Raw genomic sequence first — 70828 nt, 5'->3', positions numbered from 1 at the left:
CCAAGCCTCGTCCATCATGGAACTTTTCCTTCCCTACTGATGGTACTTAATTCACATCTTGAAAACACTAGAGTCGTGTAGGAGAGCAGTTTGGAAATGTTGAGATGGACCAGAGAATAGAGTGTTGGCCCTGAAAGGAATGAAGGTGTCCATGAGGGCCCTGGAAAACTCCTACCCATCCGTTAAGGCCCAAGTCAAATGCCCTCAGCTCTCTGTGGTGTTTTTCTACTTCCCCTCAGAATTAATCATTCCTTCATGTGTGCCCCCATAGCCTTCACATAAAACTTTATTTTGTTTCTTTCACATGGAGCTGGTAGGTTGTACACTTGGCTCAATGATGGTTATCAGTAGAATTTAATGTAACACCCTTAATTTACAAAGAAGTAAGCTGAGACCCAGAGACGAGCTAGGCCTTGCTCTAGTGGCTGCCAGCTGGACTTGGAAGGGAGCAGGTGCTGGCCCAGGCTTCAGGTTCCCCTGAACCTGCCTTCTCTCCTTCCCTGAAGCTGAGCTGGATTTTGTTTCCTGGCAGTGGGGACAATTGGGCTTTCTCTTATTCTTTGTGTCTGAGACTGACTGCTAATGTCCCAGTGAGGAGAGGAGCCATCGGTTAAATAAGCTGGGTGAGGGCACAGCATCCTGAAAGAGGAAGGTGCCAAAGGGAACTTCATCAGTAACACTTCTCTGCAGCCTTTGCCAGGGGCCTTGAGGTGGGGAAGCATGGAGCTCTGTGCCAGCCTGGCAGGGACAGGGTCAGGGAGCAGGGGATGTGGGTCCTGGGGCCCTGAGGCTGACCCCTTCTGGGCCCAGCCCTGTCCACCCGAGGAGGCAGCAGGTCCTCACAGCAGTCCAGCCTGACCTCCCGCATTGATGTCTGTGCCCTCAGCGAGTGACCGGTCCTTTCCTTGAGGTTCACGTACAAGCTGTGGTTTCTTTAAACTAAGGGCAGAATCTTATGTCCATTAATTGAGTAATTATGGAGTAAGCACATTTTGTGCTAGATGCCCAGTGAGGAAAGGATGGATGCAAAGGAAATGCCAGAGGTAGTTTCCCTTTAGGGAGCTTAGGGCTTGGTTACCCAGACATGCCTCTGTACCTCTCCAGCGCTCAGCCCCTAGGGATGACCCTGCCAGAGCAGCATGATCACGTCGACTTCAGGTGGAACAGCAGGACAGTCCCCGACAGCGAGCTAGTGTGGGGCGCACACCCCCAGAACCCCGGGTGCAGGGAGGGGCGTGAGGCGGAAGATGACTGGCTTTCAGAGCAACCAGCACCCGCATTTTGGTTGGACCCGTTAGCAGATGCTACCTGTGCCCTCACGGGGATAACTCTGAAGTGTGTGTGCCACACTGGTTCCCCAAGTTCCCCAGTAGGATAAAGTCCCCGGTCACCCACAGGGGTAACTTGCTGAATAACTCCCACTTGATTGGCTTCATCCCCTTCCCTGTCTCACGTCACAACTCCCCTATGGGGCTGCCTGGGATCTCCTCCCAAATAAGCCACCTGCCCTTGAATCCTTGTTCTCAGGCTTTGCTTCTGGGAAAATCCAACCTAAGACAACGTAAATTGGCACAATCTCTCTGGAAGACAGTTTGTCATAAGTATCAAAATTTTGAACACCCATGCTGTTGGACTAGCCGTTTCACTTCTAGAAATTTATCCCATAGGTGTACTCTCATTTATGCCAGTGGTCTGAACAAGGTTCTGTATTATAGCATCAAAATGCTCAATCCTAGGAGACGAGTTAAATAAATCATGGTTCATCCAAGTAGTGGAATAATATGCAGCCATAAAAAAGAGGAATGAATAAATGCAGCCACTTTTTATGAACTGATTTGCAGCAATCTCCAAGATAAATTGTTGAATGGAAAAAAGCAAGGTATGGAAGAGTGCATTTGTATAAAACAAAAAGAATATACACCCATAATTGCTTTCTTATGGAATAGACTGTCTCTGGAAGTGTACCAAGAAGCTGGTAGCTGTGGAGCCTCTGGAAGAGGAATTAGGTGGTTGGGAGCAGGGAAGAGAGGATGATTCTCATGATATATCCCATGCACTTTTTGCCTTTTGCATTGTAAACAAGTTCTGTGTTACCTATTTTTAAATATATGCAACAAAATTAATTTTGAAGAACAACTGTATACCTGGGTGTCTGATAACGGAGTTTTTCTATAACAATCAATCCAATTTTAGCTTGTCTCACATGGCCAGTGGCGTTCAACCTTCCTTTTCTCATTTCACATTCCCATAAGGTGGTTCTGCATCATTACTCCAGGTTTCTAAATAAAGAAAGTAGGCCTGAGTCCAGCCTTCCCCAAGATGCTGCAAGTCCAAGCCACCCTTTCCCTACCCCTACCTGAGACACCAGAAGTTACTAAATCTTCCTGACACAGGGATCTATTTCCCAGAGGTTGCAGCCCTTCCTTTACTGAGCTATTTGAAATGAAACTAGTGTCTTTGGAAAGGATGAGCTGAGGCAGGAGGCTGAATGAAATGACCTCTTCTTGTGAAGATGGCAGGCACCATGTTTTGTTTCTATATTCCAGCAGTCTGGCACAATGCCTGGCACATTTGTTGGATGGAAGGATGGATGGATGGATGGATGGATGGATGGATGGATGGATGTCTTTTCACCCCGTAATTCCAAGCATGGGAGGCCAAAGGGGAAAGACACCCCTCTGTCCAGCTCCTGGGATCCTAGGTCATTGAGGGTTGGTGAGCAGAGCTCTGGAGCCGACACATTGGGCCTCAAATCCCAGCTCCTTACTGGCCAGATGACCTTCAGCAAGTCTCTCCACCTGAGCCTCAGTTTCCTCATCTAGGTAATGGGTACAGAGGATTATATAATGTTAAGGTGTCTCACCCTGTGCCTGGCACATAGTGGGCTCTTCTGAGGGGTTGTTCATCCCTCTTCCCTCCTTTGGGCAGAAGAGAGACCACCATGGAGACCAGATATTGTCCCTTCTTGACCTCCATCACAGCATGTCAAGGGGTTCCTTTTTGTTTTAACTGAAAGCCCTCCTGCTGTAATCCAAGCCCATGGTCTCCTGTACTATTGTCCAAGGCTCTCCGAAGGAGCCTTTTCCGGATCTGAAGGCCCAAAGGAAATCAAGGTTGAGTCTTATTGGCTGTGGGCTCAGTAACTGCTGACCCATCTGTTTGCCCCGAGTTCAGCCCCCATCCATTTTATCCACTCCTTCCCCAGCTCGGGAACTCTCAGTGCAAGGTCAGCTGTGAGTTTTCTAGGGTCCCAGGGCTCTTGCCCCTTCTCCACCCCACCCCCTTCTCCTCCATCCAAGGAGTTGGGAAATAGCTCAGATTCTGATGACAAAGAGATTGAGCCCCAGGCACCTCAACGTCTGACAAGTTGCATTTTACAATAAATTCCCACAATTAGACCCTGCAAACAGTGCTGCTGTCGCTTTCCTGATATATGGCAGGGAATTAGCTTAATGTCCCTGGCAACCAATTCTTGGACTAAAAATAGTTGCCTTATGGGTTCACCTTTCCCTCCTCAGCATCCAGTCTCCACTGGTGCCAGAGAGGGCCTGAGCTGAAGTGTCTGGGTCCTGCCCCAGTGCTGGGGGTGACGCCTCAAGGGTTAACCCAGCATTAACTAAAGTGGCTGTCAAGGAGTTATCAAGGCAGGACAGAGGCTGCCTTCTGTGGGGGAGGGGAGACGAGCAGAGCTGTTGCATTCTAGGCACAGAGGCTTTTTGAGTAGGTACCTTCTCAGAGGACCCCCTGGTTCCATTCCTGAAATACCACCTCTTTTCCACTCACTCAGCCCCACCCACCCAAGGAAGCACAAAGGTAGCTGAAGTTCACCATTAAGGCATGCAATGTCACCTTGGGCCAGACACTTCTCTCTGGGTTTCCATTTCTTCATCTGCAAAAGGAAGGATTAAATGAATTGATCTGTTTATGTCTTAGATTCTCAGAATAGTAACAATTTCAAGTATTCTTTCTCAAATGTCCTCACAAACGTCAAAGTCCCTGTGCTATCTACCAGTGAAAAGCCTGTGGGGACCCTGTATGCTAATTTCTCTTGAAGAAACATTGCTTTAATGTTACCTTTAAAGTCCTGTCTAGCCCTACAAGTCCCAGAACTCCTCTGCCTTAGAGCCACTTGCCAACAGTAAAATAACAAACATCCATGTAAAACAGGTCATTGAGGGAGTGTTATCAGTCAGTCACATCTTAGTGTAAATGAGTCTATCGAGTCCTTTCCTGGGAGAAGGAGAGGAACAGGAACTCTTGGGGTGCTTCATGGGGCTAGTAGGCGATTGAAAGCCTCATCTGACTCCTCACCATCCCCATGGGAAGTCCCAGGTGGAAGCCCACCCGTCGGACGCCAGCCCACTTTTTTGGCCTCAAAGCCTCCCAGTCTGGCTCTGCCCCGGCTCACAGGGCCTCTCCCTCTTCCCCAAAGGACCCGGCACAGACCTATCCCTGCACCTTTGCTCCCAGTGTGCCTCTGCCTGGAATGTCATTTCTTCCCGTCTTTTGTTCCTCAACCATGCTCTGCTGCTGGTGGACATCCCACCATTTTCCAATGTACAACCTCCTCCATCTCTTTGGTGAAGCCTTTCCCTGGGCCCACTGCCAGAGTCCCTGAGTCCCTTTTCTAACAGCATTTGGAGTCATGTAACGTTAGAGCTAGAATTGCCCTTCGGGACCATCTATGCCAGTGTTTTATTTTGACTGTGACCCATAGCAAGAAATATACTCTGTGTCATCACACACATGGACACGTACACACACGAATATACACATACACACATAGAGAACATGTGTACACATAAACACACATGAATACACACATGCACCTAATTATATGCAATGTACATGTGTACACACAGGTGCATACCTACATGCAAATACATAATTGTACAGACATACCTGCAACTAAAAGAAGGTTCTTTACATAATACTTTTAATGGTGTGCCGTGTTCTGACACGGTCACTTCTTTTTCTTTTCATTCATTCTTTCTCTCTCTCTCTCCTCTCTCTCTCTCTCCTTTCTTTCTCTTCCTTCTTTCTTTTCTTTCTTGAATGTTGGTTCTGACTCACTAAATTGATCTCACCCTCTTTTGGAAAAGACTGACCTAGTTCAACCCCGTAATTTTACAAGTGGAAGTACTGAGGCCTAGAGAGATGAAGGACCCCAGGCCACACAGCTGGCCAGTAGCAATACCCAGGTCTGGTGGCCGTGCAGGTCTGGTGGCTGCACAGCGGTGACCTCCCATCTCTCACACGGAGCTGTTTGCTTATTGGCCTCATTGGCCACTTCTTGGAGAGTGAGATTATCATTCCTGGAGTTAAAGGGCCTTGTCCCTGTTCCTCTGTCTCCCCAGCCCCCAGGCGAGCACCTTGCCCAATAAAATTCTCTTTGTTGGGCCAAAATGTAAAATGAGAAAGTGTTTGGGAAATCAGTGATGGCTGGGTGGAGTGAGAGATTAATAAATGTATCTGCCATGCCAGGAGACAAGGCCATCTTTACCTCATTAGTGAGGCCAGGTTTTCCCAGGGTTTAGGAATTTTGAAAATCACCCTGTGGAGCAGAAATCCTGCTGCCAAGTGGGAGGTGGGAGGGTAGGAGCAGGAGCAGGGGAGGAGGCAGGAGGATGGAAGAGAGGTGGGGATCTGTGGGGGTGGGGCTGTTGTGAGAAGGTGGGGGGGTGTCAGTGGTGATGGGGGTGGCTGAGGCTCATTGAAAAGCTGCACAAGCTCCAAAGAGAATGTAACTCAGTCTCCTGTCTCCTGTCTTTCTTGAGAAGTGGCAGGGGAGGTCGGATTGGCGAGGCACTGATGGAGAGCGACGGTGGAGATGCAGAAATGAGTGATTTTGACACAGCTCTGCCAAGTTAATATGAGACGCAGCTCTGCCAAGTTAATATGAGACGCGGCTCTGCTTGGGGCAGACAAGGGGTCACTTGAGGCCTCTCGCAGCCACCCTCCCACTGGGGCTACCTCCTCTCCACCCCCCAGGGTCCTCGGAAGAGTCCCTGGGCCTTGTGAGAAATTAGAGCTAGGGTGCTGGGAAGGACCCACACTCATTCATTAACAAGATAAGATGAGCAGCTGCTTAGCTCACACCAGCTCCTAGGGCAGACAGAGACTTGGAGTTGGCAAGCATAGACTTCCCGGGGGTCAGCTGGCCCCATTCCCTGTGGCCATCCCCTCTGCATCCCAGTGGGAGGTGTGACTGGCACAGTCACAGGGTGTACAGAAGGAGATGAGTGGCATGGCCTGGCAGGAGCAGTAGTCCTGGCTATTGGTTTATTGATTCATTCCACAAGTATCTATTGAGTTCCAGCCATGTGCCGGGCCCAGGGCTAAGTGCTGGAGTGTAGTTGTGAACAGAACAGGGAGCTTAGGGTTTAACAGGGAAAGCAGACTTTGGACAAGGGTATTTTGAGTGGCAAAGGAGAAGTCCACAGAGCTAACCTGGACTGGGGCACAGGGGAAGGCTTCCTGGAGGGAGTGATGTTTAAGGTGAAGTTTCCAAAGATGGAGTTGAGGGATCTAGATTGTTGGGATGTGATGGGTAGCCTGGGGAGCCCCTCATGCCTGCGGTTTGGTGGGGTCTCCTCAGCCCTGTGCTTTGGCCTCAGCTTTGCAGCATCAGGAACTCTGTTGTTTCAGCTGCCTCCAGTGGGACTGAGCTCAGTGGGGCTGACTCACAATAAACAAACCTTCCAGAGATTGAGTCATACATCCAAATGCCAGCTTTCCTGTACTGGGAATGTATTCGGCAAGCTAAGTCTCATCAGCAGCTTGGTGTAGGATCAGAAAACTGGCCTGTGAGTCTCAATATGACATCACATCAACTAAGGAACTTTGGGCAAACTTTTATTCCTCCATGAGCCTCGGATTCCCCATCCGAAAGTAGGAATAATAGTGGCTTCTTCACAGGGTTGCAATGAGGATTAAGTGAGCTATTGCCTGCAAAAGTTCTTCATTTATCCATAAGAACTATACACAGGTGGTTTCTTAAATTTGTATTTACTTTCAAATAGATGATAAATGTACATGGTACAAAATTCCAAAGGTACCAAAGGATATAAAATGACAAGTAAGTCTCCCCCCACTCCCTGCCCCCTGCCTCAACCCCCAGTTTCCCAGCTCCCCACCTTGGAGGCAACCACAATTATCAGCTTAGACTCTTTTATATTATAAAAGTAACTTATGGTTTAAAAAGGTACAAAAGAGAACACAATGAACTGCTGTATTTCTTCCTCTGGGGACCCCTGGGCTCACATCCCAGAGGTAACTGTGGTCAGCGATCTCTTGTGTTCCCTTTAAGGATAATTACCAGCTGCTGGTTCTGCATGTATCTCTCAGAGGAAAGTCTGCTCAGGAGACCTCCTTATAAATGAGAACATGCAGGATCAGTCTGGAAGTGGGCAGAGGCAGTGGGAAGTTCACAGGGGATATTTCTATCAACTCAGGGCCGTGGAATAAATTCTTTCATTACTCTGAGGATATTTATCATCCACCCACCCATCCACCCAGCTAGCCAGCCCTTATTGGCCAGGTCTTCTGCTAGATTTCACAGGGAACACAAAGATGAATGAGTGAGGCATGCTCTCTTCTTTTGCATCATCCATTAATGAGACAAAGGGCTCAGATCCATGGATTTATCCAAGTTTCACTCTGGCAGTGACATGAGCAGTCCCACAGTTTACCATTCACAACCACTACCATTTTGCAGATAAGAAGACTGAGTTCCAGAAAGAAGACATGACTGTCCAAGATCACCCAGCAAGTGGGGTCTGAGCCACGCTGGAAGGCAGGGCTCCCCGAACAACTCTTAACATAAGAGGGGAACTGGTGCACGAGAGAGGTGAGCTGGAGCTCCACGGCCATCCAGGAGAGAGATTCTGGCTGTCTTAAAAGAGGGTGGAAGATCCCCCCTACATGGGATTGGACACCCAGGGGAGTAAATCTCCCTGGCAACGTGGAATATGACTCCCGGGGAGGAATCTAGACCCAGCATCGTGGGATTGAGAAACATCTTCTTGACCAAAGGGTGATGTTCTAGTTTGCTAATGCTGCCAGAATGTAAAACACCAGAAATGGATCAGCTTTTATAAAGGGGGTTTATTTGGTTACACAGTTACAGTCTTAAGGCCATAAAGTGTCCAAGGTAACACATCAGCAATCAGTTACCTTCACTGGAGGATGGCCAATGGTCTCCAGAAAACCTCTGTTAGCTGGGAAGGCACGTGGCTGGCATCTGCTCCAGAGTTCTGGTTTCAAAATGGTTTTCTCCCAGGATGTTCCTCTCCAGGCTGCAGTTCCTCAAAAATGTCACTCTTAATTGCACTTGGGATGTTTGTCCTCTCTCAGCTTCTCCAGAGCAAGAGTCTGCTTTCAATGGCTGTCTTCAAACTGTCTCTCATCTGCAGCTCCTGTGCTTTCTTCAAGGCATCCCTCTTGGCGGTAGCTCCTCTTCAAAATGTCACTCTTAGGAGGCGGGGCAAGATGGCAGACTGGTGAGCTGTATGTTTTAGTTACTCCTCCAGGAAAGTAGGTAAAAAGCCAGGAACTGCGTGGACTGGACACCACAGAGCAATCTGTCTTTGGGCATACTTCATACAACACTCATGAAAACGTGGAACTGCTGAGATCAGCGAAATCTGTAAGTTTTTGCGGCCAGGGGACCCGCGCCCCTCCCTGCCAGGCTCAGTCCCGGGGGAGGAGGGGCTGTCAGCTCCAGGAAGGAGAAGGGAGAATTGCAGTGGCTGCTCTTACCGGAAACTCATTCTACTGATTCAAACTCCAACCATAGATAGACTGAGGCCAGACACCAGAGCCTCTGAGAGCAGCCAGCCCAGCAGAGAGGAGACAGGCATAGAAAAAAAACAACACGAAAAACTCCAAAATAAAAGCAGAGGATTTTTGGAGTTCTGGTGAACACAGAAAGGGGAAGGGCGGAGATCAGGCCTTGAGGCGCATATGCAAATCCCGAAGCAAGGCTGATCTCTCTGCCCTGGGCACTTTTCCTTAATGGCCCTGGTTGCTTTGTCTATTAGCATTTCAATAACCCATTAGATCTCTGAGGAGGGCCGTTTTTTTTTTTTGTTTTGTTTTTTTTTTTTTTTTAAATCCTTTTTGCTTTTTCTAAAACAATTACTCTAAGAAGCTCAATACAGAAAGCTTCAAAGAATTGAAATTTGGGCACGTCAAGTCAAGAGCAGAACTAAGAGAGCTCTGAGACAAAAGGCAATAATCCAGTGGCTGAGAAAATTCACTAAACAACACAACTTCCCAAGAAAAGGGGGGTGTCCGCTCACAGCCACCATCCTGGTGAACAGGAAACACTCCTGCCCATCGCCAGCCCCATAGCCCAGAGCTGCCCCAGACAACCCAGTGTGACGGAAGTGCTTCAAATAACAGGCACACACCACAAAACTGGGCGTGGACATTAGCCTTCCCTGCAACCTCAGCTGAATGTCCCAGAGCTGGGAAGGGGGAGCAGTGTGAATTAACAGAGCCCCATTCAGCCATCATTTGAGCAGACTGGGAGCCTCCCAACACAGCCCAGCAGCCCAGAACTGCCCTGGGGGGACGGCACTCACCTGCGACATAGCACAGTCATCCCTCAACAGAGGACCTGGGGTGCACAGCCTGGAAGAGGGGCCCACTTGCAAGTCTCAGGAGCCATACGCCAATACCAAAGACTTGTGGGTCAGTGGCAGAGACAAACTGTGGCAGGACTGAACTGAAGGATTAGACTATTGCAGTAGCTTTAAAACTCTAGGATCATCAGGGAGATTTGATTGTTAGGGCCACCCCCCCTCCCCGACTGCCCAGAAACACGCCCCACATACAGGGCAGGCAACACCAACTACACACGCAAGCTTGGGACACCAATTGGGCCCCACAAGACTCACTCCCCCACTCACCAAAAAGGCTAAGCAGGGGAGATCTGGCTTGTGGAGAACAGGTGGCTCGTGGACACCACCTGCTGGTTAGTTAGAGAAAGTGTACTCCACGAAGCTGTAGATCTGATAAATTAGAGATAAGGACTTCAACTGGTCTACAAACCCTAAAAGAACCCTATCAAGGTCAGCAAATGCCACGAGGCCAAAAACAACAGAAAATTATAAAGCATATGAAAAAACCAGACGATATGGATAACCCAAGCCCAAGCACCCAAATCAAAAGACCAGAAGAGACACACCTAGAGCAGCTACTCAAAGAACTAAAGATGAACAATGAGACCCTAGTACGGGATATGAAGGAAATCAAGAAGACCCTAGAAGAGCATAAAGAAGACATTGCAAGACTAAATAAAAAAATGGATGATCTTATGGAAATTAAAGAAACTGTTGACCAAATTAAAAAGATTCTGGACACTCATAGTACAAGACTAGAGGAAGTTGAACAACGAATCAGTGACCTGGAAGATGACAGAATGGAAAATGAAAACATAAAAGAAAGAATGGGGAAAAAAAATTGAAAAACTCGAAATGGACCTCAGGGATATGATAGATAATATGAAACGTCCGAATATAAGACTCATTGGTGTCCCAGAAGGGGAAGAAAAGGGCAAAGGTCTAGGAAGAGTATTCAAAGAAATTGTTGGGGAAAACTTCCCAAATCTTCTAAACAACATAAATACACAAATCATAAATGCTCAGCGAACTCCAAATAGAATAAATCCAAAAAAAACCCACTCCGAGACATATACTGATCACACTGTCAAACATAGAAGAGAAGGAGCAAGTTCTGAAAGCAGCAAGAGAAAAGCAATTCACCACATACAAAGGAAACAGCATAAGACTAAGTAGTGACTACTCAGCAGCCACCATGGAGGCGAGAAGGCAGTGGCACGATATATTTAAAATTCTGAGTGAGAGGAATTTCCAGCCAAGAATACTTTATCCAGCAAAGCTCTCCTTCAAATTTGAGGGAGAGCTTAAATTTTTCACAGACAAAGAAATGCTGAGAGAATTTGCTAACAAGAGACCTGCCCTACTGGAGATACTAAAGGGAGCCCTACAGACAGAGAAACAAAGACAGGACAGAGAGACTTGGAGAAAGGTTCAGTACTAAAGAGATTCGGTATGGGTACAATAAAGGATATTAATAGAGAGAGGGAAAAATATGGCAAACATAATCCAAAGGATAAGATGGCCGATTCAAGAAATGCCTTCACGGTTTTAACGTTGAATGTAAATGGATTAAACTCCCCAATTAAAAGATATAGATTCGCAGAATGGATCAAAAAAAATGAACCATCAATATGTTGCATACAAGAGACTCATCTTAGACACAGGGACACAAAGAAACTGAAAGTGAAAGGATGGAAAAAAATATTTCATGCAAGCTACAGCCAAAAGAAAGCAGGTGTAGCAATATTAATCTCAGATAAAATAGACTTCAAATGCAGGGATGTTTTGAGAGACAAAGAAGGCCACTACATACTAATAAAAGGGGCAATTCAGCAAGAAGAAATAACAATCGTAAATGTCTATGCACCCAATCAAGGTGCCACAAAATACATGAGAGAAACATTGGCAAAACTAAAGGAAGCAATTGATGTTTCCACAATAATTGTGGGAGACTTCAACACATCACTCTCTCCTATAGATAGATCAACCAGACAGAAGACCAATAAGGAAATTGAAAAACCTAAACAATCTGATAAATGAATTAGATTTAACAGACATCTACAGGACATTACATCCCAAATCACCAGGATACACATACTTTTCTAGTGCTCACGGAACTTTCTCCAGAATAGATCATATGCTGGGACATAAAACAAGCCTCAATAAATTTAAAAAGATTGAAATTATTCAAAGCACATTCTCTGACCACAATGGAATACAATTAGAAGTCAATAACCATCAGAGACTTAGAAAATTCACAAATACCTGGAGGTTAAACAACACACTCCTAAACAATCAGTGGGTTAAAGAAGAAATAGCAAGAGAAATTGCTAAATATATAGAGACGAATGAAAATGAGAACACAACATACCAAAACCTATGGGATGCAGCAAAAGCAGTGCTAAGGGGGAAATTTATAGCACTAAACGCATATATTAAAAAGGAAGAAAGAGCCAAAATCAAAGAACTAATGGATCAACTGAAGAAGCTAGAAAATGAACAGCAAACCAATCCTAAACCAAGTACAAGAAAAGAAATAACAAGGATTAAAGCAGAAATAAATGACATAGAGAACAAAAAAAACAATAGAAAGGATAAATATCACCAAAAGTTGGTTCTTTGAGAAGATCAACAAGATTGACAAGCCCCTAGCTAGACTGACAAAATCAAAAAGAGAGAAGACCCATATAAACAAAATAATGAATGAAAAAGGGGACATAACTGCAGATCCTGAAGAAATTAAAAAAATTATAAGAGGATATTATGAACAACTGTATGGCAACAAACTGGATAATGTAGAAGAAATGGACAATTTCCTGGAAACATATGAACAACCTAGACTGACCAGAGAAGAAATAGAAGACCTCAACCAACCCATCACAAGCAAAGAGATCCAATCAGTCATCAAAAATCTTCCCACAAATAAATGCCCAGGGCCAGATGGCTTCACAGGGGAATTCTACCAAACTTTCCAGAAAGAACTGACACCAATCTTACTCAAACTCTTTCAAAACATTGAAAAAAATGGAACACTACCTAATTCATTTTATGAAGCTAACATCAATCTAATACCAAAACCAGGCAAAGATGCTACAAAAAAGGAAAACTACCGGCCAATCTCCCTAATGAATATAGATGCAAAAATCCTCAACAAAATACTTGCAAATCGAATCCAAAGACACATTAAAAAAATCATACACCATGACCAAGTGGGGTTCATTCCAGGCATGCAAGGATGGTTCAACATAAGAAAAACAATCAGTGTATTACAACACATTAAAAACTCGAAAGGGAAAAATCAATTGATCATCTCAATAGATGCTGAAAAAGCATTTGACAAAATCCAACATCCGTTTTTGATAAAAACACTTCAAAAGGTAGGAATTGAAGGAAACTTCCTCAACATGATAAAGAGCATATATGAAAAACCCACAGCCAGCATAGTACTCAATGGTGAGAGACTGAAAGCCTTCCCTCTAAGATCAGGAACAAGACAAGGATGCCCGCTGTCACCACTGTTATTCAACGTTGTGCTGGAAGTGCTAGCCAGGGGAATCCGGCAAGACAAAGAAATAAAAGGCATCCAAATTGGAAAAGAAGAAGTAAAACTGTCATTGTTTGCAGATGATATGATCTTGTATCTAGAAAACCCTGAGAAATCAACGATACACCTACTAGAGCTAATAAACAAATTTAGCAAAGTAGCGGGATACAAGATTAATGCACATAAGTCAGTAATGTTTCTATATGCTAGAAATGAACAAACTGAAGAGACACTCAAGAAAAAGATACCATTTTCAATAGCAACTAAAAAAATCAAGTACCTAGGAATCAACTTAACCAAAGATGTAAAAGACCTATACAAAGAAAACTACATAACTCTACTAAAAGAAATAGAAGGGGACCTTAAAAGATGGAAAAATATTCCATGTTCATGGATAGGAAGGCTAAATGTCATTAAGATGTCAATTCTACCCAAACTCATCTACAGATTCAATGCAATCCCAATCAAAATTCCAACAACCTACTTTGCAGACTTGGAAAAGCTAGTTATCAAATTTATTTGGAAAGGGAAGATGCCTCGAATTGCTAAAGACACTTTAAAAAAGAAAAACGAAGTGGGAGGACTTACACTCCCTGACTTTGAAGCTTATTATAAAGCCACAGTTGCCAAAACAGCATGGTACTGGCACAAAGATAGACATATAGATCAATGGAATCGAATTGAGAATTCAGAGATAGACCCTCAGATCTATGGCCGACTGATCTTTGATAAGGCCCCCAAAGTCACCGAACTGAGCCATAATGGTCTTTTCAACAAATGGGGCTGGGAGAGTTGGATATCCATATCCAAAAGAATGAAAGAGGACCCCTACCTCACCCCCTACACAAAAATTAACTCAAAATGGACCAAAGATCTCAATATAAAAGAAAGTACCATTAAACTCCTAGAAGATAATGTAGGAAAACATCTTCAAGACCTTGTATTAGGAGGCCACTTCCTAGACTTTACACCCAAAGCAGAAGCAACAAAAGAGAAAATAGATAAATGGGAACTCCTCAAGCTTAGAAGTTTCTGCACCTCAAAGGAATTTCTCAAAAAGGTAAAGAGGCAGCCAACTCAATGGGAAAAAATTTTTGGAAACCATGTATCTGACAAAAGACTGATATCTTGCATATACAAAGAAATCCTACAACTCAATGACAATAGTACAGACAGCCCAATTATAAAATGGGCAAAAGATATGAAAAGACAGTTCTCTGAAGAGGAAATACAAATGGCCAAGAAACACATGAAAAAATGTTCAGCTTCACTAGCTATTAGAGAGATGCAAATTAAGACCACAATGAGATACCATCTAACACCGGTTAGAATGGCTGCCATTAAACAAACAGGAAACTACAAATGCTGGAGGGGATGTGGAGAAATTGGAACTCTTATTCATTGTTGGTGGGACTGTATAATGGTTCAGCCACTCTGGAAGTCAGTCTGGCAGTTCCTTAGAAAACTAGAGATAGAGCTACCATTCGATCCAGCGATTGCACTTCTCGGGATATACCCGGAAGATCGGAAAGCAGTGACACGAACAGATATCTGCACGCCAATGTTCATAGCAGCATTATTCACAATTGCCAAGAGATGGAAACAACCCAAATGTCCATCAACAGATGAGTGGATAAATAAAATGTGGTATATACACACGATGGAATACTACGCGGCAGTAAGAAGGAACGATCTGGTGAAACATATGACAACATGGATGAACCTTGAAGACATAATGCTGAGCGAAATAAGCCAGGCACAAAAAGAGAAATATTATATGCTACCACTAATGTGAACTTTGAAAAATGTAAAATAAATGGTTTATAATGTAGAATGTAGGGGAACTAGCAGTAGAGAGCAATTAAGGAAGGGGGAACAATAATCCAAGAAGAACAGATAAGCTATTTAACGTTCTGGGGATGCCCAGAAATGACTATGGTCTGTTAATTTCTGATGGATGTAGTAGGAACAAGTTCACTGAAATGTTGCTATAGTATGTAACTTTCTTGGGGTAAAGTAGGAACATGTTGGAAGTTAAGCAGTTATCTTAGGTTAGTTGTCTTTTTCTTACTCCCTTGCTATGGTCTCTTTGAAATGTTCTTTTATTGTATGTTTGTTTTCTTTTTAACTTTTTTTTTCATACAGTTGATTTGAAAAAGAAGGGAAAGTTAAAAAAAAAAAAAAAAAAAGAAAAAAGACAAACAAGGAAAAAAAAAAAAAAAAAAACGATGTAGTGCCCCCTTGAGGAGCCTGTGGAGAATGCAGGGGTATTCGCCTACCCCACCTCCATGGTTGCTAACATGACCACAGACATAGGGGACTGGTGGTTTGATGGGTTGAGCCCTCAACCATAAGTTTTACCCTTGGGAAGACGGTTGCTGCAAAGGAGAGGCTAGGCCTCCCTGTATTTGTGCCTAAGAGTCTCCTCCTGAATGCCTCTTTGTTGCTCAGATGTGGCCCTCTCTCTCTGGCTAAGCCAACTTGAAAGGTGAAATCACTGCCCTCCCCCCTACGTGGGATCAGACACCCAGGGAAGTGAATCTCCCTGGCAACGTGGAATATGACTCCCGGGGAGGAATGTAGACCCGGCATCGTGGGATGGAGAACATCTTCTTGACCAAAAGGGGGATGTGAAAGGAAATGAAATAAGCTTCAGTGGCAGAGAGATTCCAAAACGAGCCGAGAGATCACTCTGGTGGGCACTCTTACGCACACTTTAGACAACCTTTTTTAGGTTCTAAAGAATTGGGGTAGCTGGTGGTGGATACCTGAAACTATTAAACTACAACCCAGAACCCATGAATCTCGAAGACAGTTGTATAAAAATGTAGCTTATGAGGGGTGACAGTGGGATTGGGAATGCCATAAGGACCAAACTCCACTTTGTCTAGTTTATGGATCGATGTGTAGAAAAGTAGGGGAAGCAAACAAACAGACAAAGGTACCTAGTGTTCTTTTTTACTTCAATTGCTCTTTTTCACTCTAATTATTATTCTTGTTATTTTTGTGTGTGTGCTAATGAAGGTGTCAGGGATTGATTTAGGTGATGAATGTACAACTATGTAATGGTACTGTAAACAATCGAAAGTACAATTTGTTTTGTATGACTGCGTGGTATGTGAATATATCTCAATAAAATGATGATTAAAAAAAAAAAAAAAAAAAAAAAAAAAAAAAAAAAAAATGTCACTCTTAGCTGCACCGAGTTCTGTCTGTCCATCAGCTCATTTATATGGCTCCGGTGACTCAACTTAGATCCACCCAGAATGGGTGGAGCAACACCTCCATGGAAATTATCCAATCAGAGTCATCACCCACAGCTGGGTGGGGTGCATTCCAAAGAAACACTCAAAGAATTACAATCTAATCAGCACTGATAACGTTTGCCCACACAAGATTACATCAAAGATAATGGCATTTGGGGGACACAATATATTCAAACTGGCACAGGGGATGTGAATGAAATGAAATAAGTTTTAGTGGCAGAGAGATTCCAAAAGGAGCCGAGAGGTCACTCTGGTGGGCACTCTTACGCACAATATAGATAACCCTTTTTAGATTCTAATGAATTGGAATAGCTAGCAGTAAATACCTAAACTATCCGACTACAACCCAGAACCCTTGAATCTTGAAGACAGTTGTATAAAAATGTAGCTTATGAGGGGTGACAATGTGATGGGGAAAGCCATATGGACCACACTCCCCTTTGTCCAGTGTATGGATGGATGAGTAGAAAAATGGGGGCAAAAAAAAAAAAAAAGGCACCCAATGTTCTTTTTTACTTTAATTTTTGTTATTATTATTTGTGTGTATGTGGTAATGAAAACGTTAAAAAATTAATTTTGGTGATGAACACACAACTATATAACGGTACTGTGAACAGTTGGTTGTATGCTTTGTATGACTGCACAGTATGTGAATATATCTCAACAAAATTGAATTTAAAAAGAAAAAAAAAAAAAAGGAGGGTGGTAGGACACTCCAGGCCAGGCAGATGATAGAGTTTGAGGAAAAGCCCCAAAGCAGGGATCTTGGGAGTGTCCAGGATTTGTTCTGCTCCAGGGCAGGATGTTTACAGGAGGGGACGCAGAAGGAAGGCTGGGAAGTGGACAGGTACATTGAATGAGATATTCTTGTCCCACCAATGGGGCTCGTCCTTGGGTGTTCAGTAGCCTAAAGCTCAGGGGCACCAGAGTTGCCTAACTCCAGAGAGCACACTCCCTCCATAGCCCGTGTGGCTGCATCCCCTGGACTGTGCAGGGCCCAGCTCTCCCACCCACCAGCTAGAGAGACGTGGGCAAGGCCTTGCCTTTTGCTGCTCTTCTCTCTGGACCTTCTCCTCTTGTTTAGCTCCTTCTCCTCCTGCCCTGCCCCATAACATCATCCTTCAGCCCTGGGGCACAGAGCAAGTGGGGAAGGGTGGAGGGTGGATTTGGAGGTGCAAGTGGAAGATCCCTGCACAGCCACCTTGACCTGCTTTGTTGCTGATGGCCACCCCTTCTCCCTTTGTGCCCTCACTGACTTCTCCTAGACTCTAACAGATCCCCCATTTCGGTCTCACAGGTGATACCCCATCTTCCTCCCCTCCTCTGCCTCAGCACTCAGTTGCCCTCTGTGCTCCTCCCCACCTGGCCTGCAGGTAGGACCCAAACATTTTAGCCTTTATCATCCTCTTGCCCTGACCACATGGGCAAGGAACCATCTGGCCAGCCCTGGTCTCAGAAAGGGCAGGAACGAGGCCTTCTTCTAGAATGAGCTGCAAACTCTGGTCAGCTCTTCTCTGGCTCAGGCACACCTGGAAGCTGCTGGCCCTGTTCAGCTGAGCCACTGGGGCCTGGCCAGATGGCATCCAGCCAAGCCAAGGGTGGCTCTGAGCCATGGCCAGGCTTTGGAAATGAGGCAGTGGGTGACAAACGGGGGCAGGGGTGGCCCAGCTCAGCCCCCATCCTGCGTGGCTCACTTGACTTGAGTCCACCGAGTCTCACAAGAGCTGAGGAAGGCTGTGTGGTGCAGTGCGGGGCTCCTGAGGCCAAGATTTGGGAGACTGGGCTCAGCCAGCTCTGCCCAACAAACTTGGTCTTGGGAGAATTGCTTCATCCTCTGGGCAGAACCCTTTTATCAAAGTGAGATCCTCCATAGAACTCCAGTGTAAAAATCTGATTAAAACAAAAGTGGGTCCTCAGAATCTCCTCCTTTTTCTCCCCGTCACTACTTCCTCTCTCTACCCTACCTCCAGCATCACTTCCTGAGGCATCTCTTTGGAATCTTGGGGTTCCACAGAAAATGGTTTGGAAACTCTGGTCTATATGATCCCTAAAAGGCCCCAAGCAGCTCTCATATGCTGTGAAAGTTTTGTTTTTTTAATTAGAGAGTTGTAGGTTTACAGAAAAATTATGCATAAAATACAGAGTTCCCACATACCACCTATTATTAACACCTTGCATGAGTTTGGGACATTTGTTACAATTCATGAAAGAACATTTTTATAATTATACTGTCAACAACAGTCCATTGTTTACAATAGGATTCACTTTTTGTGTCATACATTCTGTGAAAATTGTTAATGTATGCAAAAAAACAGACAAAATATTATTGCAAACCTCCATGTACCCATCACCCCAGATTCAGCAATTAACAACTCATAAACTATCTTGTCTCATCAATATCTCCACCCACTTCCTCCCCTCTGATAGTATTTCAGAGCAAACCCCAGATGTCATGTCGTTTCATCTGTAAGTATTTCAGTTTTTGGCTCTAAAAGAGGACTCATTTTTAAAAACATAACCACAATGCCATTATCACCCTTTAAAAAATTAACAACCCTTCCTTACATCATCAAATATCTAATCAGTGCTCATATTTCCAATTGTCTCTTTATAGGTCAGTTTTTTTGTTTTGTTTTGTTTTGTTTTTACAATTTGCTAGGATCTGGATCCAAATGAGGACCACACTATGCAGCCAGTTGATGTGTTTCTTCAGTATCTGTCTTATTCTGTGAATTCAGCAGCCAGCAAAGGTCAGGGTGGCCAGTTTGCATGGGCTGCTCTCTCCCAGGGGCCTGGAGGGTCCTCTCCTGTCTTGCCCTGAGCTCTTTTTAAGGCCTGAGGGAAGGGGAGGAAGGAGTGAAAAGGCTGGGGTGAGGCCTGGTGCTGCGGCTTTCTCACCAGAAACTCTTAACTGCCTGCCTTGGGGTTCCCCACCCAGGGCTGGGGTGGGGGCCAAGCCTCAGACAATGAGAGAAGGACCCAGAAGGGAATGGGGACCTGGAGAGTATATCGGAGTCAGTAGCCTGGGGTCTAATCTGCTGGTAAAACTGACCATTTAATGAAAACATTTCATTTGGCCTCTGCTGAGTGAGACCTGGACTTTGCCAGAGGCTGGGACTTCGGAGATGAATGGGACATAGTCTCTGCCCTCCAGGAGCCCACAGCTCCTCAGGGAAACTAATAGGCATGTTTATCTAACTTCTAGATTTCAATGTACCAATCTGTAAAATGAAAATAATAGTCCCTTACCTATTAGACCAACTGGTTTCTGGGCAAACCCCTCTAGCTCTAAAATGGGATATTACAAATAGCATTCAAGAGACAGAAAGTGGAGAAGTGCTGACTCAGGGGAGGAGGTGAGGAAAGTTCGTAAAAAGCATCAGAGTCCTCGAGTCCCGGCCCCACCAGTTTCTCTAGCTGTGTGGCCCAGAGCAGGACAATCCCACCACTGGGGTTACCCCAGTGCCTGTCCCTGGGACTCAGTATTTTGGAAAGGATGGAGTTCAGCAAAGGTAGGGTGGGAAATGCTTGATTTTCTGTGCTTTCTCAGATGGAATAGGAGGTCTATTTTGGATCAGGCCCCATGGAGGGCCTGATATCTGCTGTCGTATTGCCAAGGCCAGGGTTTCTCAACCTCAGCACTGGGCATTGAGCCGGATAATGTTTTTGTTGTGGGGGGCTGTCCTGTGCATTGTCAGCTGTTTAGCAGCATCCCTGACCTTTGCCCACTCAATACCCTGCCCCTGGTTGAGACCATCAGAAAAGCCTCTAGACATTGCCAAACGTGACCTGGGTGCCAAAAACCGCCCGACTGAAAATCACTGGACTAGGCTAGAGGAAAGCTCCTTCTTTGTAAAGCTATGTTGCAAGTGCCCTTCCTTTTGACTCTGCACTTCTGGTTGATACCTCTGATCACTGTTTTCACTTCCAGAATGTTTCCAAGGTGCCTTCTCATTGTCACACTTAATAAATGCAAAAATATGGTAATTGTGCCCAGGGTAAGTGCATTTGCCCTTGATTGATACAGACTCAGAGGGAGAGATGAAGGAAGAGCAGACAGGTCACTGAGTTGCCCTCTGTGTCTCAGTGGCCCGCTCTTGGCCTGCTGTCACTGTCAAGCTCTGTCCCGGGCTTGCTTCTGCTCCTCCCTTTTGCCCATCCACTGGGAAGGAGCAAGGGAGAAGAAAAAAAGGAAAGGCTGGTCTAGGGCACAATTTTCCTGGAGCTGTAGCCTCCTGACAGTGGTATCACAGCTCCCTAGGGGGTACACTGGAAAAAACTCCAGAGCAGGAGTTAGGAAACTGAAGCTCACATCCTTCCTAGGTTAAGGCCAGCTGTGACCTTGGGCAAGGTGTTAGCCTCTGAGCTCAGCTTTCTCATCTCTAAAGTGAGGCTACTGATATGTCCTTCACAGGGTGGTTACAAGGATTAAATGAGAAAATATTTGTGAAAGAGCTTTACATAGTACAAACTGCCATACACATCCTCATTATTATCATTTGTTGTTCTTCAGGAATGAATAATATTAAGCCCGTTAGTCAAAGGGCCCAGAAAATCCTCAGCCTGCCACATCCCCACCCCCCTGCAACTCCACTGAGCCTCACCCACTCACTCCATCCCCATCTCTTGTCCCCATCAGACCCATCACCTCCCCAGTCCCCGTGCTGTTCCTCAGGCTGCATCTCTAAGGAACACTCCTGCTTTGAAGGTGTCCCTCTCTCATCTTCACACGGCCACGTCCATTTCCTACAAGACCCAACTCCCAACTCATGTCCTCCACAAGATCTTTCCTCTGACTCAGGGGGTGGGTTGAGGCCAATTTTTCCCCTTTTCCCAACTGGGCAACACATTGTAACCCCCACAGTCCAAGCCAAAGTCAAGCACAGTGCTGGGTAGATCTAAGGGGATAATAATAATGATGATGATAATTATAAAATTTAATAATCAAAATAGCTAACCCTTTTGAGGTACTTACCATGTGCCAGGCACTGCGCTAAGCAATTTGCAGTATTAACTCATTTATCATGTGCCGGCTGGCCATATGGGGTTGAGCACCTGCCTCTGCCTATAGACCCCGTGTAAGCATAGTCTCCTTCATAGAACCTTCCCTTTTGGCCCCAGGCAAAATTAATGTTCCTGCCTCTGTGCCCATGTTGCTTGGTCTATTGTTGACCTAATTGCACTAGCTTTTAATTATTTATCAAAGTGGCTGTCTCCCTTCCAGCCTGTGAAAATCTTGAGGGCTAAGGCACTATTATATTAATCTTTATTAGCTTCGGTATCCAACAGTGGTAACTCAAAGTTGCTGCTCATTAAATGTCTGTTGAATGAATGCACCAATGAATGGAGTAATTAACAGCATCTCCCCCAATGTCATTGATTTTAAGAGCCACTCCTACTGCCAATCCATTTTTCTGGCCTCATTCTTCAGAAACATCCTAGACCAGGGCTGCTCCAGGCATGATCTACAGACTGGCACTCACCCACAAATGATTTGTTGCCAGTCTGTGGTGAGATGAGTGCAGAAATTGAGAATAAGCATTTAGGAATTGTTAAGCAATTTGACAGAGTAGCTTTAAGTCCATTGAATCTAGTAATTTTTAAAATTGAGATTTTATTTTGTGCGTATTTCATTTTTCTAATAATTCATTTTCACTGTATCTTATAATAGCATCAGTCTGCAACAGATTGTAAAAAAAAAAAAAAAAAGAACTGGTTCTTTCCCACAGATAGTGTGGTTGTGTGGTTCCAGACCATCAGTCTTCACTGGAATGTGAATGATTGAACCCAAACATGGCATCCCAAATTGAACCTCCCATTGTTATTTATTCTCGCATCTCCACATCTCTCTCTACTACTGTTTGGAAGGGCATGGAATTGTCTTTTATTCCCATTTGGATCCCTCACATTTCTCCTCTCTTCCAAATCTGGCTGGATAAATAAAAGAAAGCTGGTTGAGCCTGGATGAGAAGAGGAGAGGACAGAGGAGTGATCAGAATGAAGTTTGGGAAGGGTCATGATGGGAAAAGAATGGAGCCGAAGTCTGCCTTGAGTTGGAATGCTCAAATAACAAAGGCGTGGAGGGACTGCCTAAGGTGACCCAGATCCATTAGGCTGCTCAGACTGGAACGTCTGGGAATGAGAGGGAAGGAAGGGCATAGAAAGCCTTGGGAAGTATATGGACAGGGTAGACAGGGGCATCATCACCAAGCTGGGCGCCTGAGAGCCAGGGCATTGAAGGTGGAAGGAAGTCATTTGGGTACTAATGAAAGGAGATACCGAACCTTTTTACAGAGAGGGTGTTAAACCTGAGGCTCTCATAAACCCCTGAGGCTGTCAAATCGAAACTATAAACAGTGAGATCATAAGAGTAATGGAGAACCCCCCTTTCCCCACCTCTGGCACATTAAATCAGTGAAATCAACACAGACTGGTTAAGATCCATTACCTGTAGATGCCACTTAAGAAAAAGACGGTCTGACTCCCAGGCCAAAAGGCAGGAAGAGCAAGACTTGATTACAGCTAAATAGATTACATTAGCATATTTAAAGATCATGTCAAGGGGAAGATGATGGGTCTTGGAAAGGCAAATTTTGATGGTGTTTGTTAAGCAGGGAGAAACACAGAATCTGGAGAGCTGGAGTTATCTGGTCCCTGGAGAATATGCTCCAAGGTGGGGCAGGGCTTGGGAGTAAGACCTGGGCTACCCTTGCTGAGGACCCACCAGCTTCCTCTCCCCTGATTCCAAGATTCGCTGCTGGTGACCTAATCAAGAATTTTGCTTCCCACAAAGAACCTCCTAGAGGGAGGGACCAGGTCAACCTACACACTTGAGCATCTGGTCCACTAAATAATGATGATGAAAGTGATGGTGATGATGATAGTGATGATGAAGATAATAGTGATGGACGATTGCAATGATGATGATAGTGATTGATGGTGATAGGGATGATGATAGTGATGATGAAGATTATAGTGATTGTAAGAAAGGAATAAGTTTCGTTTTCACACAGAGACAGCATGGAATAAGGGAAATGGAGGCAAAACCAGTTTAAAGAAGCCCCAGACAAAGAGAAGAGAGAATCTGCCTGATGTAAAGAGATATGAGGTAGTATCAGAGGCGGGAACTCACAGCAAAAAAAAAAAAGTAAAAATTTGGGGGGGATAGGCTGATCAGTTCAAAATCTCAATAATGAGCTAGTTGGCTCTCTGGGATTGGCTGTACAAATTAAAATCTCAAAAGATGATTAGTTAGTGTTCTCGGATAGGCTGTAACCTCTGTAGTACCCAGTCAATGGGGAAACAGGGGAGGGACTTGCGAATTAGGAGTAGGAGATTTAAAGACCGCCATTCTCTTCCTCTGGCGCGCCAGCCTTCCGCGTGTTTGGCTGGACGCCCCATCTTGCAAGATCGTAAATAAATTATTTTCTCCTCCAGAACCGAGAGAGCGTTTATTCCCTTACAGGTACCGCTTTATTTCCGACAGTGATGATGATAGTGTTGGTGATAGTGATAGTGACTATGATAGTAATGTTGATCATGATGATGATGCAATAGTGATGGTGACGATAGCTAACCCTCATTAAGCTCTTGTTACTCACAAGGCACCATTCTAAGCCCTTTACAAATATTACCTCATTTATTCCTCCTAACAACCCTAGGAGGCAGGTATTCCTACCCTCATTTTATAGATGAGAAAATTGAGGCACTGTTAAGTAATTTTCCAGGTTTATAAGGCTTGTATGCAGAAGTACCAAAACTCAAACCTAGGCTGTCTGACTCCAGACCCTGCACTACACTCGGCAGCCCTGCATTTATATTTTGTTGAGAACAGTAAATTGGCAATCTGGTTGGTACTACTGTCTCTTCTGGGATTGGTCAGGGGGTTTTACAAGACTCTGGATTGTGTGGCTTCACCTAGAATGTGCCACCCTGTGTGGCTCAACCAACGTGACCAGCTGGCTTCCTGGGCAGTGCCCCTCCCCACCTCAGTGCCAAGTCCTCTGCACACTTAGAATCTGGTTGTTTCCCAGGTGAAAGCACAGAGCATGCTGGGAGGATGGGTGAACTGGGAATCAGGAGGCTGAGGACTAGGCTTACCAGCTGTGGAACTTTGGACAGGTCAACACTCCTTTGTGTGCCTCAGTTTCCTCACCAATAAACTGCGTGTTGCATCCAGTGGCTTCTTACAGTAACTATAGGTCCAAATGAAGAAATGAGATGGACCCATGAACGTGCTGGTTCTTGCCCAAAGCGCTAAAAAGTGGGTGAAGGGGTGAGGGGTGGGAAGTGGGGTGGGCGCGGAAGGGCATCCAACCCCGGACAGCTGTGTTCAGAGTTTGATTTCAAAGCCGGCTGACGGCCGCTCTGGGACCGTGCTCTGCCCGCAGTGCTCCGGCTCACTGTGGAGGGGCTGCCATTGGCGCTAGAAGCCGAGGCCCTGCAGGGTGGAGTGAACATTCCCCTACCGGTCACTCCTCTCTTCCCTCTTCAGCTCTGGCGAGAGGAGCGGGGAAGGAGGAAGAAGTCAAAAGTTCTGTCCATCTAGAAGGGCTAGAGGGGGAAGTTTAAGCGGCTGGAGGAAGGAGCTGACTCCCAGAATAGGGGTGGGATGGGGAGCCAAAGAATGAAGCCGGGTGAAGACCCCGAGGTCTGGCGCGGCGGCTGACCGCTACCCTGTGAGGTCCGCCGAGAGGGGGCGCTGCGGCCTCTTCCACGCCCTGCGCGCTGGGTTCTTAACTGCGTTCTCCGCGACATAGCGCAATGCGCGCTCTGCTTTCTCCCGGGCCTCGGCCCCCAGTTAGTCCTGCGGGGCGCCGCCGCCTCCCCTTCATATTGGAGTTCCCGGACCCAGCCCTTTGCCCGGACCAAACTGAGCAGGCGTTCAGTTTGTAAAATAAGCGAATGAATAAGTTAATTAAAATGAATGAATGAATGAGACTAGCTCTTCCCAGAACGCACGGGTCATGTCAGTGCCAAAGGCCCTGGGGGTTGGGCGCTACTGCTGGGCCCCGGCTGGAGTGGGGGGCGGCCAGGACCCGCTGCTCGCCAGCTGTAGGGCGGGAACTGCCCAAACGCAGTTCCCAGCTTCGGGTCTTCGCGGCGGCTCCACTCAGTCGGGCCGCCCCATTCCTCAGCTCCCAATAGCTTCGCTCTCATTGGCCCACCTGAGCCCCGCAAGTCCCCCCAGACTCCCTTGGAATCCCCGGGCCCGGACCTCAAGCAGGGCGGGAGGAGGGAGGCTACCTCCTCCCCCGCCCCCCTCCCATTCCCCGGCTTTACCCAGCCTGCGGCGGCCGCCACCGCTGCCAGCGCGCTCCGCGGACTGCCGCAAACCCGGGCGCGGGGAAAGGGGGTCAGCGCGGCTAGCGCGCGGGGAGCGGGCCGGGGGAAGGGAGGGATAGGGGGTGGCGGGGAGAGGGGAGGGAGCAGCGGGGCGCGGCGCGGAGGAGGGACCAGAGGGGAGGGGAGAGAGACGGAGAGGGGAGGGGACGCACGCGGCGAGGAGCGGCGCGGACCGAGGGCTAGGCGGCGGGGGCGAGGCGGGCTCCAGGCGGCTGCGGGCCCGGGCTGAGTCGTGAAACGGCGGCGGGACTGTCCGGGGAAGGGCCGCGCGAGAGCCCGCCACGCCGGGCACCTCCGCGCTGGGCAGCAACAGAGGAGCCCGACCGCCCACCCCGCGCCGCTGGAGCCTGCCACCGCCCGCTGGCCCCTCTGGGATGTCCGAGGGACCCAGGCATCCGGGACTGTGACCGAGTGAGCCCGAGGATGGGACGGCGCCCGCAGCTTCGGCTTGTCAAGGTAAGAGCCCGCGGGTCAGCTCTCGAGCGTGGGCGCCCCCCGCCTCCGGCCGGCGCGGAATGGGGGTGAGAGGGGAGCTGAGGGGGGTGGGAGTGGGGGACGCCGGGCGAAGCCGGGCGCAGGTCCAGGGGCGGCCGGGGTTTGAGGGGCAGCCTAACTCCCTGGACCATTAGAGCCGGGGCTGGGGACAGAACTCAGGTGAAAAAAGAAACCGATGCCGCGACGCTGCTGAGGTGTTGGCGGGGCGGCGGATCCGCCCACCCGCGTAAAAGGCTCTGTGGGGAGAATGTCTAGGCTTTGGGGGCCAAAGCTTGGGTCCACCTCCGTCCCCTCCCACGCTGTCCCGGGCCCTGAGACAGGAGGCTTTGGGGTCCCCCAAGGACCCTTCTGTCAGTTCCCTCACTCCGCACACTCGGGGCCCCAATCCTGCGAGCCCCTCCTTGCCTCTTCCACTCCGCAGAAAGCTCCAAGTCCGGGGAGATGAATGGCCCCCGCGCCGGCGAGCCTTTGATAAACATCGCAGTCTCCGGGGAGGTGACGGCCGTGCTTGTAGTTCCTCCGCCGCCGAGGGCCGGCGGGGAGCAGCCACCCGGGAGCGCCACGCTCGCTCTCCGAGCCTTTGCACCTGCGGGTCCCGGCGCTGCTCGGCCGGCCGCTCCAGCTCGCCCCTGCCCGGGGTTTGGCGGCGCGGTTCCGGCGCCCGGAGTTTAGGAAAGTCGCCAGACCGCACGTCCAGCGTCTGCCGGCTGAAGTTTGGGGGCGGTAGGGGGCTGCCCGTGGGCGCTGTGAGCCGGGTCAGGGCTGGAGGGTCGACAGTCGGGCCCGCTGCTAGTGACATTCGCCACTTCCCTGCGCGGGGCAATTCCCCAGGCGTTTCGGCTCGCCTGGTTCAGGCACGTCCGCTGCAGCCGGTTGGAGAGGTGGGTGGGCCTCGGCGCCGCCCTGGGCAAGCTCCGCGCGGCACTCGTGTCTCTGAATTCCATAGGGTCGGTGTGGACTGTATGAGCCATCAACGCTCTGCATTCACTGCCTTTAAAAACGATTTTATATTCGAAGAAACTTGAACGGAGTTGGGGGAGGGGTGCGGATTAACTGAATTTTATTTTTCCATCGGTTGTTAAACCAACTGCGCATATACTGGCTCACAAAGCGGTGTGACTGAATTAAGCCACCAAGATTTGAAAACACAACTGCTCCTGGTTCATGAGTTGAGATGTTACCGGTAAATAAGGCTTTCCCCACTTTCTCCTTTCAAAAATATTTTATTCAGTGGTTGTTTTTTAAAAAATGATTGAGGGTTGGTCTGATTGAACCCACATCCCCCCCTCCACCCATCTGAGGTAACCCAGAGATTATTTTATAGGTGTTCAAAGAGATGGGAGGAGACAGGGAGAAGAAAAATATCCAGAGAAGTTGAATCAGTGACATTCAGTGGGAATGTTTTCCAAAAGACTCAAATCCGTTATTTCCAATCTTTCAAATGGATTCAAAGAATTAACTAGCCCCCCCCCCCCAAGTTTACACGGTAATAGGTAAATGTTCTTTCTCTGGTCTCTCTTGGAATTATGTGCAAATCTCCACTTAGAATTATCATGTTATACCAAAATTTTGTGTTTTTTTTGTTTTTTATACTAGATGGTGAGGTCTGAGCCCTTTATGTCTGGTTTAGTGATTTCAGTAGGAGCTCAATAAATGCTGTATGAATGAGGAACTGTGAATGGGCAACTAATGCTGGTTTCAATTAGTAGTTGCTTTTTTCTTTTATTTATGTAGTGTGTATAATTTGCCAGGCATTGTTCTGCCTGCTTTGCAAGAATTAAGTCATTTAATCCTATCAGCCCTAGGAGGTAGGAATTATTATTCCCATTTTTAATGAGGAAATGGAAGCACAGAGAGACTAAGTAACTGGTCCAGGGTCACAAAGCCAGTGAGTGGTGGAGTCAGAATTCAGATCCAGGCACTTTTGCTCCACGCCTTTGTTTTTGTTAGTTTTTGCCAGAAAATATTCCAAACTACTTGCGTCTCATCCTAGACCTCCTCCAGATGAAATCTCAGGTAGTTGTGTCAGTATGAAAGTGTGAATCCAGAGGAGTTAGGATTTATCCAAAACCCAGCTTTGCCCCTAATAAATCAGCCAATGTTAAGAAAGAATCCACTCAGAGCCCTCACTGTGGGCCTAGCACTGTACCGGTTACAGAGTACTGGGCAAGTGTGTGTGAGAGAGAAATGGTGTAAAAGAGAGTAAGTGTGAGAGAGATGGTGTGTGTGAGAGATAGTGTGAGTGTGTGTGTGTGTGTGTGTGTGTGAGAGAGAGAAATGGTATGTGTAAGTGTATTGGGGAGAGTGAGATCTGAGGAGGAGCTGGCTTTATTGCTATTGTTATTATTACAAAAGCAATCTAGCAGTATTAGACAATGTTTGGAAAGCCAGAGGGGAGAATGATTACAGCCTCACCCTCCTAATACAGTTACTGCTACCATTTTAAAAAATAATCCCCACAGGCCCTTTCTCTAGTGCAAGTGTGGCTGGCACAACGTCTTGCTTACCGTGCTCTGGCTCCAGTCTGCTCCATGCTATTCCCGAGCCTCCCAGAGGGAGTTTCTATATATCGCCTGCAAGTGATTTTTGCCATCTGTATATTGGTACACATTTGGGCCATTTCCAAGTTGTTTCTTTGATAAACGACATGGAGCCAGCTTTTTGAGGGGAGCTGTGGCAAGAAGGAAGAGGAGGGCAGGGTGGGGCCTTGGGCCGCTGTGGGGTGTGGGGACAACTGGCCAGGCCACAGATCAGGAGCGAAACAGGAGTAGGGGAGAGGAGCAGAAAGCCAGGCCAAACAATAGGGAGGGGACATGTTCGGGTCAGTCCATTTCCCAAGGAGTTTACAGATTTATGGAAAATCAGGACACTTACTGAAGATGGTGAGGATGAATTCAAGTGGAAAACCCATTTCTCACCCTCTCTGATGTTTGGCTCCTTGGAGAGCATTGGCAGGCAGCGGAGGAGTTTGGGGGTCAAAGGTGCCCCTTGGCACCACCCCAAGTGCCCAGGATACTTGCTGAGTCCATGGACCTGAGCCCTGGTCAGCGTGTGGCTAAGTAGGGTGTTAGGGTCAGGCTGTTTCAGCAGCAGTTGGGGTGGAAAGCCCTGGGAGCCAGTGAACCTGACTTAGGTCCCTACTCTGCCTCCAACTGGCTGTGTGACTTCAAGTAGGTCACCTTCCCTCTCTGAGCCACAGTTTCTATGTAAAAACAGGGGTATGGTGTTTCCAAACACTTCTTAGCCCTGCCCCATCTCAGCTGCAGGACCTTGAGCAAGGTACTGAACTCCTCTGAGCTTCAGTGTCCCCAACTATGAAATGGGGCAATATATAACTCATAAGGTTGTAGAAAGGGTGAAACCAGTTAATAACCTGCAAATTGTTTGGCACAAAGTTTGCATTCAGAAAAGTTGCAAGTTGCTCTTCAGAGGAAATGAGGTAATGCAGGAGAAGCAACTAGCAGCTCTTGGGCACTCAGTGTACAGCGTTTTTGCATCTTTCTTCCTTCACAGCATTGAGCCTAATGATATGTTTAACAAATGTTTGTTGAATGGATGGGTGATTTTATTGTTGCTTCTTCCAGTTTAGTATTGTACGAGTTGAGCAGATCCATTGTTGTTCCTGCAAGATGCAGCTGTCATGTCAAAGCAGAGAAGGCTGAGAGATGCCCCGACTGCCCCTAGCAGAAAAGCCATCTCCGATTCAGAAAAGACTGGAACTCCCCCTTAAACTCACTATAGTTAATCTAAAAGAAAAAAAGCAGCAAATACCTGATGCAGACCCCAGTGATTTGAGATTTGTTGAGAATGGAGCCTCTGCTGGTGAAAGCTCCAGCACAGTTTGCTGTGTCTGGAGGAGAACAGCTAGTAGCAGGTGACTCGGGACTTTTTTGTTTCCTCTTCAGTGAAAAGAGGGGGTGCAATGATGTCTCCTAGCTCTGACTATACCCTAACCCGCTCACAGTGTCAACAAAGGGCAGAGTGAGCCCATTTTGGAGCTCAGGCTGAGTCACAATGTTAACTGCAGTTTTGTAGTCAAACAATGAATCTATTAATTACCAATGACTCCTGTCTATTTAGATTCCCGGAGGCCCCTGTCAGCAGAGTCGCTTGAACGGAATACCACTGAGTCCTTTTGGAATGATTGTCCTCTGGTCTTGTTGCTCTCAGCCAGCCAGCCCCCACCCCACCCAATATGAGATATGGCAGCCAGCATCTTCTGGGGTGGGTGGGAGCATCCAGTTAGGCAGATGTGGGCTTAACTGCTGACTCTGCCTATGACCCTTTGGGCAAGTTAGGTTGTCACTTTGAACCTCAGTTTCTTCATCTATGAAAAGGGGGAAATAGTACCCACTTTATGGGATAATCACACTGACTGGGATAAAGGGATGGGGACTTCTGCTCTCCGCTGGAGCCTAAAGGACAAAGGTGCCTGCAGTTGACCCTTGAATACCTCTGATATGTGAAAACATTTGACAACAAAAGTAGAAGCATATAGGGAGGATAATACAAAATGATCAGCTCACTGATGCAAACAATTATTTTGAAAACAACTAGCTGGATTCTATTAAGGAACAGATTATTAACCATTTATTTTCAGAAAGGGATGTTTGCTCAATTCAACACAATTGAAAGGATAGAAGGAATCGACGGGGGGAAGGAGGAGGAAGCCTTTGTGAGCGTAGACACCGACTTCCTTTTCTGTGAAATGGGCATGTCAGTCTGTGGTTCTGGGAAAGAGGACCTGTGTACACAGAGCCACGGATTCAAACACTTTAGCCACTCAGCAGCCACGAAACTGTTTCTGGAGAAAATAATGATGTCTGTGGATACTCCTTCCTTTCTGCCCTGTAAATGCAGGCAATTTCACAATCCCACCCCCTGACCCTGCTGGGCCCCAGAGAGCTGCCTCCCTAGGTGCTTAGAGGCAGGATTTGTGGGACACACACCTGCCCCTCTCCACCTGTCAACTCATTCCCAATCTTCAGCCAATCCAGTCAGAACCCAGAAGAGAAAGTGGCTGAACTGGTCCAGCCACTTCTGCAGCTGAAGAACTAGGGTGGTAGGGATTTGTCTAGGTGGAAGGATGACAATTTGGAGTCTTCCCACTGTCCAAGTTTTAAGAGGTAGCAGGGGTAGCGTGAGGCTGAACCTGTAAGTGCTGGGAGGTCAGGACCCCCAGGGTAGTTGGAATGACATATCTGACATATCCGTTAGTGTCTCTGACTGGTACATGGAGCCGGAGAGCTGAGAGGCAGCCTGACCAGGAGGAAGGGCTGGGGTGAGCCATGGCTGCCATATTTCCATTCACATCGGGGGTTTTTCCCACTTTGTTCCGTTCATCCTGTGCTTTCCCAGCTTCCGTGGCAGGTGGCAAAGGAAGGGCTCATTGGTGTCCTGGCAGCCCACCGCAGCTTTGTGGGCCTGGAGGCCCCAGCCACACCTGGAACAGCCCCTCTACTGTGGGAACGGAGTTGGTGGGAAGCCTGTGGGCAGCAACGGCGAGAAGCGGGGAGGGGCTGGGCTGCGCAGGCCTCACAGGACCCTCCTGCTCCCAGGGCTCCTGGGGCTGCTCAGAGTCGACCTTCATATTATTACATCAGATGTGGGCATGCACACGGACAGACAGACAGACAGTGAGAGGGAAACTAAAGGGGATACAGAGATGGAGACCACTGGCTGAAGTTGGCATGAGAGAGACAGGGCAGAAAGGCCTGGAACAAAGAGGGGAGAGAGAATGAGAAAGAGGAGTGGAGATTCTGAGAGACAAAGAGGAGAGAAAGGGAAAGAGAGAGAGTATGATAGGGAGAAAAGGAGACCTGAGTGTCTTTCATGGTCATTCCTACTTTTTTCCTGGCACCCCAGAAAATGTGTACCCCTGTTTCTGAGGCCAGAGATGGCATTTCCTGGAACCCCCTCCCATTTCTCACAAGAATTCACATACCTCTCCCATCCATAACCTGCTCTCTGGAATCTTCCTCAGCTGTCAGGAGAGCCCTGGAGAGCAGAGATGCTCTGAGACTGGCTGTGTGGAGGCTGCTGGTGCATGTCGCTTGGAAGGCACTCCCCCCACATCTCACACCCACTCCCGCTCCCAGGACTGGGCTCCCCCCTCCCCAGCAGCCAAGTACAGAAGAAACAGAGCCTGTTGCTTTTGTGGTCCTAACTGTCCGCCAGTGTGTAGTCTGTCTGTCTATCTTCCATATACAGAGACCCTCAAGGAGTGAACCACTTTTGCAGCATCTATAATAGGTTCTCCCTACCTTCTGCCCCCTTAGAGGCTACTGATATGGTCACTGCCTCTCCTCCAAGCACAGTCGAATGGGTGAGGCAGATGTGCATCAGCTCCCAGCTCCAGGCCAGGACCGACTCCCAGCAGAGCAGCTGGGCACCCAGGGGCCACAGGGTTGGTGGTGGGAGTGGATGGCAGGTGGGGCAGCTCCATGGCCAGCCCCTTGGCCCCATATGCCTTACTGGGAGCCCGAGAGGCTTGGCCACCCTGTCATCTTCCCAGCCAGGTGGGCTGAGGCTGGTGTTTGGAGGGAGGTCCATATCCCATGCTTGGCCTGAGTCCCTGCCCTTCCCCTCCCCCTTTCTGCCCTTCCCTCCACTTCCTCCACCTGCTCTTGGCCAGATGCACCAACCTGAACATAAGAAAAGCTGCCATACTGAACTGCCTCTGTGCCCCAGGACCTCACACGCTTTACCCCACTTTAGAAGGGAAGGAACTAAATGTTCCCAGCAGCCCTCGTTCCTACCTCTGCCCTCTGCCTCAGTCCGTGTCCTCCTTCCAACCCCTACACACAGAACGCTCGCTTCTGCTGACCACCCTGTCTTTGGCCGTGCTGTTCCCACTGCTCAGTGCTGCCCGGGGTCTCTGTACCAATCCCCATCTGTCATGCCCCCCACAGTCTTCCCGAACTCCCCCCCAGCCCCTCCTCCAGGAAGCCCTCCTGTCTAAGTCCGTCTCTCGCTAGTCGTTCCCTTGCTCACTCCGCATCCCCTCCCCGTCGGGTGGAGGTCCAGCTCATGGTAGAGCCTGGCCCACCTGGGGCCCTCCAGCTCTTTGGTGTATTCCCCACAAAGGGGCTTGAAAATACTAACAGGACCCCACATGGACCCATGTCACTTGCATATAACCAGAGCCCCTGTTCCCACCAGGATGATTCCCTGAAACAAAACAAAACAATAAAACTGTCTCCCAGCACTTAGTCCAGTACTTGGTGCAAGAAGGTGCATAATAGATGCTGAATTGAATGGAGGGCATCTCCCTGCTCCTGCCCCACTCCACACACACACACTGAACGTTTCTGTGTGCATGGAGGTGCTATGGCGACAGGAGATAACGAAAAGACAAGCTAGATAGATAGATTTCCCTCTGCCTCTGCATGTGGATTTATGATTTGGTGGCCTGATCGAGTGCCAGGCTGCCAGCTCTGCTTAGTAACATTTAGAGGTTCCAGTCCTGCCCCAGTTCTGCCCCCGGTTCCCGTATCACTGGGTGCATCGGTCCACATGTAAGCAAAGACAGCATTTTGCTCCATGAGGGGTCTGAGCAGGGCTGGTGGGAGACATTGCCACAGGACTGGGCTGAGGACAAAGATGCAAGAATCTTCTCAGAATCTGGGGTCTTCAGGGAGCAGGCCCAGGGCACTTAGGTCACCAAATGAGTTAGTGGCAGCCTGAGATTCCCTTCCAGCGCTGCCCTGGTGCTGGGTTATGAGGCAGATGAGGCCAAGGTGGACAGAGCGGCCCAGTGGGGAAGGGAGTGGGGCCCCTTGCTGGGCTCCTCCCCTTCAGTCCACATCCCAAAGGGATCTATGTGGGTGGGTGGGGGGAACTTTTGCATCCTTTCTCCCCAGACTGCTGGGCCCCACCAGCCTGCCTCACCGTGGGCACTCCTGCCAGCTGTGACATGCAGGACCCACGGAGAGGCAGGGCACAGGTGCACCCCAGGAAGCAGAGCAGGCTTGGGGAAGGAGCCCTTTTCCTGGAGGGGAGGGGGCAGGAAGTCTGGGGTTGGAGCCCAGCTCTGCCACTTCCTGGCTGGGTGACCTTGGGCAAGTCACGCAACCTCCCTGGACTTCCGTGTCTTCATCTGGAGAGTGGAGACAATACCCTCCTCAGAGGAGCACGATGGAATATCATTGCGGATGTGCCTGTGCAGCAAGGGGCCTGTCCCACCAAAGGTCAGTAAGTGGGACCCGCTGCTGTCATTGGTGAGAGCTCTACTGTCCTCCCAAGTCTCCCTGCAGCTCCCACTCTTGAGACCCTCCTTCTCCTGAGACCCTCCATCTCCATGAGGCCTTCCCCATGAAGCTGCTGGACACTTGTCTTCTAGAGCTGGCTTCTAAAGCAGCTGTGGGAGGGGACCATGGGGATTCAGTCTGTGGCAGGCGGGCACATGGACCTGTTGTGTTCACCACACAAGCTCGCCTGCATCTGAACTGGTCTAGACCCTGTTCAACAAAATAAGTCAATGGACAAATGCTAGGATGTCAGGACAAGGCAGATTCATATCAGAGTTTCCAGATGCTGACTCTCAGTGTATGCATTTACCGCACAGCAGACCAGTGACAAAAGCTTAGCAGCCCAGTACTAGTCCTGGTGGCGCCGATGTGAAGCCTTCCTTTGGAGCCAGAATTCATGGCCTGGAGTCCCCGGGTCACTTTTGGCCTGAGTCTGGCTGCCCTGCCATTGCTGTTTTTGCACTAGCATGTCCCATTATACAGACTCAGCGATGTAGCAGCTCTTTCTGGCAGGAGAGGATGCGCTGCCTGAAGTAGGAAGAGCCCTGGCCATGGTGGGAAGGAAGCCCTTTGTTCTACTTAGAGCCTTACCCTGATGGCAGCCTCTGGGCAGGCCCCTGCCCCTCCTCGTGCCCACCCATCTGCCTGCACCTCATCAGCCGTGAAGCAAGCAGCCCTTCCCTTGCGGTGGGCTTTTACCCCAGTGCTCACAGGACCCTGGACGGCAGCCCCACATCAACTCTGTCCCTCACCCCTGGGCTCGCCCGTTCTGTTTCCTGCCTGTGAGAGGCTGGCCCAGGGGACAGGCCGTCGTTCCAGAGCCCCAGGTCACTGACTCTTGGGGAAAGGCCTGTGGGCTGTTCTCCCTGAGCTGCTGCACCCCACTTTGGCTGCCTGGGCAGGCAGATGCCTTCCTGCAGTGGTGGCTGGAGGCACTTGCATCTCCTGCACTGGGAGGAGCCTGGAGCACACTGACCCGGCAGGCCCTCCTGTGTGCCTGTGGCCATGAGGCTGTCCTCACCAGGCCACTGCCTTCAGAACAAGGCCAGGAGCAGGGGAATGACAGGTCCAAGGTCTCCCAGGGGTCTGTCAGAGTGACATTGAGGGCCTCTCTCTGCCTTGAAGACCCTTCTTGCGCACCCCTTCTGCCCAGGGCTTGCCCCCACCATCTCTCCGCACCGCCCCCATCATGGGCAGGCAAGTCTTCAGAACTGGAAGAGAGTTTTGAAACCCTCGAGCTCTGGATTTCTCAATCTTGGCACGCTTGACATTGGGCCAGATAATTCTTTGTTGTGGGGGGCAGTCCTGTGCGTTGTAGGATATTTAGCAGCATCCCTGGCCTCTACCCACTAGATGCCAGTAGCACCTTCCCCCCAGTTGTGAAAACCAAAAATGTCTCCAGACATTGTCACATGTCCCCTGGGGGGACAGAATCACCCCAGTTGAGAACCACTGCTCGAGTTCAGTTATCTTCAATTCAGAATCAACTTGAGAACATTAAAAACACGTGGACTCCTGAGCTTCCCCTCGGGCCACTGAACTCGGAAAGCAGGATTTTCTATCTCCCAGATGCCAAGTGTTGTCCAGAAATCCCAACCTTGCCTAATTCACAGCTTTTACAGATTAAGGTCGGGGACATTGCCTCTCTTATGGAGCATTAAATGGTATGCCGAATCTCTATCCTAAATCCCCCGCTCAGTGGGGTTAGGTGGTCCAGCAGCCCCTTTAAACCCACCCCTCAGGGCCTTGGAAGGCAGTAGCTTCTCCAGGAAAAACAGCCCCAAGCCCTTCAGCCTTTTCTAATAGAACCTAATTTCCAGCTGTCGGTTTCATTCTCTCATCCCTGCCCTCTTCACATCCCTTTTAAATAAATCACAGCATCACAGCTCCTTAAAGGACATGCTTTTCCTCCTGAAGCTGAAATCCCCTCACTTTCCACTTGTCAGGGAGCAGGCTGAGCTGGGAGCATGGCTGAGAGTGTCTCCTGCAGCACCTGGGGCTGGTGTCGCTGCAGCTGTCCCTGACACCTCAGTTCTGTCTCCTGGAGCAGCAGACAACTCCCCACCCCCACCCCGGGGCGGCTCCCCAGTGTCTGGAGCTCCACAGCCCATGGCAGCTCCCAGGGCCTGCAGCCCCTTCACAGCCCAGGCCAGACCCTTCTTCTCTGCAGGAACCAAACTCAGCTCTGCCTGAGCTCCCCCCTCCCCCCGATAGTCCTTGTACCAGTTTGAATGTATTGTGTCCCCCAAACGCCATTATCTTTGAAGTAGTCTTGTGAGGCAGATGTTTAGTGCTGATTAGATTCGCTTGGAATGTGCCCCACCCAGCTGTGGGTGATGACTCTGATGAGATATTCCCATGGAGGCATGGTCTCACCCATTCAGGGTGGGACTTGATCAGTGGAGCCATATAAATGAGCTGACTCAAAGAGAAGGAACTCAGTGCAGCTGTGAGTGACATTTTGAAGAGGAGCAAGCTTGCTAGAGAGGAACATCCTGGGGGAAAGCCATTTTGAAGCCAGAACTTTGGAGGAGATGCCAGCCACGTGCCTTCCCAGCTAACAGAGGTTTTCCGGACACCATTGGCCATCCTTCAGTGAAGGTACCTGATTACTGATGTGTTACCTTGGACACTTTATGGCCTTAAGACTATAACTGTGTAGCCAAATAAACCCCCTTTTTATAAAAGCCAATCCGTCTCTGGTGTTTTGCATTCTGCAGCGTTAGCAAACTAAAACAGTCCTACTGGTGCCTGCACCCTAATTCCCACTGCCAGTTCTTGGGGAGCCAGGCCATGGCCAAGAGCTGGAGGGTGAGAGGCAAAGGAAACTTGCCAACACATGTCTTTTGGAGGATTTGCACTTGGGAGAAGGGTAGGGGCACTGGAGTGGGCAGGACGGGCAGGGAAACAGGCAGGCCTGCCTGGGGGAGGGAATGGGGTCCCAATCCCAGACCCTGCACAGCCCTGGGTGGGTGACCATCTCTGTAAGCATCAGCTGGTCACCTGCACAGTGGGAACGTAGTAAAGTCTCCAATTTCATGGGGTCAAGAAGGATTAAATGAGAAAATTCACAGGGCCTGACATTGTGCATGTGGGAATTTTTTTAAAAAGAAGGAAAGAAAGAAAAATAATAGAAAAAGTAAAATTGAGGTGAGGTTAAGACAGAGAAGGTAGGTTGTGGGAGAGAGACGGGGAGGCCGAGAGGGCAAGAACTATGAGAAAATCAGCGTCAATAGAGAGAATCATATCGAGAGAGTGGGGAGAGAATGAGTGCATGAGAGGCAGAAAAGGGGGCTGGATCGGGGTGGGAAGTTAGCAGGGCTCCGAGGCACTGTCCCCTCCTCCCCATCCGCTGCCAGTGCTCTCAGCCATGGGATGCCAGCTCCACTTCTGCAGGGGCCGCCAGCTCCTGGGAACAGGGTGGTGGTGGAAAAGGTGTGTGTGCACCCTGGCTGGGTTGGGGACCCCTTCTGAGCAGAAGGGCCAAATCACTACCATCCATTAACTGCTCACTGTGCATGGCCCTGGACTGCTTTAAATGCAGTATGTCCTTGAATCTCTCCAGGAGCTGTAGAGTGTAAATACTTCATCCCTATATGTCCCACTTTGCAGACAGGGAAACTGAGGCTCAGAGAAGTTAAATGATTGTCCCAAGGTCACACAGGTAGAAAGGGGCAGATAAAAGATTCAAAGTTTAGATGTCTGAATTTCTACTCCTTGTTAGTTCTGGAGCCAAAGCATATTCAGAGCTGGAAAGGAACATAGGAAATACAATGTTCACCTCGTTTTACAGATGAGGAAACTGAGGCAGGGAGGGGGACGAGGAGTGGCTTGTCCAAGTCAGAACAAGTTTGTCAGAGTCGGGACTGTATCCCAGCCCTGCACTTTCCACCCCAAAGTACTTTTTTCTTCAGCACACCCTTCTGGAGTCCAAAGTCGGGGTTGCAGCAGGAAGAGGGAGCTCTTGTTGGGTAGACAGGGAGGAGAGATGGAGACAGGAAAAGAGAAACGGGGGAAACAGGGACAAAGAAGTGAGCCCATCACAATGTCCTGGTGGGAATCATTACAGAGCTTCATAGTCAAAGGGGCAGGAAATAAAACCCCATCCATTTAATCATGCATTCATTCAATCAACAGACATGTATTGGGGTGCCTACTCAGTGGTGCCAGGCCCCACTGAGGTACACAAATAAACAGACTCAGGCCCTATCTTCATCAGGAACTTACAACTTAATTGGCTGTGTAAATGGAGGTCTCTAAGGCCCTTGCTGCCCCTGGAGTGGGTGAAGCAGGTGGCCCACTGGTTTAAGCCCTGGTACAGGGCCTCCTTAAGGAGCAGAGGGGTGAAGGAGCAGGTTGGGGGAGAGGCAGAGAACACAGTGAGCCCAGGGCCCCAGTGGGGAGGGCATGGAAGCTGAAAAAATCCAGGCGGGTGCCACCCCCACCCCTTAACTGTAGGCAGAAGATTTTCCTTTCTATTTTTTTTCTCTGTACAACAGCAATTCAAGTTAATTAAATGTAGCAATAAATTATTTCTTGTCTGCTTAGAATCATCTTTCGCTTTTCACCCACTTTTGGGGGAAGCACAGGCTCTTTGCCTTGAGTTGGGGGCAGGTTTTAGCTGTCACAGAGAGAGGCTGTGGGGGGAGGGGCTGCCCAGGGGGCAGAAAAGTCTTGGGCAGCCAAGAGAGCTGAGAAGAGCATCTAGGTGGCTTTTCCCTGCCCACTGTCCCAAGTCTGGTTTTACCTGGGCTAGTCTTTAGAGCACCTCTGCAGGGGTTAGAAAAAGGCACCCTCTGGGGGTCCCAGCCTCCTGGGGCTCAGTTTGCAATTCCAGCCCCCAGTGACCCCAGCCCTTGACACCACTGTGCAGTGCGGAAAAGGCATAATTGCATGGGGGGCCCTGTCCCTCCCCATATTCAATCAGTCCCTAACTAGATGCATTCCCTGTAGATACAGACAGGTTTCAGAAGAGCTGATGTTTTACTTCTGCAAACCAGATACTAGTTTTCTTAAGGCAGTGGGTGGGCGTGGGGAGTTTAAAAAGAAATCTTGATTTATGACCCCGCCCCTTTTCACATTTAGATTTTCTTTTCTTGGCTCTGCTAAAAACATGAGCGCAGTGCAGAGCAAAGCGGAGTCAGAACCGTCAAGCCGTGGGGCTGTGGAGCTAGCGGCCCAGGACCCGGGAGGAGCCGCCCCTCGCTCCTCGGCCGGCAGGTGGCGGTGTTCTCCCGGCGCCGGCCACGGGCTCCCCAGAGAGGGCGGCCATGTTGGCCACAGCGGGGTCGGGGTCCCCACACCCCCCAGGCCGGGTTACATCCCTGACCTACCGAACCGGGGCAGAGGGCCACAGAGCAGGCGACTGTGGGCTTCCCCTCTCTGGGCCTCAGTTTCTACCACTGTAAGTGGGGAAGCCATGATAGTCTGCTGCTCCAAGCTAGCTGGGTCCGCCCCAGCCCAGGGTTGGAGCCCCTCCGCGGGCGACTGGTCCCTTCCCCGCCTGAGGAGGTTGAGGCCCGAGCGGCCATGAGACTGGCCCGGAGTCACAGTCAGTGGCAGGCGGGGGTTCAGACTGGGCAGGAGGGTAATGATTCTTGTTGATGTTTCTCCTGGGGGCCTGGGGACTCGCACAAGCTCAGCTAGTTGCAAAAGGAGAGAGAAGGCAGCGCCCTTTCTCCTTGTTCCTTATGAACTTTCAGGAGGTGGGGGCAGCCCCAGGTGCCTCCCGCACACCCCTCCTTCCATCCCGTGGCCCTCCAGGACCCTCCCCCAAAGATTAATTACCAAATCATCCCATCAAAGGAAATTGCAGTTTTGTGCCTTAAAGACCAAACCGAGCTTCAGCAGTGCAGTTATTTATGGTCTCTAATAAGCATTTTCTGGGTGTGCTTAACCTTTATGCCAAAGTCACACTGGGAATTGGGATGGCAGCTTCAATTCCAGCCATGCTCTTTGTGACCTGGGGGGTGGGGGCATGGGCAGCCGCTGGAGCAGGCTGGCGGACCCTGGCCTCCGGCCCCACCTTCTCCCCACCCCTGCAGCAGCATGGTGCTTTTCTCTCTGTCCGTTCCTTCTTTCAGCTCCTGCCCCTCCCCTTCATCCATCTGCTGTAAGATGGACACAGATTGTTCTAGTCCTCACTCAGCCACCAAGAACAGTTCTGTGACCTTGGACACCTCAACTACCCAACTGTAAAATGGGGAGCCTGCAGCCTGCCCACCTCCTCCCTGCAGAGCAGTGTCCCTCAGTGTCAGGGACCCAGTGGGTCCTCGAGCAGGCATTTGAACTGGGGCTCTAATCGAGAGCACACCCTTGTCCTTCTCAGATTCAACAATGGACCTTTGGATCTTGGAAGAGTGGAAAGATTTGTAGCTGAGGCCGGTTTTTGTTTTGGACCTTGGGGCTACCAGGCTGGTGGACGGAAGTGTGAGGCATTAGCTAGTGAGTGAGCTGAGCATTCTGCCAGTTTCAGATTCTCAATGCCACTTTGTTTTTCTCTACTAGCTCTTGAAAAATGGTAAATCTCCCAAAGTCTTGAAAACTTGATTTGTGAGAAAATGGTTCTGAAAGGAGAGCTGGCAGCTGAGGCTGGCAATGGAGGCGGAGCAAACGGAGGGGCCCAAGAAGGTGATGGCTCTCAGGCCAAACCGCTTTTGGTTTAACTTAGTCCGTGATGCCCAGTTTGATTGTGGCTTAGCTTCTGGTGTGACCCCATTCATCATATGCTCTGTCCAGTAGTTCTCACCCTTTATTGGGTGCCAGGCCTTGCCGAGAAGCAGAGAAAGCTATGAACCCTGCCCAGGAAAATGGCTTTCATTAATTACAGGGTCTTCATGGAGAGCCCCCCTCTCCAATGTGTTTGTGGGCCCTAGATTGAGAACTCCCAACTTCAGAAGGAAACATGAATATCCATGAAACTTTGGGGGCTTATTCCTTTCAGTGCAATAACTGACTGTTGACAGAGATAGAAAACTGTGGTGGAAAATAAAGAGGAGATTGACCTAGGGTGGGAGGAAATACACAGAAAGCTCAGGACTTTTTATGGAAGCGTGATTCAGGCATAAGCCCGAAGCCTTTACAAATACTCGTGCAGGGCAGGAGGTGAGGAAGGCACAGCTTCTGTCTGAGAGCCGACCTTTCCTGAGAGGAAAGGTTGGCTCGAGAATCTTAAGAGGCATTTTTCTTTGCATAATGCAAAACTGGTTCTCTGTCAGTAGAAAATGACTTCAGGAACCATCACATCCAAGCAGGAGAGGTGAGTGTCAAGACCAGAGGCAGCTGAGGACAGACCAGCCCTTGGCCCTGTGGCATTTGGTGTGGTTTTATGATGCAGCTGGAGTCACCCTGCTTCTCTGTGAACCCCAGGACATTAAGATGCAAGAATAAGAACTTCTGGCCTGTATATTTGCCATCAAATTAGACCCTTGGGTCATAAGTGCTTGGTACACAGATGGTTTTCATGCACCTGAGAGGGGTCCCAGTTCTCCTTTTGCAAGCTTCCTGGACACTTGGGGTCTAGCCCAGTTGCAGCGTGCTTTGGGGACATGGAGCACATTAACAAGGTAACAGAGTTGCTTTGCCTTAGAGGGTTGGGGGTGGTGTCATCAAGGGGCAGCCCCTGGAACTGGCTCTCGAGGACTGCAGAGTTCAGCAGGTGAAGGGTAGGGCAGAGGGCAGAGGGGGCCCAGAGAACTGCATGGGCGAGGGCATGGAGACACCAAAAGGACCCAGCAGGTTGGGGAAATAGAAGTGATGCAGTGGTAACACACCCCAGAGTGCTTCCAAGGGGGAGCTGATGGACCGAAGCATGAAGCATAGCTTAAGGATTAGAGGGATCTTGGTGGAGGATCAAGCAGCTGGACTGATATTTTGAATAGTGTGTTTCTAGTTTCTTTAATTTGCTGGTCATTGAGCTGGCTCCAGGAGTCCAATTTGATTCTGTGTGTGTCTGTCTGGATAGGAGGCAGAGCCAGAGGTGGGGGTGAGAAGCTGGGAGCAAGGGTTCCTTTCCCCCCTGCCACCCCAGCTCAGCCGCCCCTGTCTCGGGACAGAGAGCAGGGCCTGGGTCCGTGCTGATTGTGCCGCCCGAGCAGTGCATGTCTGTCCAGGAGGATACTTTGCTCAGCCGGCAAGAGCCACACTGGCTGGCCTGGTGGCTTCCTCCTCTCTCTGTTTCTACATTTTCATTTGGAAAATGAGAGTAAAGGTATTTCTCCATCTCTCTAGGGACTATAAAGTTTAATTACTGGTTAATATGGTATTGGAAGTTCCTTGGGACCGGAGAGATGAATGGGTTTGTTATAATCACTCCTGAGTTCCGGGAACAAGTTAGTCCCGGCGCTGTTTCCCCAAGTGCTGGGCCCAGGATGGGGGTGCAGAGATGGAGTGTTTTGGGGGGCCTGGAGCTTAGCCCAGTAACAGCTGAGACCCCCAGGATGTGACACAAGGAGTGTGCCTCCCCCTGGAAGGGGGGAGGGTTTGAGGGTAAACAAAGCCCATGGAAGCCTCAGGCACTGTGGGGACAAAATGAGACCACCTGGAATCAGTCAAGGGGGACTGCCTGTAGGAGGTGGGGAAAGACCAGGCTCTGAAGGAGTGGGGAGCACTTAATTACACATTGGAATGTGGGGTGGGAGGGAGGGGAGCAGAGCCTGCCTTTGTCCCCGGGCAGGGGTGGGTACTGGGGAAGGAGGAGGGCACTGGCATGTGTGTTGGAGGAGGACATTCGTGGCAGGCGAGCATGGTAAGCTTGCCTCTGGAAAAGGGCAGGTTGGTTTGCTTCTAAAGGCTGAGGGAAGGTCTTGAGGCACGGAAAGGGTGAGTGGGGAGGTGTCCAGGGGAGGGAGGGCTGATGACTGTGGGGTGGGGTGGGGTGGAGTCCTGCTTGGAAAGAGGGTGAGGCGAGTGAGGCATTCTCCTTAAGTGCAGCGCCGAAGGAGGTGCCAAAATACTCAGTAAGCAAGATAAATAACATTTTCCTATTACTGATTTTTCCTTTGGCTCCAAGCTCCAACATGGTTTAGCACAGCACTGCTACTGAACTGCCTTTATCTAAAACTTTGATGTTTTGTTCATTGTGGATTTTTTTAAGTGCATCATGGTATTATGTATCTTGACTACCGAGTTTTTTGGTGTCCCCTTAAATCTTGCAGTCGAGGAGAGGGCCACAGTCCCCTCACCCTAGTCCCAGCCTTGTGTGAGGGCTGGGGGTGAGGGCTGTGTGGACCCACTCTGGGGCTGGGAGAGGCCCTGGGTCTAGTCCAGACTCAGCCACTTGTTCTCTGTGGGACTTGGACAAGCCCCTACCTCTCTCCTGTTCTCATTTTCCATCTGTTAAATGGGGAGGTTGCCTTAGACAATGCTGGAGAAGCTTCCAGATCTAAGGGTCTGTTCTGCAGTGGATTCTGCAGACTGTGTGGAAATGGACCGGGGGCCCAAGAGAAGGTCAGAGGAGGGGATGCCAGAAAGAAAGAGTGGGGAGCCCCTGGGGTGGTGATGGTGGGGAGCGCCCTCCCAGGGGAGCCTGGTCGGGCAGACAGAGCTCTGCTGGTCCTTGGGTGCCAAGGCCTGGCAACTGGAGGGGGGCCGGGTGCAGTGCCCCTCCCGCCACCCCCACATGCACTTGCTTCTTATTCCCTTGCCAGTCAAACCCCAGGGGAAACAACCGCCTCTTCTCCAGCCCAAGACTAAATGGAAACCATCAAGTTACAGTCAGTCCACATGCCCTGTTGTAGACACAAACAGTGTAATTGATTCATTTATCAAATTTGAGTGCACTGAACAAAACAAAATCCCTGCCCTCATGGAACATGTGTGATAAAGGGTTATACTATTTATAAAAGACTTCTACACACACCACATCATGTACGCTTGGCAGGGAGGCAGGGGGGTTAACAGATGAGGAAACTAAGGCACAGAGAGGTTAAGCATTCCAGTCTCCTTTGACTGTAAATGCACAGGGAAGATGGTGACAGTAAGGGAGTGGACGTGGTGGTTGTATATGTGTGTGTGTGGTGGGGGGGTGTTTGTTGAAGAAGGGGCAGCCCTCCAGGTCTCCAACCCATGGTGCTCCCCTTCCAAGTGGACTGAAATTCTGGAGTGAGAGGAACATGGGGCCCCTGGGGGTTAAAGGGCAAAAGCTCTCCCTGGAATAGGACAGACATCTTTCCAGACACATTTATCCCTTCGCCTCTCTGGGCCTCGGTTTCCTCATCTGTAAATGGGCACAGCCCCCCTTCCCCCAGGGAGAATTAAGCACGATCACAGATGTAAAAGGGCTTGGTAAAGAGTGAAGCACAATTTGCAGTGACCCATATTAGGCGGGCGGGGACGGAGAGCCCCTGAAGTAGCCCAACGAACAGGGAGCAAGGCGCACCTGCAGCTCAGGCTGGAGGGAGACAGGCGCTCCCCTGAGGGTCTCTGAGCCCACAGTGCTCAGCAGGCAGGTGGCCCATGCTCTGGGATGGGGGCGGCTTCCTCAGAGAGAGACTGGCGAGGGCCCCAGCCTCCCAGGGCTTAAGTTCACTTCCATCCTGGGAGCCTGGGCTCCTTCTGTTAACCAGCCTCCTCTCCAGGCCTCTCCAAGAGCAAGCCAGCTCCAGGCCTTCTGGGAGAGAGGACACAGGGAGGAAGGCAAGGAGGCTGGGGTGGGGGAGGAGGGGCTGGGAAGAGACTGGATATGCGGGAGGGGTCGAGGGGGAGCAGGAAGCTGAAGGTACCAGTCTAATCACACTCCTGGCCTCCCTGAACCCACAGGCCCTCCTCCTCCTGGGGCTGAACCCTGCCTCCGCCTCCCTCCAGGACCAGCACTGCGACAGCCTGTCCCTGGCCAACAATGTCTCTGGTGAGTACCCCCTCCCCCTTCTGCAAGATTTTGGGTGACCACATTGCCCCGTGCCCAGGACTCTAGGACCTGCAAAGAGAGATGCCCTAGGGCAGGAAAAACACCGAGATTTTCTTTCTGGGGCTGCAAGCAATTCCTTCCGGTCCCGAGGAGTGCTGGGTTGAGAAGGATTCTGAAGTTGGGTATAAGCTTGGTGGGAAGGAGCTATAGTTAGTTAAGAGCATCTGCCATGGGCACAGGAAGGACATGCCAAGTAGTTAGCTTCCCTGACTCAGAGTGGGCAGCAGGAGAAGTCATCCCAGGCCTCACTGCTGAGAGAATCAACAGAGCAGAAAGCTGGATGTGACTCAGGGAGGCAGTGGGTAAGGGACAGAAGCTACTATTTTCTGCTGCTAAAATTGCCCGAAGCACGTGTACTACTATATGGTTCTAACCATATGCCAGGCACTATTTGAGATTGCTGAGATACAGTAGCCCAGTTTCACAATGACCCTTGGAACTATTATCCTCATTTTACAGATAAGGAAACTGAGGCACAGAGAGGTACTTGTAAGTGCCATAACCAAGATTTGGGCACAGGCAGCCTGGCTTCTTAATATCCTCTTCAATACCATGCTCTGTACCTCCCCAGTATAAAATACCATATAATTGCAAATAATTCTCGTGTTTGTATAACTTTATCATTTACACAATGCTTTTGTATGACTATCTTATTTCATCCTCATGACAGGTTAAAACCCAATATTTATGCAGATGAGGAAACCAAGGCACAGAGGAGCTAGATAACTCAGTGGGGGCCCCACAGCCAGCAGTGACTGCCAACCAAATCTAGGTCTTGGGCTCCCTAGTCCAGGCATTCCCAACTTTGGATGTGGTCCCTGAACCTTCACCCTGTCACTTTTAACCAGGGACCTGGGGATGGCTGCTGCCAGCAAGAATGGGGAGCCCCCCACCCCAAGGGTCTTTAGGAGGCTCACTGCCCTTTGATGATTTCCTCTGTAAGTCTCTTCTTGATGCAACCCTACTCATTAATTGAGCATCTGCTATGGGGCAGGCCCTGTGCAAGGCATTGAGGAACAGAGAGGCTCATAGTCTGGTCCAGCAGTCAAGCCCACAAACATATACACTAGGTACAGTGCAAGAAGCATGCTAGCAGAGAGAAGGGTGCACATGTGCCCACAGGGAAGCAGGAGGCTTTCATTTCTGAGGCTGGGCCTGCAGGGGTGGGGAGATTCCACAACCTAAGGGGCCACCACCTCACCTGCCGCTCCTTCACTGTGGAGGGTCTGGAGGTGGAGAAATGAGTACTGGACTTGGAGAGGACAGGCTAGGGTCCCGTATAAGGGCAGGGGGACTGGTAGCTACAGGGAGAAGCATGCTCTTAACCTCCATGAGCCTCACTTTGCTCAACTGTAAAGTGGGGGTGGAGGAATGATAACTGACTCAAGGCTCTGTTATGAGATTAAAAGCACTAAGTTTTATGCAATATTTTATAAACTGTAAGGTGCTATACTATTGATGGGTGTTGTTGTTGGTAACCTCAGTAGGCTTGTTGAAGTGCCGATTGCATAGCTGGAATGAAGGGAAGGCACTGGCCACAAATTGCTCACTACGGTGGAGGTGGCAGGGACATTAGAACAGGGGTGGTGCAAAAATATGGGAAGGCTTCCTGAAGGAGGAGGTTTCACGGTGAGTTTTAAGAGAGACTGAGCATGGGCTGGCAGAAAGGAGCTGGTGCTCTGAGCCAAAGCGGAGGTTGGTGAGGACCAGCTTGTCAGTTTGGTGGAAAGACAGGGATGGGGTGAGATGGGAGGCTCAGGGAGCCTGGGGAGGTCCTGGGAGCCTGGAGCATCTGGCTGCAAAGTTGGCTAAGGTGGGCAGCGGGGAACATGGGGAAGTTCTTGAGCAAGAGAACCTGGAGCTCTGGGGGATTATTCTGGTGGCTGGCCACATGGAGGGAAAGATCGTCCGAGCCTGAGAGGAAAGGCCCTGGGGACCCGGTTGGTTGCCATTTACTTGCTTGTTGTGCTCCTGGACAAGTGACATCCCTGAGTCCACACAGGCATCACCTGTTCTTGGAGGCCACAGGTAGTGGTGAATGGCTTTCATTCCCCAGTGATTTGTACTCTCTGACCCCACCAGCCTGCCCGGCTCTGTGGCACGTGATCCATCACCCTCCACAGTAACCTTTGATACCGGGCCATTTGTCTTCCAATGCCTGAGACCTGTCCAGACTGATGGGCACTAGCAGAGACAGATGGTGAGGGTGGGGCAGGGGGGCCAGGACAGATGGATGGGCGACTGGCCAGGGTGGTTGGCACCAAGCTGGGACCTTTGGGGGGCCTGTCACATGACTTTGCCTGTAGCAGGGAGAGGGTGGGCCCCCAGGGCTGAGGTTCCATCATGTGGCAGGTCACTGACTGTGTGACACATAAAATCATGGTATGAGTGTGATGATGCCAGAAAGTAACAGAATTATTGACTAATGATGTCACAGACCAATGGTATCATAGAGTTGATAAGAAGTGAATGATAATAGTAATAAGTAATAATGGTTAATATTTAATATTTATTTAGAGCCCACTATGTGTTGGACATATAAATCTCATTCAGTCATCACAGCAAATAGTCAGGAGGTATTTGTATCCCCATTTTCCAGTTGAGGAACCTGAGGCTCAGAGAGGTTAAGTAACTTGCCCAAGTACACACAGCTGCTAAGCAATGGAGCCAGAATTTGAATCAAGTGGGCCTGATTCTGGAGCCCATGATTTTTACCACCACCATGTTATGTGGCCACACGGATGGCCGTGGTGCCAGGGACCCAGTGTGGTCAGTCATCTGGGGGTGCAGTGTCGCCCCCTGTAGTTTCCCATACCCATACTGGGTTTGCACATTACTACAAATACTTCCTGAGCACCTACCATGAGCCTGGAGCTATACTGCGTTGGGAATGAAAATGAGAGCCCACAGGCCGAGAGGCTCCCACCTGCTTGTCTTGATGTATCACACACTCTACAAAGGCATTTTTCTTCTCTGCCTGGCCAAAGAGGAGGCAGCTCAACCACAAGGTGATTGAGAGAAGAGCAGGACTGTCTACCTGCTCTCTGTTACCCTTTCTGTGCCCAATGACCTGGCTGGAGCCCTGCCCATTCATCCCAGCAGCACGTTCCTCTGAATGGCAGGTGTGTGTGTTTGAGAGGCTACCTGGGGCCACTGGCAGCTCCCCTTCTGGGCAGCCTTGGCTGAGTCCCTCTCCTTGGTTTAAACCAAACAGGAGGATGGGCTCCCCAGCCACGGGGCTGCCACTGAGTGCCCACCCACCTTGCTGTTTATTCAGAGCACCTGATGATAGACCTGACCTAACTGGGCCCAGAAGCCAGTTTCCAGTTTTCCTGCAAGAAATCTACCACGGAAGGATCTGCTGAACACACTGGCTCTTTAGCATGATGGGAAGGGAATGTATAAGCTACTTGGGGGACGAAACCAGTGCCCAACTGTGCACAAGCATTAAATAGGCCACCTTCAAAGGGTTCTTATCTGATCATTAAAGCAAGCCCCCCAGGACACTGACTCAGCAAGGTTTCTTTCAGAGGCGCTGCTCCTTTCTCCTCCTCTTCGCTCCATCTGCAGTGATTTGAGACAGTCGGACCACAGTGCTCCCATGAGCAGTCAGAGTGTGGGTCCCCGTGTATCTGGGGCACTTGGGGCACTTGCCCTCTCCCCCGCTCATGAAAGCGTAAGCGACCGGGGCTGGTGAGTGTACGGACCCACACACGACCTCAGGAAAGACCTGTGAAAGAGGGGGGGAGCCACGGAGTGACAGGAATATCGACACCTCAGGCACTCCAGGGGCCTTTGCTCTGGCTGTTCCCTCAGCCTAGAACACTCTTCCCCAGGTATGCACATGGCTCCCTCCCTCACTTCCTTTAGTTCTCTGCTTCAATGTCAGTACTTTGGAGACCACCAAGTTAAAACAGCACCTTGTCGGTCTTTATCTCCTTACCCTGTTTATTTTTTCCCACATTGTCTCTTATTGGTTAAAAAATATCCATTGTTTACTATCTCCCCTCTAGAATGTAAGCACCATGAGGGCAGGGCATTTATTTTGTCCATTACCATATCCCCAGTCCCTAGAACAGGTCTGGCATTTCTTAGGTGGTCAGTCGAATAAAGAAGGGAGTCATTATTCTTCCCCATCTATACCTTAACTGACCAGAGGGGGCGCTGTGGGACAGACCTGTGACGAGTTGGCTCGTTATGGCATCTAAGCCTATGGGTTCCTGGCTGGTAAGTCTGGTTGGCTATTTGCAAGGCAGGCTTACTCTGGTTCAACCTGCTCCTCATCTCCAGAACTATATCTGGGTGGGAAAATAACCCCAGGAGAGCAGGAGAGATTTGTGGCAGTGGGACGTGGAGGGGACATTGGCCCAAGAATCAGAATCTGACAGCCCTGACCATGAGATCCTTATAGGCTTCAGTTTCAGTAACACCCAGACTTCCCTTCCTGCCTTTCCTCCTTTCCAGCTATGAGATCCACTCCTTCCCACCCATCCTCAGCACCTCTGAAATTAAGATCTTTCCCTGTTACCTCTTTCCAGGACTTTGTCTGTTTCTCCCTGTTTTAGTCTCAGTGTCTTGTATTTGTCTCCATTTCCTCCCCCACCCCACCCCCACACACATATCCCCTTGCCCACGCCCTCCCCGCTTTCTCCCACCCCCCACCCCCACCTCCCTGAGAGGTTGGGTGGATTGAATGAGTGGCATAAATTTGGTAATGCAAAGAGCCCCTCACAGTGTCTGGTATATAGTTGACGTTCAACATGTTGGTTTCCCCTTCCTGCATGTCCTGCACCCCTCTTCGGAGAAGGGCATCTGCCTGATCCCCGGGGACCCCCGCTCGCTTCCTTCCCCCGACCGGGTGGCCTCGCGCGATGAGGTCTAGTGGGCAGCGCCGGCCCGTCAGGAAGGCGGCCCCTCGCCTCTTCCGTCGCCCTCCCGTCACGCCCGCTCTCCTCTGGCTGCGCCCGGGAGACCATGCGGCCACCCCCTGGTGCGCTTTTTTGGGGGAATTCCCGCGGCTGAGCCGGACCGACGCTCCTGATTGGCCCTCGCGCCTCTGGCTTGGCTCCACCCCCACCCCTGGCGGCCCCGCCCACCCTCTGCCCGCTGGAAGCCTGCCCCGCGGCCCCCGCGCAGGCCTTGTCTTCGGAGGGAAGAGGTGCTTGGTCTTTGGCTTCTCCTCTTCCTGCGTGCAGCCTCCCCCTCCCTTTCTTTCCTTCTGGCACACAGGCTTTCATTCCCCCCAGGACTTTCGGAGCTTTTAATGTAAAGGTCACAGCAGCAGCGTCCGTCGCTGTGTTCCGGCACCACTTCCAAGCAGCCGGCTGTCAGCTGCGGGGGTGGGGGCGGGAGCCAGGCACCGCGGGGCCTGGGAACCTGGGGGCGCAGTTGCGGTGCGCCGGGAAGAGCCCTGGGCTGGCGTTGAAAGACCAGCGTCCAGAACCCGCCTCTGCCCCTTAGTATCTGTGTGACTGGATAAGCTAGCTTGGGGCCTCGGTTTCCTTGTCTGTAGAATGGGGTAATAGAAGCCACGTCGGCAAGTGTGGGAGGCACAAACTAGGTGTTAGGATTCCAGTGCAGGGCATCCGTGCCTCCAGACTAGGGGCATCTTGCTTTCTGCCCTCCCCCTCCCCATATTGGCAGTGTTGTGGGTGGGGTCGGCACCCCTGGGCCTTGGCTGCAGGTGCCAGGAACTCAAGGCTAAGAGGCCCATCAGTTCTCTGCCTTGGCTCTGGCCTGGTCCTGGCTGTGGCTGGTGCCAGGTCCTGCCCTGCCCTCTGTTTTTTGCAGAAGGGGATCTGGGAAGCTGTCCAGGGAAGGAGAGAGAGGGAGAGGGAAGGGAGCGGGGGAGAGCAGACGTTACACTGAGACTGTGTGCCAGGCCCTGCAGCCCCTGACATCCTGTTTAATCTTCTCAGTGTCTTGCTCAATAGACATCTGAGAATGAATGAGTGAGTGAATGAACAACCTCCCGAGGGAGATGATGGTGCTATTAAATGACACGGTATGTGCAAAGCACCCAGCCCATAATATCTGTAATTGTGAGAGGGGATGTTATATCCTCCTTGACTGTCCCCCTTCCCCCTTTATTGACACACAGCATGGCATAGTGGAACACTCCATTTAGAGTCAGAAACACGTGGCTGTGAGTCTTGGTTCTTTCACTCATTTAGCTCATGACCTTGGGCAAGTCATTCAACTTCCTGGGCTCAGTTTCCTCATCTGTGAAATGGGAATAACGAGACTGCAGTATATATGGGTGAGGATCAAATGGAGTATATGAGGAAGAGCTGTGGAAAAGCAGAGCATGGCGATAATATCACCTCCCACCCCACTGCCACAGGCCTCTGGCTTCCCCCTCCCCTGGGCTCAGCACTACCAGCATGACCCATGACAGATGCCAGCCTGGCACGCCCTTGCCACGTCTGGCCCTGCTTTCCTCCCTTCTCCACTCATGGAGTTGTCCTCTGGCACACTGGCCCAACCCAGCTGCTGGGTGCCCTCTCCTTGTGTCCATTAAGCCCCAATCCAAATTTCTTTCTTCCAATTAAACCACTTGGCCTCAAGGTCTCTGCCCCTCGAGCCCTGATTTGCACAAACACTCTGTGAATAGCTGATTAGAAAGAAAAAGCAGCATTTGGTGTAAGTGCTTCTCAGCACTGCCCTGAGTCCCAGCAGGGAAAGGAAGCCAATTTAACCCAGTGCTGTTTCCAGAGAAATTGGGGACAAGCTAATTTGGGGAAGAGATGGCAGGCGGGCCCCAGGTCTGGCTTGGCAGCTGCTGGTGCCCACCCTGGAAAGGCTGCCCCCACTTCGGTCCATAGGTGTCCCTGGCTTGTCTGTGGAGTCTCCTGCCAGTCCAGCATACCAACCCCTCACATCATGATGGGCACACTGGGTCCCAACAGGAATGGTGTGCCACCCTCACACGGGACAGGGGATCTCAAGGCAGGTTCAGAAGGGCCAGCATCAGTTGCCCTCCCCCCTACATGGGACCCGACTCCCAGGGGTGTAAATCTCCCTGGCAACGCAGAGTATGATTCCCAGGGATGAATGTGGACCCGGCATCGTGGGACTGAGAGTATCTTCTTGACCAAAAGGGGGATGCAAAATGAGACGAAATAGTTTCAGTGGCTGAGAGATTCCAAATGGAGTCGAGAGGTCACTCTGGTGGACATTCTTATGCACTATATAGATAACACCTCTTAGGCTTTAATGTATTGGAATAGCTAGAAGTAAATACCTGAAACTACCAAACTCCAACCCAGCAGTCTGGACTCCTGAAAACAATTATATAATAATGTAGATTACAGGGGGTGACAGTGTGATTGTGAAGACCTTGTGGATCACACCCCCTTTATCTAGTATATGGATGAGTGGAGGAATGGGGATAAAAACTAAAGGACAAATGGGGTGGGATGGGGGAATGATTTGGGTGTTCTTTTTTCACTTTTATTTTTTATTCTTGTTCTGGTTCTTTCTGATGTAAGGAAAATGTTCAGAGATAGATTGTGGTGATGAACGCATAACTATGTTATCATACTGTGGACAGTGGATTGTATATCATGGATGATTGTATGGTGTGTGAATGTATTTCAATAAAACTGAATTTAATAAAAAAAATTGCCATTACCAAAAAAAAAAAAGAAGGGGCAGCATCAGGAGGGGTGACAGGACTGTCCCCAGCTCAGCCCCCACCCCTTGGAGACCACACCTCTACCCTTGTGGTGTCAGTGTGGCTTCACTGTCTCAACACACACACACACACACTCCATCCCCAAATGCTCTTTAGTTAAGGACAAATATCTGGAGGGGTCCTTTGACAGCCTCTATCTAGTTCAGCTGTATACATCCTCTTTTGAGTCATAGACTCCTTTGAGAATCTAGTGAACACCACAGGCTCCTCTCCACATTAAAATGCGTGTATACACTAAATTTTTCATTTAATTTCAGGGTCTCTGTGTACCTCAGGGAGCTTCCAGTGGACCAAGATTAAGAATTTCTGATGTAGGCCAACCATTTAATTTTATTATAGATGACAAAACTGAGGCCCAGAGAAGGCAAGTGACTTGCCTGAGGTCACACAGCAAATTAGTAGCAGAGCCCAGACTGAAGCCAGGTATCCAACCCCCGGTTTGTTGCCCTTTGCATACCTCCAGATGGTGTCGCCTTCCCTTTTCTCTCCTTGGTTCTCTTCTAGCCAGCCCTCTCCCAGGGCCCATCACAGACCAGAATCCAAACAGTATAGACTCAATAAATGTGATTGTGAGACCAGCTAGAAGCTGGGTCACTTTATTTAGCTGGTTCCTCCCTGCAGGGCCAGGGCAGATGTGGTTTGGTCCCAGAGACATGTGGTGATGGTGGGGCGGGCGAGGGGGGTCAGGGGTTGGCTAGGCCTGTTCTGGGGAGCACAAGCCCCTGTGAAGTCTTAGAGTTCCAATCTGTTACCAAGTGAGGGGCAAAAAGCAGGGAGCCTGAGGCATGTCCAGCCTTCCTCTAAATCCCAGGTCAGAACCTTAGTTTTTTAACACCATTTCAAGCTATCTCTGTTCCTCCTCTGCTCTGGAACCCACACTGGCTCCCTGGTTCCATAGCATTGAATTCAGATTCCTTCCCCTGGTGTCTCCCCTGTGTAGGATGAGCTTATTTCAGCACTGGGTCGTTGCTATTGTCCTGTTCCCAGCTGGTCTGTGAGTGTGGGGCAGTGGGGAGGTGGGCGGGACCCCAGAGTATCCTCTGCCTTTCTGTTGTCTTGGTTGGGGACCTTGCCCTGCCTCACCAGCTGTCTCTGTCCCCAGGACTGCAGTGCAATGCATCCGTGGACCTCATTGGCACCTGCTGGCCCCAGAGCCCTGCAGGGCAGCTGGTGGCCCGGCCCTGCCCTGACTATTTCTACGGGGTTCGCTACAACACCACAAGTAAGGAAGGGGATGGAGGGTGGACCATCTGCCAGGGGGTGGGGCACATGGAGAGAACCTGGGACTCTCTGGGGGTGGAGAAAATAAAAATGGTAATGGCAATGATGATAATAACAATAATAATGATACCTCTTGTGTGTACACCTTTCCTAAAGGCTGGCCCCATGTTCTGCTGGGCACTCAGTAGCATTTTCACCCATTATAGAAATAAGGCTCCTGAGGCTAGGAGGGTTAGGGAGCTTCCCCAAGGCCACTTAGCTGGTAAGTGGTGAAACTGGAATTCGCATCTAGAACTGTCTGCAACTGTGCTCTGCAGTTGGCCAACTTCAGGTTAGTCCATTTGAGCCTTATGACAACCCCAGGAGGTAAGGAAGGAATCATTAGAATCACTCCGACTTGGCAGATGAGAATCCGGAGCTCAGAGAGGTTACTCCGGCCAGGAGGTGGGGGACCCAGAGTTTTAGAGCCACAAGCAAGGGGCTTGGCCTTGCATCTCATCCCACAGGTGGGTGGGGTGGGGAATGGGTTGAGGATTGACCCAGGTCTGTTCTGATACCGGATCCCTAAGTAAACACCTCGTTCGTTTGGGGCCCTGCACCTCGGGGCTTTGCAGCTCCTTGCTACACCACCTGTCACCCTCAGAGTTAATTTGCTGGTGCCTGTCAATGACTCAGCCTCTCCTCATCAAGGAAGCAGCCGCTGCAGGCCAGGGGCCTTGACCTATCCGAGGGGAGGGTGAGCCAGGTCCCTGGGCTTGGGGTCTGCAGGGTGGGCATTGGATTCTGGTGGGCCTGTGCTCAGAGCCCCAAGAGGTACCCAGGGTAAGCATTAACCCCAGGCAGTTCACCTGAGACTTGCCTCATGACCTCGGCCACCAGTCCATGGGTCAAGACGGGATGATGTAGCTTCTAAGATTGCTTCCAGTTCAAAACTCCCAATTTCCTTCTCCTGCCTCTCTCTCCTTTACCAGAAGGCTTTAGGGGGCTAGGGCTGGGCTACAGAGAAGGAGGAGTGGCCCTCCCCTGGGAGGCTTTAGGGCTGGGCTGGGGGCTGGAACAGCCAGACCACACAGTCACAGGCGTCTGTAACCAGTGTCCTGGCTACGGGAGGGACCCAGGGAAGAAAAGGAGAAGAAAGACTGGGGGGAGTGTGGGGACCAAGGAGAGGAAACTTGGGTGGGAAGGAAAGAAGGGCCTGGGAAGGCCAACTAAGTCAGAGAGGAGAGTTTGTGGGTGCACGATCAGGCCGGCCTTCATCTTAATAGGGCCCATAAGGAAATTGAGGCACAGAGAGGCAAATCATCTCTCCAGAGTCACCAAGCCACAGAGACAGAACCTGGGGAATTGGGGCTCTCCCAGTGCCCCGTTTACTGTGCTGGGTGCAAGTCTCTCTGGAGTCCCAGGAAGGAGGCAGCTTCAGGGCTGAAGTATGGGGTTGGGGGGCTGTGGGAGAAGACCCCCCTCCCTCCTCTGGCAGCAGGTCCTGTCATTTTCACCTCCAGGGTGATTCTCATGTCTGACCTCACCTGTCCTCTAACTCCCACACCATTGCCCCACTCCGGGCTCTGCCAGTCTCTCGCCCCAGTTTTGCATCTGACCCTGTCACACCCTTGCTTGAGTGAACCCTTCAGTGGCTCCTTGCTGCCTTCCTGGCCAAGTCCACGCTCCTGAGTGGCCTGCCAGGCGCCCTGTGATCCGGGCCCTGCCTACCTTTGCAGCCAGCCCTGGCCACTCCCCTGAGCTCCTTTAGTGCTTGTCTTGTCTTGACAGATACACTTTTCCAAGCCTTAGTGCCTGGGTCTGTGCTGCTCCATTTGCTGGCCCTGCCTTTAATGGAATCCAGGAGTTCTGTGTTTGAGCCCCAGCTCTGTCTGTAACTGGTTAAGGGACCCTGGGCACTGGCCTGCCCTGAGCCTCAGTTTCTCTTCCTGCAGGGTAGGTGGGAGGTTTTGGGGGGTGATCTCTAGGCACCTTCCCTTCCATTATCCCAGGAGAAGGACTTGCCATGACCTCAGCATTTCACATTTCAGGGCAGCTCTGGAAGACGACCCGCCCTTCCAGGTGCTCCCAGTCCCAGGGTGATGAGCCGAACACCCACAATCAGTAGCGCTTGGGAACCCAGAGTTCTCCCTCATCATCAGGCACTAATTAATTCATTTACTGACGAGGCACTGCCAGGGCTGCCAGGACTCCTTGATGCCCTCCCTTCTGCCTATCCGATCTTCAAAGGGATGGGAAGCATTTCCAAAAATATCCCTTTTCCCGTGATTCTTCGGGAGGACTGCTCAGCTCAGCAATTAAAGACAAGAAGGTCACATCCTCCTGGCAGCCACTCCCTGTTTGTTGGGTCTGGTTTTTTTCGGGGGCTCCTCCTCCCTCCCCATCAAAGCCTATTCCTTCTGGATGCACCAGCCCCAGGGGAAGCTCCAGGCTCCCTGCCCCGTGTGGCAGTGCTGAAGGGGGGCTTGAGTAAAGGGGGCTCCTCCTGTCATCTCTGCCAGCACCCCTTTGGTCAGGACAATTGACATGTTCTGCATTTCCCATAAAGGTTATGTAAATACATCTCCTAGACAACAACAATAAAAATAACAGCTAACACCACATGCCAGGTACGGCTCCGAGTACCCTGCACTTGTTAACTGAAAACGCTCACTCAACCCACTGAGGCGGGCCATTGTTAAAATAAGGGAGCCAAGGGGTGGCATGACTTGCCCAAAGTCCCACAGCTGGTAGGGGTTGGTGCCAGGATTGGCACCCAGCCCATCTGGGCCTGGGGGCTGTGTGCTTAACCACTACTTAGTGTATTAAGGGAAGATGCCCACCCCCCAACCCCCTTCCAGCTAACCCCACTGCCACCCCCAATGCTCTTTTCTTTGCAGACATTCCAGAACAGCCTTTGGGCCCAGGCACTTCCATCCCATCCCTGGGCAGACACTGAATCCCCCTGCCTCCGTCCCGCCTACCCTGGCCTCTCTGAAAACCCAGTCTTCGAGCCCTCAGCCCACTGCGAACTCATCCTCCTTTAGCAGTTAGGAGATAATCAGCGACATCTTCGCAAGGGGTTCAACTCTGCCCGAGTCTCGATTGGTTGGCTGCCAGGGAGGCTGGGCAGAGCTCTAAGAATCCATTTAGCCTCATTTCCCCTCTGGCGTGCTGTGGCACCAGCCGCTTCAGCAGAGGGGCCCGGCTTGGGGCGAGGGAGGCACTGGGCCAGCCTTCCAGCCCCGGAGGCAGGGCCACTGCTCGCCCTCCTGGGTGTGGGCATCCATCATGCTGCCAGCGGAGGGGCGGCTCCCAGGCCGCACAGCCCCTGCTTTTGTAAATGAGCAGAGTAAATGAGCAGAGGGGGGTCGAAGGCTGGCAGGCAGGGCCCGGCTCCTGGCTCAGTGCCTGGTGTTCTGCCCCCACATGGCTCCAGGCTCGGACTGGGTCTCAGGCAGCTTCCCCACCTCCTGAAGCCTTGCTGGGGTGGGGATGTGATGTGAGGATCCGCGGGAGCCACCAAAAGCCCTGCAGCAGGGGAGGGGCCACCGTGGAAATGGTTCTGGGCTCGATTTCTCTTCCAGCCAGCGCTGCCTGGAGCCAGGACCAGAATTAACTCAAGGAAACGAGTTTAGAGCTGCTGATATTGAGGATGGTCTGGGCTGGCATGGGGCGATCTCAGCCTGCAGAGGAGAAAAGACCCAGAATCTAGAACTCCCTCAGTCCCTTCCCTACTGGGTTCGGGGCCCTGGGCCCGTGTGGGGCAGAAAGGAGGGTGAGAGGGACCCTTTGCACAGCTCTGCCCATCCCAGAGTCCCAGAGCCAAGCATCAGTTCCGACCACAGGACCGTTCCCCATCTCCTTAAAAGGTGACAGGTCTACACAGACGCCATCCTTCCCTGGTCCACATTCCTGCCTTCTTCCCCCAAGTGTCATGTGCCAGGCTGGGAAGCCAGTGGTGGCTGCTCCTGGTAACGGTGAAACGGTTGGGTAAGATCCACCCTGTGTCACAGCCCCCAGCATACTCCTCTTACCTATGACTTTCTGTCCCAAGAGGCCTCCACTATGGATGTTACCACCATGGGGAGCTCCCCAAGACCTGCCCTGTGAGCCCCCCACCCCATGTGAAACCCGGCCATGCAAGACCCTGCACAAGGACTTCCCATGGAAACCTCACCACGGTAGTCCCACCGTACGAAACCCTGTCCTTCGTATTTGCCACATGAGCCAACACCACCCCACAGGCCCAGCCATGTGAGACTTGACTCATGAGATCTCACTATTCATTTTTGGTGCCACATGAGCCCCCAGTATGGCAATTTCTCTGAAGAGAGCTCACCTTGTGGTCTGCCGCTGCATAAGGATCTGCAAGGAACCAGTCCGGCAAGCTGGCCAGGCCTGTCCACGAGCCAGCTCTGGGGGTGTGGCCACACCAGCATGGCGGGCAGGGCCGTGGCCCCACTGGCAGGTGTTAATGTGGTCACCGTACCCCTCTTGGGGGCCCGTGGGCAGAAGGAGGTAAGAAGATGGCACAGTAAGGAAGCCTCTCTTCCAGCCTCTCCCCAGAGCCCACTGACAAGGCAGGCCCCTGTGCCAGCCCAGGTTGGATTGATAGATGGACAGACAAATGGACAGGGAGACCCCCAGACTGCTCTTGAGGAGAGGAGCCCATGGGTCATTCCGACTGTCCTTTTTTCAGACAGTGGCTACCGTGAGTGCCTGGCCAATGGCAGCTGGGCCGCCCGCGTGAACTACTCGCAGTGCCAGGAGATTCTCAATGAGGAGGTGAGCCAGGCTGGGTGAGGCTGCCAGTGTCGGGGGCTGGTCCGGGGCCCCGGCAGGGGTTGTTGCCTGCCACTTGGCCAGTTGGGGCGGGAGAGGCCCCGGGCCCAGGAAAGCTGAGTAGGGAGATGGAGCTGTGGGCTCTAAAACTGCCCATGAGGAGGTCTCCTCCAGGAAGGACTGAGCCAAGTGGGGTGCTGGGCAGGGGCTGAGGGGGGCGAAGTGGGGCCTGCTTCCTTCTGCTTGCACTCACCGGGCGGCTGCATGTGCCAGGCAGGTACCGTGCTGGCTCGTACTGTGAGACAAGGATCTCGGGGTCATCTCCATTTTTCCACCCAGCACACCTGAGAGGTACATCAGGGTCCCGGCACTGGGGCTGTGTCAGAAATCTTGGATGGGGTGGCGGTAGCAGCGGAGTTTGAAAAAGCCTTTGAAGATCCTTTTAAAACTTTAAATGTTTTTTTTTTCTAATTTTTTAACAGAGTTGTGTTTTTTTTTCCTATCTTATCAAATGTTTTTTTAAATAGAAAAGCTGTGGGTTGACAGAAGAATCACGCATAAAATACAGGATTCCCATTTATCACTCTGTTTTTAACACCTTGCATTGGTGTAGTACATTAGTTACAACTGATGAAAGCACCATTTTATAATTGAACTGTTCACTATAGCTAAGGGTTTAACTTGGGGTTCACTGCGTTGTGCAGTTACATAGATTCTAAAAACTTTTATTCTAGTAACATATATACAACCTGACATTTCCCCTTTTAACCACATGCAAATATATAATTCAGTGCTGTTAATTACATTCACAATGTTTTGCTACCATCACCACCATCCATCACCAAAATTTTTCTTCTGTCATCCAAATAGGAACTCTGGCCATTTTAAGCCTTAACTCCCTATTCCCTACTGCCACCCAGTCCCCTGTAACCTATATTCTAGATTCTGACTCTATGAGTGTGAGTGTTCTAATTATTTCATATCAGTGAGATCATATAGTATTTGTCCTTTTGTATCTGGCTTATTTCACTCAACATGATGTCTTTAAGGTTCACCCATGTTGTCTCATGTATCAGAATTTCATTCTTTTTTATGACTGAATAATATTTCACATACATGTATATACCACATTTTGTTTATCCATTCATCAGTTGATGGACACTTGGGTTGCTGCCATCTTTTGGCAATCGTGAATAATGACACTATGAACATCAGTGTGCAAATATCTGTTTGGGTCCCTGCTTTCAATTCTTTGGGGTATTTACCTAGAAGTGGAATTGCCAGGTCATATGGTAGTTCTATACTTAACTTTCTGGGGAATTCCAAACTGTCTTCCACAGTGGCTGCACCATTTTACATCCCCACCAGCAATGAATGAATGTTCCTATTTCTCCACATCCTTTCTGTGGTGGTTTGAAGCTATATGTACCAAAGAAAAACATGCTCTTAAATTTAATCCATTCCTTTAGGTGTAAACCCATTGTAAGTAGGACCTTTTGCTGAGTCAGGGTGGGTCTTAGTCAGGATGGGTCTTAATCCTATTACTGGAGTTCTTTTTAAGACAATGAAATTCAGACGGAAAGCCGCAGGAAGTAAGAAGCTGAAATCAGTGAAACCCAGAAGAAAAGGGAGAGATCAGGAGATGCCACCACATGCTTTGCCGTGGATTGCCGGCAGCCAGCCCAGAACACCACAGTCTTTGGGGAGAAAGCTTCACCTTGATGACACCTGGATTTGGGCCAGGCTTGTGGGCTGGGGTTCACTGCTTCCAGGTGGGGTTGGTTGGACCAGAGCTTCTCAAACAAATGTTCATGGGTTTAGGAATCATCTAAGCACCTCACTAAAATGAAGATTCCCATCCAGTGGTCTGGGGCAGGGCTCAAGAGCCTGTTTCTTAAAATTTCTGCAAGCTCCTTGGTGACACTGATGTTGCTTGTTGGGGACCATGCTCTGAGGGGTAAGGGCTGAGCACCCCCTTATGGGGTTGGGGAGTGCCCAGAAAACCCAGGTAGGGAGGAAGGGCCACAGAGTGAGGTGAACAGGGGCCAGAGAGAGAGAGAGAGACTGAGGCTAGGGAACTTGGGAGAGGCAGTGGGGAGCAGGACAGGGTGATCTCATTGCCCCCCGCCCTCCCCCCCAATCCTGGCAATGCTTCCAGACAGGGACAAGGTGGTGTCTCACAGAGTCTGGTCAAAATTGGCCGGACACTCATTGCCTGATCATCAGGGTTGGGAGCAATGGCCTCTGCCCAGGGGCACACTGTGCCACCTTCGTTAGGGTACCTGCCAGGCTGTGGTCTCCAAACTGGGCAGGAACAGAATACTGGTCAGGCCCCCAGGGATCGGCTGTGTCCGTTTGTCCTTTGGGCGTCCAGCTGCTGCAGCAGGTGTTGCTGGCTGACTCCCAGGTTTACTCTGGCTGACTCTCTAGGCAAACTGATGTCCCTCAGGGCATCACTGACCATTTCTGAGGGTGACGCTGGCTGTGCCTTGGGATGACACTGGTCATCTCTCCAACTGTCTTCTCGGGCTGTCCACTGCTCTCTGCACTGTAACTCTCCATCTCTCTCCCCTCAAGAGCCCCCCCATCCTCCCTGCAGAGGCCCTCAGGGGGTCCTGGGCCTAGGACGGAGAGAGATCTCCCTAGAGAGGGTCTCTGGTTTCAGTCCCTGCTTGATCCCCAAGAAATGCACCATGGGGACAGGGCAAAGAGGGACTTTGAAGCCAGGTGGACTCTGGTTCCATTTACTGGTCAGGTGCCTTGGGCTGGTTGTTCAGACTCTGAGTGGAAAAACAGGAACCAAAGAACCAGCCTCAAAGGGCAGTTGTGAGAATGAAAAGTGGTGACATCTGTAGAGCACCCAGCCCATGTCCAGCATACAGTAGGAATTCAATAAATGACTCCTTCCCACCCCAAACCAGGTGACACAGGTTTGGGACCCAGTCAGGGGAGGTGCTGACAATGCACAGAGGCGGGCTGCACACGCAGCTCATCTCGTCGACCAGGGTGTTGTGTCATCCATCCTGGGCTCTGCAGCTGTTGTCACTACCCAGGGGCTCCTCAGCGTGGGCTTGTGGAAAATCTAATAAGAGGAAATTAAGTACCAGCTCCAGACAGGCTGTGATGCATGCGTATATCTTCCGGAGCCTCCAGATTGGGGAATCTGCTACCAGGCGCTCAGAGATCCTCCCCCATTTGCCTGGCAGCCATGGATACCCCGCGTTCACAACCTCTCCCTCTGTCCCTCTCTCACCGGCCTCCATTCACACCTCCCTGGGTCCCGAACCTTACGAGGCCTGAGTTGCTGATGTGATTTCCTGCCAGTAGGTAACCTGGCATACTCCCGGGAAAACCTGTCCTTAGAACAAAGCTTCCTGGGCCTTCTGGCCATAAGATGTTCCTCAGTAAGGATGCCCCTCTCAGAAGGGGCCTGGTGGGCAAGGGTGGGCAGGGGAGGCCTCGGCCCCTTCTGGGGCATCTGCTAGGTGTCCCGCCCTTGTTCTTGGGAAGATAAGTTTGGGAAAATCACTGGCCTGCCTGGGGCCTCAATCTCCTCATCTGGAAGATGGGCAGGGATGACTTGATCCCTTAGAACCCAGCTCTGCTTCTCATGGATTCTGTAATCCCAGCGGGAAGGCCCCTGGAGAGCCAGGAGCTCTCCAGTGGCCCTGAAAGGATTGAGCTCATCCTTTTCTTGACACTTGCATTTTCCCGATTTCTGTGCACCACCATCCCCTAGCCCCAGCCCAGAATCTGGGAAAAGATAAGGGGGTGAGGTGCCAAACAAGGACCCCCTGCCGAAAGCCAGCTGCCTTGAACATACATTGATTGAGCCCCACCGTGTGCCAGGCTCTGGGTTTCTTGGCCGTCGTCTCAGGACCTAGAGAAGGATGAGTGGAAGCCTTGCCCTTGAGGGCAGAAATCCATGTAGAGCTGGGCACTGGGGCCAACGGCTCCCTGTTTATGGGAAGGTGTTTTAGTTTCCTGGCTGCTAAAACAAATATCATGCAATGGGATGGCTTAAACAACCAGACTTTATTGGCTCACCTTTTGAGGCAGGAGAAGTCCAAAATGTGTCAGCAAGGCAATTTCTTCCCGAAGACTGTGGCATGCTAGGGCTGGCTGCTGGCAGTCCTTGGTCCTTGGCTTTTCTGTCACACGGCAATGCACATGGCGGTCTCAACTGGCTTCTCAGGTCCACTGATTTCCAGCTTCTTCCCATGATTTTCTGTGTCTGAATTTCGTTCTGCTTATAAAGGCCTCCAGTAACAGGATTAAGGCCCATCCTGATTCAGCTGGGCCTCACCTTAACTGAAGTAACCTCTTCAAAAGGTCCTATTTATCATGGGTTCACACCACAGAAATGGATTAAGAACACATTTTTCTGGGGTATATATCTCCAAGCCACCACAGATGGGGACCCAGTCTCCAATCTGCACATGCAGGTTAGAGGCCATTTTGAAGCTGGGTAACCTTGAACAGTCAGATACCTCTAGGTCTGCTTTTCTGCAAAATAAGGTACAGACCCCCTGCAGGCCCTTCCCTCACAGTTGCCTTGAGGGGCTAAGACAACCTACGTGAAAGCCTCTGTAAATGGGAGAGGCTTCATCACTCCTGGGGCTTACGTTGATTGGAAAGAGGTGGACTGTGGCATTTTTTCAGTTTTGATCAGTATAGTCAATGAACTAGGAAATAAAATTGGGGAATTTGTTAACAGTTCTGGGAGAGGATCTTACTGGCATGGAGCTGACCCCTTGAGTGGGGGTAGGAAAAGGACCTGGGAAGTGAGTTACCGAGCCTGGAGAGATTGCTTTTAGTGCTTTCTAGTGACCCTGTGGATGCTAATACACAGCAGCTGCTCTCCCCCTCCTCACTAATGGGAATGGGCTTCAACTGCAGCCAGAGGGATTCAGGGTCGACCAAGAAGATGGTTATTCAATTCATCAGTGGATGGGAGAGAGAAGTCCCAAAGGGTCAGTGTGTCTGCACCCACTAGAGCCACATGGTATTTGGACTGAACGGGAATGGGGGCAGATATAAGTGTGGGTGCACATCTGTGGGTTGTGCACATGCATTTACACACACGGAGTGGGTGGTCCTGTGTGCTGTAGAGATCCCCCTCAACCAAGCATTCATCCAACAGCATGCAGTGGGCAGGGCACGGGATTCGGGGCGTAGCCCCAGATTGGACAGCGCTGCCCTCGGCACGGCATGGCGCACAGTGGGGGCTCAGCAAGGGGGTAGCTATTGCTCTTGTTACCCGCTGTGCCCCGGCCACCCACAGAGGCTGTCCTTGCACAGCTGCACATGCCCAAGGGGTGGCAGGGGCGCAGCCTTGTGGGAGCCTCACGGGACCCCTGCCCTCTCTCCTGCCTCAGAAGAAGAGCAAGGTACACTACCGGGTCGCTGTCGTCATCAACTACCTGGGCCACTGCATCTCCCTGGTGGCCCTCCTGGTGGCCTTTGTCCTCTTTCTGCGGCTCAGGTGAGACGGCCCTGGCACCACCTTCTCCTGTCCCTGGGCCCTTGCACAGGGTGGCGGCTGCTGGGAAGGGGGAGCCTTGACCTTTTGCTTAGGGGAAGAGGATCGTATGTCTCAGGTCTTTCTGGAAATCTCTGGTAGAGCCTCTTCTGCCCCCGTCCCCAGTAGCTGCTGGGAGTCGAGGGCAGGGAGGGACAAAGCTCAGGCTGGCCTTGGGCCTCCCATACCCAGGCTGGGCCACACCCAGTTGGATGCCTGGGAAGGTGAAGCCCCAGAGATGGGGGCTCCATGGAGCAGCAACCCCCCTTCAAGTGTGCCTGGGTCCCCAGCACTACTGCCAGGGGTGCAGATGGCAGTGCCAGGCAGGTCTGTGCCAGCAGTGGGGGGCAGGGGGCAGGAGTGCACATCAAGACTGAAGGCAGGGAGAGGGGCTTCCTGAGCTGCTCCCCCAGGCTGGGTGGGAGCAGCTTGGACGGGCCCCTCCCAGGACACACCCCAGGAGGGGCTGCCATGAGGGTTACCCCCTCCCTGGAGATGACTTACCCTCTGAGCCTCAGCTTCCTCCTCAGAAGCTCGTAAGAAGGATGCCTATTCTGCACAGGTTTCAGGGACTGGAGATAAAATAAGTGAAACTCACAGCCCATAGTCAGTACCCAGTACATGGGAGCAACATTATTATAGATCAGTTCTGGTTCAGGTGTTTTCAGAGAGTAGCTGAGCCTTCATGTGGCTCTGGCCCTCAATCCTGGAACTGCAGGGAGGGAGGGGTGCCCCGCGGGAGAAAGGATGCTCCCCAAAGGGTGAGCTGCCCCTGGTCCGTGGAGCGTCAGCTGGGTGCCAGGCTCTGCCCCCTGGAGCTCACAGCTGGGCGACCTCAGGGGGGAAGGGCAGCAAGGGGAGTCAGGAGCCCTCTTGCTGCCACCTCCCTGTTGGCGCCTGGACAGGCATGACTTGGTCAGTTGGCCCTGCTCTGAGCCTCAGTTTCCCCATCTATCCCCCTGGGCTGGAGTGATGCTGAGGGCCATCCCTCACCCCCTCTCTCCTTTCCTTGCTCCAGGAGCATCCGGTGCCTGAGGAACATCATCCACTGGAACCTTATCTCGGCCTTCATCCTGCGCAATGCCACGTGGTTCGTGGTCCAGCTCACCATGAGCCCCGAGGTCCACCAGAGCAACGTGGTGCGTCCATCGGGGAGGCGAGGTGGGCCAAGCCAGGGTCAGAGGAGGGGCTGGGGTGGGGGGCCTGCCCCAGCAGAGAAGGGGCCAAAAGGCTTTGGGGCTCACAAAGCAGGAACGGGGGCTCCATCCTGCCGAGAGCAGGCCCCAGGGTGGGGTGCTGCTGCGTCAACTCCCCACCTTGGCTAATTGTCATCTCCGGCGGGCGTGGGGGTGGCAGGGCTGGTGCAGGTTGGTGACAGCCGCCTACAACTACTTCCATGTGACCAACTTCTTCTGGATGTTTGGCGAGGGCTGCTACCTGCACACAGCCATCGTGCTCACCTACTCCACCGACCGGCTCCGCAAGTGGATGTTCATCTGCATCGGCTGGGGTGAGTGGGGCCATCTCCTGCCCCAGCCCGGGTGGAGACTGTCCCCAGGCTGCCCCCTCCTCAGCCAGATGCAGGTCAGCTGGCTGGGGGATCTGCAAGACAGTGACCCAGGGTGGGATAGAGGAGTGCATCCCATAGCCCATTGTCTGTACTTGGGGGTGGGCGGAAGTGGGGGCATCTAGAAGGAGATGTCTTGGGCTGTGTGAGTACTGGCTGCAAAAGGGGGCCCCCTGCCCACTGCCAGGCCCTGGGCTGCACTGGGGTCTGCAAGCCCTGCATCCCCCAGCCCCTACTGGAGGGCTCTGTGACAGTCCCTGCTCTCTCCCAGGTGTGCCTTTCCCCATCATCGTGGCCTGGGCCATTGGGAAGCTGTACTATGACAATGAGAAGTAAGTCATCTTCCGCTTTCACCATCCATAGGACCTCCTGAGCCTGGTCCAGGTCTGCCTCACACTCCCCACTCCCTTCCCTGTCAGGGCCGCGGCTTCTGCATCTATAAAGAGAAGGGTCTGGGGGCTGAACTCGACCCCAGGTTCCCTAACAGAGCTCTCTGAGTGGGGGGCTGGGCAGGCGGGCTCCTGCCTGTCATCTGTCTTACGTTTTGGGCTTCTGTAAGAGGCAGTCTCAGAGCGTTACAGGCCATCCCTGGAGCCAGACTGTCCAGGTTCTGAATCGTGGCTCCATCGTTAACTAGCTTGGTGACCTTGGGCTAGTTACTGCAGTGTGCCTCGTTTTCCTCCTCTGTAAAATGGATATACCAGTAGTAGGACCTCAAAGCATTCTTTATACAAATGAACTGAATTAATACCTGTTCAGTATTTGAAATTGTGACTGGCACATAGAAAATACTATATAAATATTTTCCATTAAGACTTGTTTTAAGAAAGAATTTCATGGACTTAATAAAAAATCAAAATCCTCCAAATGATCTTAGCCCTCCTTCCAGTTCTGAAGTCCTGGGGTGCCTTAGAAAATGGACTCAGGTGTTCACAATTGTCCTGGAACTGAGACTTCCCCTCAGTGGTTCTCAACCTTGGCTGCACGTACAGTCACCTGAGAAGCTTTGCACTACCTGCCCAGGCTCTGCCCCCAGGGAGTCAGGTGTGATTGGCCTGGGGTGTGACCTGGGCCCTAGAATTTTAAAAAACAGCCCAGGTGATTCTGAAGTGCAGATGAGATTGAGAACCACTGAGAGAGACAGAGACAGAGACAGACATATTCATAAGAGAATGAACCAGGCACTCCAGGAGCTTCTTTTCCAGTGAACTGTCTCAGGAGCCCACTCTCTAGGGTCCAAGGTTCCCCCTTTGCAGGGCCATTGCCCTCTCCTTGCCCACAGAGGCTGCCTGGGCACGACTAGGAGCCTGAAATTATATTCTGTGTTTATCAGGGTGACTCCTGCCTGACTCAGGCCCTCTGGCTCTCTCTGGGTTCCGCCCCTGGCAGGATGGGGGCTGGGCCCAGAGGGGAGCCAGCGGAGAGACTGGGGATTGCTGGGGATCGACTGACAGCCTGGTGGTGATGCTGAGGAAAGTGGCTGGGGTCCGGAGCAGGAGCCTCATAAAACCGCAGGCCATGATGCTGCAGGCGTGCAGGGATGTGTGTGTGTGTGTCTTGGAGGGAAAAGGATGCAGAAGAGAAAATGATTCTGAGCAGCTTTGGAGCTCCACCCCGTGGTAAAATGCCGACACTGCAGCAGGAGGGATCTAGGAGTGACATCAGAAAGAACTTGTAGACCAGAGGTGCTGACATGAGAGAGGCCCAAGGGCTGGACCGGCCCACACAACAGTTGTGTTTGGCCTGCATGGTGTTTTCTGAAAAGTTGAATTTGTTGCCAATCTTTGAGATCCAGGAGGTGTCACATAAACATCTCAATTCTGAGGTATGGGTGCATTGTAAGACCCAGCCTCTGGGGGCCACCTTCTTGGCAGGAGGATGTCAACGTCCCAGTTGCCCCATTCCCTCTCACTCCCAGGAGCTTTCTGGAGGGAAACCCAGGAAGATGCAAAGCAGGTCTGCCTCCCGCTGCAGGTGGAACCTGCGGATGTCTCTACCTTGAGGCGTTCAGGCTGCAGTTTAACAGATCAAGACAACGGCCGCGATCTTGGGTGCCCGCTGGGTGGCAAGTGCAGAGCTGGGCACTGGTCACGTGCCCGAGAGGGCCCAGAGGGACCAAGACTGGGGACCGTTTGCACACCTGGCTTCTTGGGCCACCTGGTTGTCTTTCCCACAGTCCCCTCCCTGCTACCATGCTTCCATTTTGCAGATGGGAAAACTGAGGCACCAAGGTGGGATCAAGTGGCTTAACTTCCTGCCAGGGTTAGAATTGGGGCACCCACATCCTGGCTCCCTCCTGCACTGCCCAACCCTCTCTACCCCCACTCCCCTCCCCCTGTGGCCTTCTAGGTGCTGGTTTGGCAAAAGGCCTGGGGTGTACACCGACTACATCTACCAGGGCCCCATGATCCTGGTCCTGCTGGTAAGAACCTGGGTAGGAGGGGGAGGGGCCGGGGGAGGGGTGGTCAGTGCCTACCGTGGACCCCACGGACCCCTCTGCCTAGAGTGGGGCTGCCCACCAAGGGGGCACGAGGCCAGGAACGTGCACGTGCTAATGACGATGGAGGGACAGAGACCAGAACCGAGAAGACAGGCTCTGTGACCCACCCACCCCTCCCCACCCCAGTATCTTGCACATCCTTGCCCTCATCATCCCACTGGTGTGCTCAAATTTCAGATCAATTTTATCTTCCTTTTCAATATCGTCCGCATCCTCATGACCAAACTCCGGGCCTCCACCACATCTGAGACCATTCAGTACAGGTAACCAGTTCCCGACTCACCCCACGCCTGCCCTGGGGAGCCTCAGACACCCCAGCCTCCAGCCCAGGCTCTCTGCCGGGGCCTGGTGAGCCCTCCTGAAAGCCCAGGGCACAGGCATCCCCCAGAGCTGCCACCCTCCCAGACCCCGCAGGGCCCTCCCAGGTGGGCTGTGACTCTGGGCCCCCCTCCCGCCCCCCAGGAAGGCCGTCAAGGCCACTCTGGTGCTGCTGCCCCTCCTGGGCATCACCTACATGCTGTTCTTCGTGAACCCCGGGGAGGACGAGGTCTCCCGGGTCGTCTTCATCTACTTCAACTCCTTCCTGGAGTCCTTCCAGGTACAGCCACCCCCGGCCCCCTCCCCTGGCCCGGCCGCCCCAGCTCTGGAGGGGCGACCCGCACCTCCTGGGTGGGACTCCCCCAGGCAGAGGGCTGGAGGAGCAGGAGGCTGGGGAGAGGCCAGGGGCTGCCCTGGGGGCTGGGGGTGTCACACCTGCTGTCCTGTGACCACCCTGTGACCACCGTCTCCCTCCCCCCAGGGCTTCTTCGTGTCTGTGTTTTACTGTTTCCTCAACAGCGAGGTGAGGCCCCCAGGGCCCCGGGCTGGGCTCAGGGTGGCAGGAGGCCCAAGGGCCTGGAAATTGGTCACAGCCTCCTCCCGCCCTCCAGATAGAGCTGGCTGTCTCCTCCCTGTCCCCAGGTCCCTGGGGGTTGCTGCTGGGAGGGACCCTGCCACCTGCCACCCCACCCCTGCAATGACAACCCTCCAGGGGCAGTTGGCAAGGGAAGGGGCAGCAGCCAGGGCTTCAGTCTCATCTGTGAGTCTGTGAAATGGGTGTTTGAAAACCAGGAGGGGCTGATTCCTGGGGCAGGGATTCACGTGGGCTGAGGGCAGGGATGAGATAAAGGCACCCCTTCCTCGGGAACTTGATGGCCACCTGCTGGAAAGTTGTCCTAACAAGTGTGCAAATTGGTGGTGCCAACACCTCCCATGAGGCCCCCTGTGCACCACGTGCCAGTACAGATGCTCACAGCAGCCCCCAGGGAGGAGGGCACCTGGAGACCCAGACTCAGACGTCATGCTCTCTTCTGTGCCCGCAGGTCCGCTCTGCCATCCGCAAGAGGTGGCACCGCTGGCAGGACAAGCACTCAATCCGTGCCCGTGTGGCCCGCGCCATGTCCATCCCCACCTCCCCCACCCGTGTCAGCTTTCACAGCATCAAGCAGTCCACGGCCGTCTGAGCCCAGGGCCATGGAGCCACCCCTCGAGAGCTGTGCTTGGAGAAGGCGGTCGTCAGGCCCAGTCGGCCAAGGGGATCAGTTTCTTCCACTCCCCCTACCCCTAACCGGGCCAGGAGTTCGAGCAGATGGAGTCTGGGCTCCCCTCGCCCCAGTCCTCCCTGGAGAATGAGCCGAGACACAAGAGCAGCACGTGGGTTCTCCGGGAGAGGTGTTTTCCCAGAACGCAAACTGGCCTGGCCGCCGGAGAGCTTGGCTGTGCTCAGCTGCTGTGGGAGACTGGTCGCCGCCCATGGCATTTTGGGAAACTCCTGTGACAGCATCCAAACCACCAGGACGCTGCCTCTGGGCCTTGGCCATGCCTTCCCACAGCACCGGGAGCCGAGGCGATGTCAGAACCTCTGGCGACATTACCAGACATCAGGCGACATCGCTAGAAATCGGCACCCCCGAGCCACAGCACTTCACCTGGACTGTGGCGCTGCCGCCAGAAGTGCCCTGCCTGGCTGCCTGGCACCCTCGGACATTTACTGCCCTACGGGCCACACAGCTTCCCCCTCAGTTACCCACCTGACAGTCCTCTCACCCCGATTCCTGTCATCTCCTGCCCCCACTCCACCCCGGGGCTG

General features: G+C 51.3%; 1 protein-coding gene across 1 annotated transcript; it reads left to right on the top strand.

Moving 5' to 3' along the window:
* Positions 1 to 26156: 26156 nt before the first annotated feature.
* On the top strand, positions 26157 to 70312 carry CRHR1 (corticotropin releasing hormone receptor 1). Its single transcript, XM_037809123.1, has 13 exons — positions 26157 to 26237; positions 45284 to 45371; positions 54230 to 54349; positions 59030 to 59115; positions 64491 to 64597; positions 65652 to 65772; positions 65990 to 66143; positions 66472 to 66532; positions 68550 to 68622; positions 68878 to 68963; positions 69163 to 69298; positions 69500 to 69541; positions 70062 to 70312. The coding sequence occupies exons 1-13, from the start codon at positions 26205 to 26207 to the stop codon at positions 70200 to 70202; spliced, it is 1248 nt and encodes a 415-aa protein (XP_037665051.1). The 5' UTR covers positions 26157 to 26204; the 3' UTR covers positions 70203 to 70312.
* The last annotated feature ends 516 nt before the right edge of the window (positions 70313 to 70828 follow it).

This window comes from Choloepus didactylus, chromosome 18 (assembly GCF_015220235.1).
Source record: "Choloepus didactylus isolate mChoDid1 chromosome 18, mChoDid1.pri, whole genome shotgun sequence".
Classification (NCBI taxonomy): domain Eukaryota; kingdom Metazoa; phylum Chordata; class Mammalia; order Pilosa; family Megalonychidae; genus Choloepus; species Choloepus didactylus.
This window is presented reverse-complemented; position numbering and strand designations above follow the sequence as displayed.

Coding starts and splice junctions, on each gene's coding strand:
- CRHR1 (XM_037809123.1), top strand. CDS start 26,205: ATGGGACGGCGCCCGCAGCTTCGGCTTGTCAAG. Junction 66,533..68,549: donor CTGTACTATGACAATGAGAA/GTAAGTCATCTT, acceptor GTGGCCTTCTAG/GTGCTGGTTTGGCAAAAGGC. Junction 68,623..68,877: donor CCATGATCCTGGTCCTGCTG/GTAAGAACCTGG, acceptor CTCAAATTTCAG/ATCAATTTTATCTTCCTTTT.